This window comes from Nicotiana sylvestris, chromosome 6 (assembly GCF_000393655.2).
Source record: "Nicotiana sylvestris chromosome 6, ASM39365v2, whole genome shotgun sequence".
NCBI lineage: Eukaryota > Viridiplantae > Streptophyta > Magnoliopsida > Solanales > Solanaceae > Nicotiana > Nicotiana sylvestris.
Window position 1 is genome coordinate 65,608,064 of NC_091062.1, and position 67,190 is coordinate 65,675,253.

At 39.5% G+C, this 67,190-nt stretch overlaps 1 protein-coding gene across 1 annotated transcript; it reads left to right on the forward strand.

The window, feature by feature from the left end:
• The first annotated feature begins 44,079 nt into the window (after nucleotides 1-44,079).
• Nucleotides 44,080-44,667, forward strand: LOC138870718 (uncharacterized). The gene has a single exon (XM_070148550.1). It carries the CDS (start codon nucleotides 44,080-44,082, stop codon nucleotides 44,665-44,667), a length of 588 nt encoding a protein of 195 aa, XP_070004651.1.
• Nucleotides 44,668-67,190: the final 22,523 nt, after the last annotated feature.

A 67,190-nucleotide genomic window follows, 5' to 3' on the forward strand; every position in this document is an offset into this window, starting at 1 on the left:
TATACCCCAAACCGTTGTGTTACATCTCCGACCAATCTGTTTGAACCTCTGCATTTCCCACGAAATTACTAAATCATTTCACCGATGGAACTTCCACTGACCTTTTATAACCCATTTCACACCATACTATTTCTGGCAATGCCTTGACCACCCTGTGCCTTGTGCAACTTTGGAAGTTGGAAGTAAGCTTTGAAATCCCTTCTTATTTGCTTAAACAAAACTGACATTAGAATATCTTAGATAAATAAACCCAAAGGGAATGAAATGCAATGACTTTGAGAGTGAAGGGTAAGAAAAATCCAGAACTGGAAGACTATTTGAAGGGGAAAAAGAAAAGAGACTTATCTGAGTGGAGCAGCTGGCACCAATGATCATGACATGCATTTCGGAATAGTTGGCCCAGTCTGTCCAACCAACCAACTTTCAGTTGTCGTACTTTGTGCCCCGAGACCTTCAAAACCTAATTTCTTTGCCAAAACCTTGACCTTGTTCGACCTGCGATGCCCTGAAGGGTTTTCACCAATAGACCTCTCCCATTTGTTCATCTCTCAAATCACTTTCGCCTCAAGGTGCCCGTGAAGGTTTTCACCAACAAGTCTCTCATTTTGATTTCTCTCAGCTCCCGTCGCCTTACGGTGCCCGTGAGGGTTTGCACCAATAAGACTCTCTTATTTTTCATTTCTCTTAGCTCCTGTTGCCTTACGGTGCACGTGAGGGTTTTTACCAATAAGACTCTCTTATTTTTTATTTTCCTGCTTGGACCAGAGTGTTGCCCCAGATATGAATCACTTCTACTTGCTCGACTTGGCATCTCTCGAAGACTGATCAGAAGGTCTTTTTTCGGACCGTAACGTGGGTTTTTGGATAGGGTTAGAAAGAAAGGATGTCACAAGGCTCAAAATAATTCAAATGGGTTCAAAATTACAATTTTCGGAATCAAATTTCTTACAACAACCACAACTTCTGCCCCAGTTTCTTTGCTTGGGGACTTTTGGATTTTTGTTTTGATGGGACCGAACCCTGAGGCTGCCTACGTATCCTTAAAAGGAATCAGGTCGAACGTAGTTCATGTCATAAGAATTACTTTGTTTGTTGTGATTTTTCTTTTGTTTTTGTTTCTCTTCTTTTCTTTTGTTTTTCTTTTTGTTGTTGTTTTTTTTCTCTTTTTTCTTTTTTTTTCTCTTTTCCTTTTCATTCTTTTCTTTCTTTCTTCATTCTTTTCTTTCTCTTTTCATTCTTTTTTTTCTTTTTCTCTTTGTCCTTTACTTACATTTTTCACTTGCATTTCTGAACTTTACTACTGATTCCAAAGAGGGGTATGAAAAAGAAATAAATAAGGCTCAGAAAGAGTAACAAAGGATAAAGTGTTTAGATAGCAGAACAAAATGCCTTCGTCATTCCGATCTTCAAAACATGCCAAGTACAAACAAACACAACTTAACCAAAGAAATCATACATAATATCTTTTGACCGCATCGGAATTGATGGTCGTTTCTACACACTTGCCTTCTACGTCTGTTAAATACAAAGCACCATTGGACAACACTCTAGTTACGATAAACAGACCCTACCAATTTGGGGCGAACTTGCCTTTAGCCTCTACCTGATATGGAAGGATACGTCTCAACACTTGCTGACCCACTTCAAACTTCCGCGGACGCACCTTCTTATTATATGCTCTTTCCATTCTCTGTTGATACAACTGGCCATGCCACACTGCTGCCAACCTTTTCTCATAGATCAAACTCAATTGTTCCAAGCGGGTTTTAATCCATTCATCATCGTCAATTTCAGCTTCTGCGACAATCCGAAGGGATGGAATTTTGATTTCCGCGGGTATCACTGCTTTCGTGCCATTTACCAACAAATAAGGAGTTGTCACTACTGAAGTACGAACAGTAGTGTGATAACCCAACAATGCAAAAGGCAGCTTCTCATGCCATTTCCTGGACCCTTCCACCATTTTCCGAAGTATCTTCTTTATGTTCTTGTTGGCTGCCTCGACTGCTCCATTCGCCTTGGGACGATATGGGGTGGAATTGCGATGTGTAATCTTAAACTGTTGACACACCTCTTTCATCAAATGACTGTTGAAATTAGCACTGTTATCTGTGATGATCACCTTTGGGATCCCAAACTGACAAATGATATTTGAATGCACAAAATCGACCACTGCTTTCTTGGTCACAGACTTAAAAGTTTTAGCTTCAACCCACTTGGTGAAATAATCAATGGCCACCAGAATAAACCTGTGCCTATTGGACGCTGTTGGCTCGATTGGTCCAATGACATCCATGCCCCACACAACAAAAGGCCATGGTGCAGACATTGTGTGCAATTCAGATGGTGGAGAATGAATCAAATCTTCTTGTACTTGGCACTGATGACACTTGCGCACGAAACTGATACAATCTCGCTCCATAGTGAGCTAATAATAACCTGCTCGGAGAATCTTCTTTGCCAGCACATACCCACTCATATGCGGTTCACAGACTCCAGAATGTACTTCGGTCATGATAGGTGTGGCCTGTCTAGCATATATACATCTCAACAATCCAAGATCCGGAGTCCTTTTGTACAAAACCCCTCTACTAAAGAAAAATCTGCTTGCCAAATGCCGAATTGTTCTCTTTTGATCATATGTGGCTTGTACCGAATATACCCCCATCCTAATACATTCCTTGATATCATGAAACCAAGGCTCACCATCAAGTTCTTCTTCTACCACATTGCAGTAATCATGCTGATCGTGGACTTGAATATGCAACGGGTCAACATAGGCCTTATCTGGATGGTGTAACATTAACGCCAAGGTAGCTAAAGCATCAGCAACCTCATTATGGATCCTTGGAATATGCCTGAACTCTACTGCTCAAAACTGTTGACAAAGATTATGTAAACATTGCTGGTACAATATAAGTTTTAAATTCCGTGTTTCCCATTCTCTTTGAATCTGGTGTACTAGAAGGTCCGAGTCTCCCAAGACCAAGACTTCCTGGACACCCATGTCTGCAGCCAACCTCAAACCCAAAATGCACGCCTCGTACTCAGCCATGTTGTTAGTACAGTAGAAACGAAGTTGAGCCGTAACAGGGTAGTGATGCCCTGTTTTAGAAATAAGTACAACCCCTATCCCGACGCCTTTCATGTTAGCAGCTCCATCAAAGAAAAGTTTCCAACCTGGCTCTCCAACTGGTTCCAACTCATCAATATGCATTACCTCTTCATCAGGAAAGTAAGTCTTCAAAGGCTCATATTCTTTATCCACTGGGTTCTCAGCCAAATGATCGGCCAATGCCTGGGCTTTCATTACAGTCCTAGTCATATAGACGATATAAAATTCTGTGAGCAAGATCTGCCACTTTACAAGTCTCCCTGTAGGCATAAGCTTCTGAAAGATATACTTTAACGGATCCAAACGAGAGATGAGGTAAGTAGTGTAAGATGACAAATATTGCTTCAACTTCTGTGCTACCCAAGTTAGGGCGCAATATGTCCTCTCAAGGTGAGTGTACTTAACCTCATAAGATGTGAACTTCTTACTGAAATAATAGATGGCCTGCTCCTTCCTACCGGTGATGTCATGGTGACCCAACACACAACCAAATGAATTGTCCAGGACCGTCAAATACAGAATCAAAGGTCTCCCCGGTTCTGGTGGCACCAATATAGGTGGATTTGACAAATACCCCTTTATCTTATCAAATGCTTCTTGACACTCATCTGTCCATTTGACCGCAGCATCCTTCTTCAACAGTTTGAAGATAGGCTCACAAGTTGTCGTAAGCTGAGCAATAAACCTGCTGATATAATTCAACCTCTCTAATAAACTCATCACCTCAGTTTTGTTCTTTGGGGGTGGCAATTCTTGGATAGCTTTAATCTTTGAAGGGTCCAATTCAATACCTCAACGACTGACTATGAATCCCAACAATTTTCCAGATGGCACACCAAATATGCATTTTGCAGGATTGAGCTTAAGATTGTACCTACGAAGCCTTTGGAAGAATTTTCTCAAATCTCTGACATGATCAAACTGCTTTCTAGACTTTATGATTACATCATCCACGTAAACCTCGATCTCTTTGTGTATCATGTTGTGGAATATGGTTGTCATTGCCCCCATGTAAGTTGCCCCAACATTTTTCAAACTGAAAAGCATGACCCTGTAGCAGTATGTTCCCTATGGTGTGATGAATGCCGTCTTCTCCGCATCTTCCTCATCCATTAAGATCTTATGATATCCCACATAACAGTCCACAAAAGACCCAAGCTCATGTTTGGCGTAATTGTCAATCAGAATGTGGATATTTGGCAGTGGGAAGTTGTCCTTGGGACTCGCCTTGTTGAGATCACGATAATCAACACACACCCTGGTCTTGCCATCCTTCTTTGGCACAGGTACTACGTTGGCTAACCAAGTGGGATACCGAGTGATCCAAATGACCTTTGCCTCAAACTGCTTTATGACCTCTTCTTTAATTTTTACACTCATGTCTGTTTTAAACTTCCTCAACTTCTGCTTGACAGGAGGGAATGTTGGGTCAGTGGGCAATTTGTGAACCACCAAGTCAGTGTTTAAACCCGGCATGTCGTCATATGAACATGCAAAGACGTCTTTGTACTCAAGAAACACTTTAATTATCTCCTCCCTGAGTTGAGGTTCAAGATGGACACTTATCTTAGTTTCTCTGATATTATCTGGGTCCCCTAAATTGATTGCTTCTGTATCACTCAGGTTAGGCTTGGGTTTTTCTTCAAAATGGCTTAATTCTTTACTAATCTCTTCAAAGGCCTCATCCTCATCATATTCCGATTCATCATCACACTCTATTTCTTGAATTACTATTTCAGAATTAGATTGGCTTTTAAGACTGGGCCAGAGATTCCTCATGCATGTCATGCCATTGAAACTGGCATAAAAAGAACTGTACAAGGAAGAATAGAAAAACAAAAATAAAACTATCAGGAAGATGTGGTGCAGGATGTTTCTCCCTGCGCATTTGAGCAAGTTATTATCGTTTTCTTATAGAAGGATGTTCTGTCATTTCAGCTTAGTAGCTATATTTTTGATGATTTTGAGGCTACACATAGATTGCTATGATGTTCAAACATTGTTATCGCACAGTGTTGGTGTAATGGAAGGGTGCTTGCCTATGTGTCGCGGCAGTGAATGACTTGAAAAAAGGAATTCTCGGTGCATGATTTAGGGGTTCAACATTTAAATCCAGCGAAGGAAAGACAATTGGTCTATGAATGCTCAGGCTTTGGTTAATGGAGTAGCGAGACTTGATATTCTCAAGTGTGATGGAATTCTCATTTTTGATGTTGTGTCATCGTCCTTGTTGGAACGCATTAAGGTTCTTCGGTGTTATGGCCTTCCTTTACTTTTGGCCTTCGGGGCAGGGTGTTGTGAAATGGTGCTTGAGGAGCAGTTGCCATAGATAGCGGTGTGTGACAGTTTAGAATTGAATTGGTATTTCTAATGTTGATGGCTCGAGGAATATGATCTTCTAGAAGGTTTAGAGTTGGTAGCGACTCATTTGTTCAGGTTCTACAGGTATGGATTTGATTTAGGGCAATATTCGAACAGCGAAGTATGAGGAAGGGCATGGCGGGAGGTATCTCGCGGTGGTTGAATTACTAGAAGGTCAAGTATGAAAAGCAGAGGTCGAGAAGTTGCTTAAAGAAGACGATTTAACCGAAGTGGGGGTGGTAGAGTAGCATATAGATTTTGTGGTAGGATAGCCATATGCTGAGAGAAGTTTAGAGCGACTTGGGAATCATGGTGGATGGTGACCAAGTCCATAAATGCCATTTGGGATGGTGGCTACTGTACTGAGGAACATTGAATATAGCAGGAAGGAGTTTGCTTGAAGTGAATAGGGGTGTGGAAACTTGATTATCGATTGGATGCAATATGACTTCGAGTTCAGGATGTATTGTCGCACTTTTAGTTGATGTTAATGGTGAATGAACGGACTTGTACAGCTGGTGGATGAGCACGAGCTTAGGAGGGACTACTGATTTCGTAGCAGTTATACCAGCGCAACGCCGCTGGAAGATGTCGGCATGGAATTTTCGCAGGTGGGTTATCTCCTATGAGCAGGTTAGCGGTTGCATGATGTTGATGAAGTTTCTACGAAGAATACTACTTGCTACCCGGTAAGAGGTCGAATATGTGATTGTGAATAATGTGTCAGAATGTTCATGAAAAGCTTAACAAAAGACTTTGAGAAATTTGGCGTGTTGACAGAGCGAGATCATGGTGATTGAGAAGGAGGAATATTTGTCGGTTCTACATTATGTGATTGTAGCTTAAAGTTAAGTGGGGGGATCCCACTATCTACGATTTGATCGCATGGTTGTCTGCTTGTACGTTTTCTGATAATTAGTGCATTAGTGGATCAATTATGACTAAGGAAAGTACCGGTCATTTTGAGTCTACCACATCATTTTGCAGTTTGATACCTTGAGTAGCTTCACTTTAGGTATTATGACTTTTACGTGTGGTCGTAATTGAATTTCGGGAAGTTTAGAGTTTATTCGGATGGAAAATTCTAATTTCGGAAGCTTTAAGTTGGCAGAGTTAACTAAGGTTTGACTTTTTAGTAAATGACCTCAGAATCGAGATTTGAAGATTCCAATAGGTTCGTATGATGATTTGGCATTTGGTCATATATTCGGATTGAGTATCGAGTGGTCCGGGAGCATTTCGGCGCTTATTGTAGAAAGTTGGAACTTTGGAAGTTCTAGAATTTCATAAGTTTGGTTTGAAGTTGATCTTGATGTTATCCATTTGGAGTTCCGAGCCTTTGAATAGGTTCGTATCATGATTTGTGACTCGTGTGTAAAGTTTGTCGTCATTCCGGAATGTTTTGAAATGATTCGGACGCATTCGTCGAAGTTTGGAAGTTTGAAAGTTTAAAGAAAAAATTTGGTCGTCGATTTGTAATTTGGATATTGTTTGATGTGATTTGAGGCCTCGAGCAGGTCTGTGTTATGTTATGGAACTGGTTGGTGTGATTGAACGAGGTCACAAGGGCCTCGGGTGGATTCCGGATAGTTAACAAATCAATTTTTGGACTAAGGGAATGCTGGGATTTTTCTGGTAACTGGTGCAATTGCACCTGCGAAAAAAGGGCCGCAGGTGCGATGCCGCAAAAGCAGCTAGGCAATTGCAAGAGCGGGTTTTGTTGGGGAGTGTTAGGACCACAGATGTGGTGATCTCACCGCAGAAGTGGGACCGCACCTGCGGAGTGGGCAACGTAGAATCGGGGGTGCATCTGCGCATAAGGGCCGCAAAAGCGGCCGGTGACCTAGATTTGGGTTCTCGCAGGTGCGAGACTTGGAGCTGCAGAGGCAGTTGTCGCAGAAGCTACCTTCTAGACTACAAAAGCGAAATTTCTACTGGGCAGTGATGTTTTTATAAAAATGGGATTTGACCCATTTCTCTTTCCTTTTCACTTGGTTGGGGAGATTTTGGAGAGCATCAGGGGGAGATTTTCATCAATCAACACAAGTTAAGTGATTCCCACCTATTACAAGTTAAATATATGGTTTGAATATGGATTTAAACATGAAAAATTAGTAAAAATTTGGGATTTTGATAGAAAACCTAAAAATTTGGTATTTTTGATTTTGACCACGAAATTGGACATGGAATTGGGAATAAGTTATATATTTGAGTTCTTGGTGTTATGGGTAATGATTATCTTCGAAAATTTTCAGAATCCGGACACGTGGTCCCGAGGGTGACTTTATCGACTTTTCGAGTGGAGTTGGAAATTGTTATAAATTGATTTATTATGAGTATTAGAGTATATATTTATGGATTTGCACATTGATTAACTAGTTTTGGAGCGACGAGCATCGGTTTGGGGCGTTAGAATAGCGTTGGAGCCAGTTATGGAACTTCGAGGCGAGGTAAGTCTCATGTCTAACCTTGTGAGGGGGAAACTACCCCCTAGGTGGTATTTGTTGTTATGTGCAACTAGGTTTGGGTGCTACGTACGCACGAGGTAAACGAGAGGCTGTACATAGCATTAGCATGTTTATGTCCGAGTAGACTCAGGATCTTATCATGTAATATTTGAATTATTTGAACTCATTCTTCTAGCTTAATTAATTGAAGTTATAATTGAAATGGATTTAGAAATAAATATATGTACACTATACCAAGCCTTAACACTTTGAGTTATGGGCGAGTTATTTGCGAAATGGTAAAGATAATATTCATTTTATCCTCATATGTTGTATTGTAAACACGTGTTTCGTAATTCGGTAACATCATTCCTTTTCTTGTGGAGCAGGCTAAAATCCTCGGTAGTATATAGATGCATCTATAGTTCATGTCGCACGATCCTCGGCAGCGTACTTATTATTCTGGATCGGGCCGAACGACCTCGGCAATATCGTGCATATATCGTTTGTAGTCCAAATATCCACGAGCTAATCCTTCCACTGATGCCCGGAATTTTATATGGTATTTCTTATTTATTTAATATTGAAACTTGGGATTTTCTGAGCTATTAAGGTAAATACGAGATTGAGGAATTTATATTTTAAAGGAATATTTGGAAGATTATGAAATTTACAGATTTTCCCCACTATTGTTGTGCACTTCATATCTGTTATGAATTATTGTATTATTTTATTAGACCTCTAGTAAATGTCGATGTCGATCCCTCACTACTTCTCCAGGGTTAGTCTAGATACTTACTAGGTACGCTTTGATTTATGTACTCATGCTGCACTTCTGCACTAAATGTGCAGGATCTGACAGGTTCATTTGGTGATCACCTTGGCGCATAGGCGCATAGGAGACTTTATGTGAGCTGTAATTCAGGCTACGCATCGTAGTCCGCCGAGTCTCCATTGTACTATTTATTTTATCCAGTCTTATTTACATTTTTGATAGATGTTGTATTATTACTGTACTCTTTAGAAAATGCTCAAGCACTTGTGACACCGAGTTTTGAGGGTTCTACCAGTTATTCATTATTGTAATTGCGTATTTATTACTCTCTCCATTTCATATTAAATGAGGTAATTTCCTTTTTAGTCTATTCCAAAACAAATGCCATATTTATAAATTTGGAAATATTTCAACTTTAAATTCTTTCATTTTACCCATTTATCTTTAATGAAAAGCTTTTATAGCCACACAGATGTCATGGCCCCACAATCCTTTTACCCCTTAAGCTTTTAAAACCACAAGTTTCAAAAGTCTTCTTCTTTTTTCTTAAACTCCGTGTCGAGTCAAACTACCTCATCTAATATGAAACGGAGGGAGTATTATTTTACCCTGAAAATTCTATTTTATACCATTAAATTAATGGAGATTATGATTTCGTGAAATGAGTAAATAAGTTGATAAATCAACGTTGGCTTGTCTGATGATGGCATTAGGCGCCATCACGATATACAGTGGATTTTGGGTCGTGACACTTCCGCAGCGAGCTTTGACTTAGGATCATTGTATACCGATACAGGAAAGTGTTGACCTGAAGACAAGTTGAGGAGGATTAAAAGAAATGGTCCAGCTCGGTGGTTTTGGGTCAGCATAACAATAAAGGTAACTGGTCTTTTGGTGTGGTAATGTTTCACTAACATTCTGTGGCAATACTCTTGAGTTTGATGGCTTGTCTGGCTTGGTTGAGTTAGGGAAGTTTAGTTCTGATTGCTTGGTGATGTACGGACTGGCCTCGAAGAGTTCTTGATAGTGTCGACCAAAGCTTGAGCTAGATGGCTGCTACCAGCATAATGAACATGTTGCGTGTTATGATTTTTGCCTTAATGGGGTCACGAGGTCTAGACATCATGGACGATTTTAGATGTTTAGAAGAATGCTAACATTATTTGATACCACCTAAGAAGGAAGGTGCACTGTGTTTGGACTTGCGAATGTCTGACTGGTATTAAGGTAATCGCATGGTTGATCGACTGCTGATGTCCATATTTTGCTTTGTGGCACGAAATAATTATAGAAGTACTTTTCGTGGGCTGACTGTATGTGAGGAATATGTCAGTTATTTGAGTAGTGTAGTTGTGATCGGATATAGAGATTCTAGTATTCTAGGGATTTGAAGACTAAGAGGGTTCTCGAGGCAGATTGTTCCATGGTTGTGAATGGTGAAGGTATGTTAAGAGGTTGGAAACTGATGGTATGTACTATAGATATGTTATTGTGGAATTTTCGGAGGCTATCTACCTACTTTGGAGGCTACTAGTAGGTCTAATAAGGATGTGTGTTCTAAATCGGGTCAGATTTATCTACTCAGCACAATTATTGTGGAGGAATATATTATTGGCTAGGGTGGATCACATTTGTATTTTGATATGTCTCATGTGCTACTCTCCTATGTTGCAATGGGTTGTGATCTGTTGGTTATCTGCACACCAATGCGGTTATGTTTAGGCTTTGTAGCGAAATTCGAGCGAGATTGCTCTTGGGGTGTTGAATGGTTGATTGTGCCTTGGTTATGGTCTTCTTGTTTCTAGTTTATAGTGATACCCATATCTCCATAATTATGGTCACGCGTTTTGTCTGTTTAATGTTGATATGCTTATCGTTATTAATTGTGAGTATCATGGCTCGATGTATTCCAGGTGGACCGGTGTCAGATTAGGTCATGCATCGCAATGGCGTTATACTAGGATATGATCCCTTGTGCTTAATTCATGTGTTATGTTTCCCTTGTGTGGTAGATTGATAACATTTCCCTTCATGGTGGTAGGTGTTAAGTTGGCGGGATGGTTTCTTCATTTTCATTCTCTTTCCATCATGGGTATATTTGAGTTATTGCTCGTTGGTGCACAGATTACATGGTATGTGGCTTTAAGTAGGATTTGGGTGACAAGTCGGTCGAATAGCTTGTACTGGATGAGGTGAGGCTATTGGGCCTGAAATGAGTGTTGACGAATTTTATTAAGGTATGTTTGCAAGAATTGTGTCACTAGTCAGCTTAGATTTTCGCTACGGTTCTTATCGGGCAAGATAGCTCCATGACTTATTAATATGATGAGTGGTTATGAGTTTCTATATGTTTCTTTCATCATTTGCCGTGTACGAAGGTTCAGAACAAGATTTTAGTTGATATGAGATTTGTTATCGGTGTTGGGTTAGTTATCGAGCAGCTATTGCAGTCCAAAGTTATTGCTATGAGTATTTGAGTTATGTGGTATATCATGTGATTATGTCTTGAGATATGTTTATAGATTGATACAACTTGTTCAAAGTTTTACGGTGCATAGATGCAAGAATCATGTCATATAATAAGTTCTGGATGTTGGGGATTTGGATTTTAAGGTTTATGGACTAAGGTTGAAGTAAGGATCCTTTGTTAGGTGGTGTTGTTAGGATTATATGGATTGGGGTGACATGGAACACTCATGGTTATGTGTATGGCAAGGTATATGACAATCTGATGGCTTTGGAATGATTCTTGACACGTTCGAGGATGAATATATGTTTAAGTGGGGGAGAATGTAACAACCCGACCAGTCGTTTTGAGATTTAGCTTTTCATTCGGTGGTGTGAGACTTTGAGTACCTTCATATTATGTATTATGACTTGCGTGTATGGTTGATTTCAGTTTTCTAGCAGTTCGGGATTGATATTTGAAGAATGATTCTTGTTTTAGAAGCTTTAAATTGGAAGAATTGACCAAGGTTTGATTTTTGGGTAAATGGACTCGAAATCAGGTTTTAATTATTCCAATAAGTTTGTATGATAATTTTGGACATGTCCATAAAGTTTGGTTAAATTCCGATGAGTTTTGGATAAGTTTCGGTTGTATGGTGACTATTTTCTATTTCGACGTCGATTTGATCATAAAGGTTACCATACTGAACAAACAACCTTCGATTTGTGTTTTGACTAAACCAGTATATTTGTATCATAATTTTGGAACCATATCAACTGAAATCATCAAGTTTCGACATCGTATGAAGAATTTATGATCATTTTACTAAGAATTGGGTTGCCAATTTTTTTAGATTAATCATGAAATTGCCACTAAATTATTTAAAAATCTACACTATTTTTAAATATTGAAACTAACATATCACCTTTATTATAAGATCAAATGGAGTGATTCTAAAGTCTAACTTGACTGAAATTTCATAGGAAATCCATTGGAGGTATCAAAAGCGAGTTGCAGGATCATTTGACACAAGAAATGAGGCAAAATAGCTTGCATTTTTGGCTATTAGTATTGTTGGAGTTTTTCTCATCTTGAATGTTTGGGATTGGGAGAATTCAAGGATGTCCTTCAAGTTTCTTCCATGGAGTAAGGTCTAAACCATAACCTAAGTATTTCCCTTTGATTCATTCCCTTGGTTTAAGCTTTAATCCATGATTTTAATTAAAAAACCCCATCTTAAGAGGAGTGTCAATATACTTAGGGTTGAGAGCTCTGGCGACAGGCAAAAAGGAGACTACTGCACTGTTCCTCTCTTGAGAGCACTGCCATGGCCACTCCAGCCGGCGGCCAGCCTCCTCCAATGGTTGTTCTGCCTCCCAAACTTCCTCCCATCATTCCTAACCCTACTACCCAATCAAAAACACCCCTAGATTACTCCCAGATTCTGAAACCAGTCGCGATAAATGTTGTGAACCCTAGCTCTAGCGTGACTGTTGATCTAGTGCCACTTCGACGTGCTATTTTTGTCAATGGACAACCAATGGTAAAGTTTACTGAAGCTGAAGTTGATCGTATGAATGTCATTGAATGACTTCAGTATGTTGTTGTTTGTAAGTTCTCCTATGGCTGGCCTGAACTCTTAGAATTACGTAGGATTGTGCTTGCACAATATGGAATTAAGGGTGAGTGTGACATTGGCTATTTAAGATATTGGCATGTTCTAATTAGGTTGACGTTATGGGAATATTTCATAAATTTTATGTCAAAAAGAGTGTATTATGTGAAGGGCAAAGATGGATATGAATACCAACTTAGAACATTGATTTATGATGCTAAATTTAAAGCTGGGCAAGAAACACCCAAGGTTATGGCATGGATTTCGTTTCCAAACCTGTTGCCCACGCTCTTTGTTAAAGAATGTCTATTTTCTTTAGCTTCAGCTGTAGGGAAGCCTTTACACTTGGATATGGCTACTATAAATAAGACCCGACCAAGCTGTGCGAGGGTTAAAGTTCTTGTTGATCTTCTAGCTGACTTACCAAAGAAAGTACGCATGGACATCGAGAATGAAGCCACTGGTGAAATTCGTACTAAATGGGTGAATATTAAGTATAATTACCTTCCTAAATATTGCAAGACTTGCATCCTACAAGGGCATGATGAGTTTGAGTGTTGGCATATTCATCCAGAATTAATGGGAATCAAAGAAAGTGGTAAGCAAGTTTTGCAAAAGATTCAAGGTGGGGAAATTGCTGATCAGAATAGGCAGAAGAACAATACGGTTAATTAGCCAATTATGATTTGATCGAGTGGTAAAGTATTTGGTAACGTTAGGGAACAATGGAAGGATGTAAGGGACAATAGGGTGAAAAATGTTGTAAGACAAGGTGAAAATCAAGAAGCTACTGGAAAAGAGATTGTCCCAGTTAATCAAGGTGTAGTGCAACAGCTTCCAGTGGATAATGTGGTGTCTCAGCAGGTTCAAACAACCAACAAGTTTTCAATTTTAGAAGTTGATGATGGAGAGAAAGAGGATAACAATGAGTTAGTGTTGGTGTCCCAGAGTACTGCTCCTCAAAATCCTAATCCTAATGTTAATGGGAGAGGGACGCAAGGTCAGCTAATAAACATACTTCACCTAGGAAGGCATTGAATCCAGCTGCAGCAGTATTTAAGCCTACTTCTCTTGGGATTGGAACTACTAAGACAATTGATAAAGAAACCAATTTTCAGAAGGAGAAGGTGACAGAATCCACTGCACAATGGGTTAGTCGAGCTTTTGGAGTAAATAATGTCACTACTAATCAGTCGTGTCAGGAAGTGCCATCACAATCACTAGATACAACAGTTATTGAAGAGCATGAAAATTTCCAAGATCATGTTAAATTTACTCAAGGGAGATTATGGAGTGATCAAATAGAGGAGCATTCAGAGGAGAATAATGAGGATTTATTTGATAATAATGAAGAGAATGATCAAATTGAGGAAGATGATCAAGGAGAAAAAGAAAAAAGTGTAAATAGCAACAATGGACAGTTGATGATACAACAAGGAGATTGTAATTCAAAATTGATGGAGAAGCTGTCCAGGAATGAAGCCAATGTAGAAGGAGCCAAAGTTTCTAGCCCCAAATCAAAACCTAACTCTAACCCTAACCCTAACCCTAACCTTCCTGTTACTGTAGCGAAAACTATCAGTGGTGATCCTATTAATCCAGGTGATAAAGTTAAAGATATGCAGTCTCATGTGGATATTCAGAATGTCATGCAGCTAGCAATTGATAAGGGAGGGGATCCTAATCAAGATAAAGGACAATCAAACACAGTTTGTGCATTCAAACCAGCTGACCTAGCTAGACATGTTGGGAAAGAAAATGTGAGCAAGAATTTAATTCCAAATCAGTTGTCAACCAACGAGATGCACACAGAAGATGAAGATAATCAGCTGGGCAAAGGAAAGGATTTAGATGCTGAATCAACTGTTACAACCCATATCCACATGTGTTAGTTCATGCCATATATTAGTTAACATAAATCCAAGAAGGAATTATCTTTGAGATTATAAGAAGTCAATCCTATTGGTCTTAAGTGATACAAGAGTGTATAAGGGTGATTAACCAGTATTAGAAGTTAAACGAATCAAGGATGTTGTAACTCGTATTTTCAGGTAATCTAGCGGTGCTTAATACACTCAAGAGGTCATTTATTAAGGTATTTTAATCATATAATATCCGTATCATAAGTCTTGAAGTCAAACGAGTTATGAAACAAAAGTCGACAAAAGTTGTCGCAACTTAGGTTCATAATTTTACTTAAACATTAGGTCAAATGTTTCTAATCTTTTCTCATAATTTACAAGGAATTATGGGGTGATCTACCAACCAAATTAAATATCTATGAGTCTAGTTTCCAACGCATTAAACCGTTTATCGATACGATCTCGGAGTAGAGAGATATTCGCGTTTTCGCGAGACTGCGCCAAGCACCTCTCTATGGGGCCCACTAAGTCGGTTTAAGATATTTGGACCTATATAGGATGACTCCAACCCGTTTTAAGTCATTTATTTTCACTATTTTCAGACCTTAGAACCCTAGGAACATCCTCTCAAGGTTCTCTCAAGATTCAAGACCCAAAAAAAGGGCAAACAACACAAATCAAGTGTCGGGAATTCCGTGGCGCTAGTAAGTCTCTTGTTCTTCTTGTTGTTGCTCATTTTTGTGTCGTTCCAGCCCGTGTGGGAGGTTGTTTTAAAGGGTTTATGTTCTGTAAATACTCCCTCATGTTCTTAATATCAATCCTAGGTGATTTCAAGCCTTCTAAAGTGATTCTAGTGCCGAAAAACACTAATTGATCGCTAGTTTCGTTTTTTTGTTGTGTGGCAGCATTGGAGGGATATTTCATGGAAATTTAAGGTCAAATTGGAGTTGTTATTTCTGTATAAAGGTAAGGAACCTCTTACTCTATATGTATTTAAGATTATCCAAGTTGCGGCTAAGCCATTGAAGCTAGAACTTGTGAGATATATATCGAAAGGTTTGGTAGTAATGTTATTGTTTTGTGGACTGTTTTGCGTTGTTGTTGGGCTGCGTATTTTACTACTATCTTGTGGAGTTTTGGAGGAGGAAGGGTGTGGGGAAACACCATATATATGTAGGGTTATGGGCTGATAGTTATTCGTAACATTTCCAGGTTGTTTGACACGACTACGGTGGTCGTCGTATGTATGGAGTGATTAGGCTATGTGTGGACTATTTTGGGAGGCTCAATATGTTTATTATTGATGTTGTTTGGGCTGTTTGGTGACTGTTTTGAATGGTGTGAGGTCATATATATAGGGGAGGTGTTGTCCGTTTCATCGTAAAATAGGTTGTGGTCGATACATAATAGTTATGACGCTTAAATGATAACGATAGTATCGTTTCTCTTATTGTAGACTAAGGAGTTTTGACAATTGCATAGCTTGAGATTGGGGCAGTATATACAAGGTATGTGAGGCTATCCCTTTCCTTCTTTTGCACGACTCCGATTGTACATAATGTAATGAACGAGCTTCCAAGATACTCTACTCTTAGAAGCTAGCAGTACTTACATTGTTTTCCCTCTTATGGAACGATTAATGTTAATGTTACTTCTCTTATTCTTATGTTATCAATGTTGTTCGTACTTCCTAAATCTTATAAGGTTCATAGTGAAGAGTTAGTCCTAATAACGTGTATAGAGGATACCGACCTTACGTCACTCCGAAAGGTTTAGAATGTGATTCCATGAGTCGAGCATGCATTATATATATGTATCTATTTTACTCTACCGAGCCACGCTATAGTTGGCCGGGTACGGCACCTATTGTGCAACCACTGATCAGTTGGGTTTTACCGAGCTCCACGTGGCCGGGTACGATTCTACCGAGCCTATTATGGCCGGGTACGATATGATGATGATGATGCCCACAGAGGCGAATGCTTTAAAGGTTTATGTATTTATACATATGTATCATGCATTTCATGTAAGTAGCCCTCAGAGGTACTAAGATGTTACAGGTGGTATATTCTTTATCCTTGCTTACATTACTGATCGTATTTATGGTTCCTTGCCTTACATACTCAGTACTTTATTCGTACTGACGTCCTTTTATTTGTGGACGCTGCATGTCGTGCTGCAGGTCCTGATAGACAGGCAGGTGCAGCTCCCCCACCACAGTAGACTGTCCAGTTCAGCGGTGATTGGCGAGATCCCTTCTCCGGACTTGCCTTGGTCTTGGTATGCAATTTTTGTTATAGACATTATGGGTATGTCGGGGCCCTGTTCCGGCTATGTTGCAACACTTATGTTCTTTTAGAGGCTCATAGACAGGTGTCGTCTCATGTATAGTTTGGTATGCCTTGTCGGCTAGTTTTTGTTGTATAGTCTTTCATAGTAGCGAGGTAGCTCATACCTTATACGTAGTTTCTTGATTGTCTGGTCATCCCCTGCTATGTATGTTCATGCCGTCATATTTTATTGCTGGTTGTCCATGATCTAGGTCTACCATTTATATTGATCTCGTCAGCCTTAAAAGATAATAATGAAGGTTAGATGAAATGTACGTTGGTGCTCGACAAGTGTGGTCGGGTGCTAGTCATGGCCCTTCAGTTTGGGTCGTGACATCAACGACCAAGAATTTCATGCATGTTGCTAGGCAAGGTAATATATCTCCTACACAAATGGAGAAGGTAAGATCAGTAGGTAGAGGAAGAAGAAAGCAATCAAAGGAGATTCCTAGTGTGCAAGCACCTGGGGTTCAAACAAGGAGGACAATTTCCAAATCAATCAATTAGATATGAACGCTATGATTTGGAATATTCGTTCTGTTAAAACTAAAAGAGCTTTTGAAAGGCTCATTTCAATGCATAGTTCCAGTTCATAGGCTTAATGTAACCAATGCAACAAGTGTCACGACCCTAATCCCCGGTCGTGATGGCGCCCAACACGATGCTAGGCAAGCCCGACCAATTCGTCACTCACAATCCCTTATGTAGAATTCATTACCAATTAATAAGAGTTAATGCCAAATTAACATGATTATAACTCTGTAGTAATAGATAAACAGTACGGAAAATCCATAAAATATCAATATAAATTCCATCGATCTGGTGTCACGAGCCAAGAGCCTCTGATACACGTCTGTGTAGCAACCTATACATAGAGTTGTCTAGAATGCGGATAATAAAGGGGATAAGGGGAGAAATCGAGTCCTGCGGACGCCATGCAGCTACCTCGATGACTCCGGAATAAGCTGAACAGCAGCAGAAAGCTCAAACTATGCCTCTGGGATACCTATATCTGCACACATGGTGCAGGGAGTAAAGTGAGTACTCCAACTCAGTGAGTAATAGCAATAAATAACGACTGACGGAAAGAAAACTCGTAAAACACTATGCAGTTCTATATTAAAACAGTGAGCATATAAAAAACAGCAACTGAATGAAGAAGTCAATTAAAAGTCCTTTAAGCTAGTATTCATTTCATTTACTCCTCACTATAGCCGAATTCATATTTGTACTGCTGCGGCGTGAAACCCGATCCATATAATATACTACTGCGGTGCGCAGCCCGATCCATATATATATATATACTGCTGCGGCATGCAACCCGATCCAAGAATAGTCGACTGCGCTCACCGGGGTGTGCAGACTCCGGAGGGGCTCCTTCAGCCCAAGCGCTATACTACTGCGGCGTGCAGTCCGACCCATATAATATACTACTGCGGCGTGCAGTCCGATCCATATAATATACTACTGCGGCATGTAGTCCGATCCATATAATATACTACTGCGGCGTGCAGTCCGATCTGCATAAATATATATACTACTGCGGTGTGCAGCCCGATCCATAGCATATCAAATACCCTCACCATGGGGTTCTCGACCCCTCTCAGTCAATATAGACTTGGCCTCTCGGGCACACTAAGATAAGACGGGGTTCTCAACCCACACGTTACTCTCATTAGGATTTAACAATTTCTAAAGCTGGTTCATATTATGTTTATCAGTTAAGAACATGACTGAGGGTATGATTTCGACAAGAAAAGTGAGGTCAACCAATACGAATGCCCCCTAAGGGTTTTACAGATCGGCACAAGGCCCCAAACATGGCAACTAGCCCATAATATAATGATATTAATTAAGTCTCAGTCAAAAGTACAGTAGAGTCATCAATGGGAGGGACAGAGTCCAAATCCCCAGTAGTAACAGACCCCACACTCATCATACAGCGTGTGTCTCATCTCAACATAGCACCACGTTGTGCAAATCCGGGGTTTCAAACCTTCAGAACATCATTTATAACCATTACTTACCTCAAGCAGGCCAAAATCCTAGCTCGCTACTCCCTTGCCTTGCAAATCAATCTCCTCGAGCGTCAAATTTGATCAAAACCACAAGTAATACGTTACAATAGGCTAAGGGAATACAACCCAATTGAAAAAACTCGAAAAATATCGAAAATCACGAAGTTGGAAAAACCCGAGCCCCGGGCCCACTTCTTGAAAAATCAGAAAATTGACATCACCAAATTCCTTATCTCGCCACGAGTCTATACATATCAAATTTACCGAAATCCGAGCTCAAATTCTCCCTCAAATCTAAATTTGAAATATTAAAACTCAAGCCCTAGTTCTTCCTCTTTTGCTAAATTTCCATGGATTCCAAGATCAATTTCACAATAAAAACGTGTTTTTAGTTCATAGGACTTACCTCCAATCACTTCCCGTCGAACCCCCCTTCAATCCCCGTCCAAAAGCTCTCAAGGTTGCTAAAAAATAGAGGAAATGGGTTTGGGTTTGCGGATGAAATGTTTTTAACATTCTGCCTGGATCACTGTAGCTAACTCTATGTGATTGCATTCAAACCCCTGCGATCGCATAGACCAAAAATTCCATGGTCGCAAATTACCCTATGCGACCGCAACAGGCCCTATGCGATCGCAGTGCCTTACCAAACAACACTGTGCAATCACAACCCCTTCATGCGATCGCATTGAACAACCAAATAGCCCCTAAAATCCTTCTATGCGATTGCAGCCCTTTGTGCTATGCGATCGCATAGAGCAAAATTGCTCTGCACTGATTGCTGCATTTCTGCAGCATTTTCCAACTTCAAAAATTCCCGTTAGCCATCCAAAATCACCCCGAGGCCCTCGGGACCTCAAACAAAAGCACCAACACATCCTAAAACATCATCAAAACTTGCTCCAATCGTCGAAACACTTCAACTAACACTAAAACCATCGAATTACATCGAATTCAAGCCTAAGTTCTTTTAAAACTTCCAAAACATGCATTCGATCAAAAACCCAACCAAATCACGTCCAAATGACCTGAAATTTTGCACACATATCCTAAATCACTTAACGGAGCTACAACAACTCTCAAAATTCCATTCCGACTCTCGGACCAAAATCTTACTTATCAACCGGAAATCACCAAAATACTAACTTCGCCAATTCAAGCCTAATTCTACATCAGACCTCCAAAATTACTTCTGATCACACTCCTAAGTCACAAATCATCCCCCGAAGCTAACCGAATCACCGAAAATCATATCCGAGCCCTCTAACTCAATAGTCAACATTTGGTTGACTTTTCCCAAAACAAGCCTTCCTTAAAGAGACTAAGTGTCTCAGTTCCTATCAAAACCAATCCGATTTAACTCTAACACACCGAATACTGATAACGAAACATGAAGAAGCATAAAATGGGGAAAACGAGGCAGCAACTCACGTGACGACGGGCCGGGTCGTCACAACAAGGGAGGAAGCTGGATAAATATCGTAGGACAATTGATTTTTCTCAAGCCATCAAAAATATTTCTAACAAAATCTAGGCATTTTTTGATGAGATATTTGAGGTTACAGTAATGATGGACATGGTTCAGTAGCTAACTTTGAAGATTTTTTATACTGAAGATTAGCAGGAATTCATCCTAACTCTAGTGTATGCAAAATGTGATGCGATTGAAAGAATAGTGTTGCGGGATTCATTATATGCATTGGCCAATGATATGACTCTTCCATGTATTGTTGGTGGTGACTTTAATGTCATTTGGGATGAGGAAGAAAAATTTGGAGGTTACCAGTGCATACTAATGAAGTTGATGATTTTAGACATTGTGTCAACACTTGTAATTTGTTTGATCTTGTCTTCAAGGGGAGTATATATACATGGCGGAATGGAAGGGCAGAGGAAGATTGTATTTTTAAGAGGTTGGATAGATTCTTGGCAAATATATAATTTCAGTACTTATGGTCTGGGCTAGAGATTGAACATTTACCAAAAATTGGGTCTGATCATTGCCCATTGTTGATCACTCTAAATCCAGAAGTTGCTCCAATTAAGAAGTCATTTAGATTCTTAAACTTTTGGATCAAACATGATACATTTAAGGCAATAGTTTGAGAAAACTGGCAAGCTGATTTTCATGCTAATTCCTTCATCTTATTTAAGTATAAGTTGAAGAAATTGAAGAAGGCTCTATCTATATGGAGTAAGGCTACTTATGGTGACATATTTCAAAAGATATTTAGTCTAGAGGAGGTGGTGAAAGTTCATGAGACTCATTTTATATTGAGGCCTACTCTAGAGAATAGAGAAAGGCTACATCGAGTGCAAGCATATTTGTATAAATATATGGCATTGGAGGAGGAATTTTGGAAGCAAAAATCAGGTATGACATGGTTTCAAGAAGGAGATAAAAACATGAAGTTTTTTCATGCACAAGTTAGAGGAAGAAAAAAGCAATTGCAATTAAAGAGAATTCAATCCAGTGATGGTAATTGGCTCGAGGAGAATATGGAGATAGTAGATGAGGCAGTGAGGTTTTTTTTAGCTCAATTTCATGAGGATAATGTCCCTACTGCTTTTGGCATTTTAGATCATATTCCTCACATGCTAAATAGGGAGCAAAATCAAGAACTTCTAAAGCGGCCAACAAGTGAATAAGTTAAGCAAGCAGTGTATGGTTTGAATGGTGAAAGTGTTGGGGGTCCAGATGGATTTAATGGACGTTTCTTTCATGCTTGTTGGGATATCATAGGTGAATATGTGGTGTAAATGGTCAAGTCATTCTTCAATGGGCAGGAACTCCCTAAGTTTGTGACTCCTACAAACTTGGTCTTATTACCAAAAAAGAAGGAAGTTGCTACCTTTTCGGATATGAGGCCAATTAGCCTTAGTAATTTCATCAACAAAGTATTTTCTAGGGTCATCCATGAGAGTTTAGTTGGATTTCTTCCTAACCTCGTCTCTGATGAACAAACATGTTTTGTAAAAGGAAGGAGTACTATGGAAAATGTGTTGCTGACTCAAGAAATAATCACTGACTTGAGATTGAGAACTAAGGCAGGCCCTAATGTTGTGATCAAGCTAGACATGATGAAGGTATATGATAGACTATCTGGGTTGTTTTTAACCAAGGTACTAAGGAAGATGTGATTTGATGAGAGATTTATTAGTTTGGTGTTTGGAATCATCTCCAACAATTGGTATTCAGTTCTTATAAATGGGCAGCCTCATGGCTTCTTTAAATCCACGAGGGGGGTGAAACAAGGTGATCCATTATCACCTACTCAATTCATATTGGCAGCTAAGGCACTTTCAAGAGGTTTGAATTCACTTCATTGGAACCTATACTTCTGTGGCTTTGGACTTCCTAAATGGAGTCCCAAGATAAACCACTTAGCATATGCAGATGATACGATCATATTTTCCTCCTGAGATGCTACTTCACTTCAATTGATCATGGAAGTATTGTATGCATATGAAGTAGCCTCTAGACAGAAGATAAACAAGGCTAAATGTGTAGTCTATATGAATCACTCTACCAATGATGTTGTGGTTAGGAAAGTGGAAAGGATTATAGGGATTGGAAGGTAATATTTTCCTTTCATATATCTAGGATGACCAATCTTTTATACTAGAAGGAAGATGGAGTATTATGAAGGACTTATCAATAAAGTCCTAGACAAATTATAGTCATGGAAGGGAAAATTATTGTCTATCGGAGGAAGAGCGGTATTGATCACTCATGTATTGCAAAGCATGCCCATTCACTTGTTGTCAGCAGTGAATCCACCTACATTTGTGATTAAAAAACTTCACAAGCTTTTTGCAAGTTTTTTCTGGAGCAATCCAGTAGATGGGAGAGCTAGACATTGGGCTTCTTGGGATACTTTATGCTTGCCTTGTGATGAAGGAGGTGTAGGGTTTAGATCATTACATGATATGTCTAAGACATTGTTTTGTAAGCTATGGTTGAATTTTAGATCTAAACCATCACTGTGGAGTTCTTTCATGAGCCAAAAATACTGCAAGAAATTAAATGCATTGGTAGTTCCTTGGAAGAAGGGATCACATGTTTGGAGAAAAATGCTAGAGTGTAGGGATCTTGTGAAGCATCAGATTATATAGAAGCCAAAAATGGGATCATCCCTCTTTTGGTTTGATAACTCGACTAGTTTAGGATCCCTATACTTTGTTACACCACCTGACTTCTTTTGTGATGAAACAATTCACAATGTCTATGATGTTGTGAATGAAGGAGCTTGGGATGTAGAGAAACTATATGACATATAGCCTGATGATTTAGACACACACATTCTGGAAAATGTTGCTCCTCCAATTGAACATAATGTGTTGGATAAGACTATTTGGAACCTGGAAACAAAGGGGAACTTCTTTGTCAAAACTATTTGGGATTACCTTAGAAGAAGGAAAGATTCTGCTATAACATACAAGAATATGTGGGTGCAGGGATTTCCATTCAAAATTTCATTCTTTATGTGGAAGCTGTGGAAAGGCGAGCTACCTTTAGATGATGCAATATAGAGGATGGGGTATTTTATGCCCTCAAGGTGTTGATGTTGTGTGAATCCGGAGGAAGAATCTGCGGCTCATGTATTTTTCAGATCATATGCAGCCAAAGTATGGGGGTACTTTTTTTTCTCATGCAGGCTTATCAATAGAGGGTTTAAGCTTGCACCAGGTGATTGTTAAATGCTGGACAGTAGAGGTCATTCCAAGATTAAAACCTATGTTTCAAGAACTGTCTTGTATTATTGTTTGGGAGCTGTGGAAAAGGAGAAATAGCAATAAGCATGGTGATGATGTGTCGATTAATAGGGTAGTGTATCAAATTAATAGTATAATTCAGTCCCTAATCAAAGTGAGGAAACTAGGCTTGATTCATGTTCCACACAGGTGGTCAGATATACTACACATGATGGAAAGGTACATGTCTAAGTTGAAGGTTAATAAGGTAATCTGGGAGCTCCCTATGGATGGATGGATTAAAATCAACACGGATGGGGCATCAAGGGGTAACCCTGGAAGGAGTTCAATAGGTTTTTGTGTGAGGATGAGCTTGGTGATATTGTATATGCAGTAGGGAAGGAGATAGATGAGACTACAAATACACAGGCAGAGGCAATTGCGATTTTGGAGGCTTTGAAATACTGCTTGCACCAAGGTATGGTTCGAATTTGGTTAGAAATAGATTCAATGTTGCTGAAAAATGTTATCCATGGCATTTGGAAACCATCCCGGATCATTGAGGATGAGGTTGAGGAAATCAAGAAGATGATAGGGCTATGTAATGGAAGGGTCACACATATTTATAGGGAAGGAAACAAGCTTGCTGATCATTTGGCCAATTATGCACTTGATACTGGTAATATTGAATGCCATGGTTTTCATCATTTGGATACACAAGGGAGGAGGCTGGTGAATGTAGATAAACTTCAATGTCCAAACTTGAGAATCATGGTAGCAAGGAATTACAAAGGTAGGAGGAAAGAAGCATAAGGGAGATGGAGAAGAAGCGGGGCAACATCATGGATCATCAACCTCAAATCCTTATGGAGGAGAGGTTGGTGATTAGGTTATTTACTAATGTTGGGTTCTTTTTTGCAGGGAACGATACTGTTTTCATGCCTCACCATGTGGTTGAACTTTCACGGATGGTATTAGCACTATATGCTCATTCCTAGAAAGGAATACCACTTGTGGGCACAAGCATGGACAGTCTTTAGTGCTCTAGGGCGTGCACATTTTTGTAGTCATCGATGGACTGCTATCCATAAGTACTACCCTAGAGTTTCAGCCCCTAAGTTAATGAAGGTACACATAGGGAACAGTCAATACTGGAGATACAAGATGAGTGCCCAGTTTTTTGAGCTTGTCATTCATGAAGGGATCACTGTTTTGGCACCTAAAAACAGGAAGCATGAAGATACAAGGAAGTTATTGCCTAGTGTACTTCACTCATTCTATATCCCAACAATGGTGCTACACCAAGAATATATTAAATGGATGCTGGAGATCACAAGAATTTCACATCAAATATTGCAAGTATATGCACATTTGCAGAACTGTGGACAATTTGTACATAACATGATTGTGGAGTGCATTGTGGATCAAAAATCCACTGCAATTCACTACTTCAACATTGTATACAGGCAGCCAGGCAAAAATTCTTGCAGAACAAGAATGCAAATTTCATACTGCTCTCAGAACTTCAGAGGGGATATTGTTTCTACTGGAGATCACATAAGCAATTGTCATGCTCAAATCCTTATAGAGGAGGGCATGGTGTGTCACGCCCCAAACCTGGAGAGGCATGGCCGGCACCCGGTGCCACACTCAGCCCGAGCGTACCACTCTATAACTCTAAACTCTAGAGGGGTAACCCGCAACTTAGGCCAATAAGGCCATATTCTGAATCATCTGAAATAATGTCTAAAACTAACAATATCAAACTAAACATCTACATAGGGATGGAAAAGCCACAATACTGGTATAACAATGTACAGGACTCGTCTACAATCCTCTAGGGACAACTGAACTGTATCATGGTCGGGACAAGGCCTCGACCTACCCATCAAACCTATATATATATATATATATATATATATATATATATATATATATATATATATATATAATGGACTCCAAGGTCTAGACCTGGTAACTCCGGGGAAGTGGAGCTTACCAACAAGCTAATGTTTGGCTCCGTCTATTGGGAAGGTCTATCCAGCTGTCTATCAGGACCTGCAGGCATGAAATGCAGCGTCCCCAGCAAAAGGGATATCAATACAAAATAATGTACCGAGTATGTAAGGCAACAGAATAACGAAAAGCTAAAACTGAACTGATAATATAATAACTGAAAGTAACTGGGAGTCAAAGATAATCTGAAGATATGCTTAACTGCTAGTACTGACTCAAATCTCTCAATATAGTAAGTAAAATAGTTGCTCGGCCTTATAAGGCTTGGTATGTGTATCTGTTCTGCCGTAGTAGGCTCACTCATAGGCACTCGGCCATACTAGGCTCTGTATCTCGGCCATTCTGGGGTATCTCATAGGCGCTCGACCACAGTAGGCTTGATATATAACTCACCATCTTATCAGAAGTTGCCAATAGGGGCCTGCCCATCGATTATAGCTTGATGGTAGTGAAAATACTGTAATACTGTATATATATAGACTCTCTGCTCTCTGGGCTGACAATAGACAAAACTTAACTGAATATGAAGTCCTGATAAGGGAGAATATTGTAACTTATGAGACTAGAAAAATGTACATAAATTCAGGAATATGAACTTCTATTTATGTCTCGTTATCAAACACATGTAGTTACTGGATCAACAAAATGAAAGAAAGGTTTAGCCTTAACATACCTTAACTCTATTGAGTCCTTAATGCCTTCAAAGAAATTCTTCAAACAACTCAATTTAATCTAACACAGCATAAGGAGATTCAAAATCGGTGCTGACTAAAGGCTAAATCCGCAATTAAACTAGCTTGTTTACGTAAATTTTGACAGCATTTCCCCTATAACAAGGCCCTCCTCCAATACCATATACCAAAAACAGCAAGAACACAACAATAACAACTTGTATTCATCATGTTCCAACCTTATATCCATCACAATATAACACAAAACATCCCACACACCCTAATCTCTTCATACATAAAGCGACAACCAAAGTAGTGTCCAACAACCTAAAAACTGTAACGACGAACGACCAGCCAACCACCCTGCCATTGTGGTATTTCTCCACACTCTTTATCCTTCCAACTCCATAAAAATAGTAGAAAAATAGACAACCCAGCATCAACACAAAACAACCCACAAAACAGTCCCACAAGTTTAACAACTCAAAACTAATTTTTCGGTTTACTAAAACATGTTTCGACTTGTCTTTTCTTTCAAATTGAGCAACACAACCAACAATACATAATTAAGCCTCTTATACTATAAAACAGCCATTAATTCAACTTAAAAATAAGTTCATAACCAGCCAACAGTGATGCAACAACAAACAACATACCACTCATTTGAAACTCGCTAGGTCTAGTCTTTACGGTTGAGTTACAACTCCTACAAGCATATATAATGGAAGGAGAAGCATAAACTTACCTTGGATTGAGTAGAACCACGAAACTTAGTCCTTCTCCATCAAAATTCAGTTCCCCAATGCAGCTACATGAAGGATAAAGAGAAACTAGCAAGCTGTCCAGGGTTTTCGGCACTAGAATCACATCGTAACATCTGAAATAATCTAAGGTTTATATGGGATTTTTGGGGAGGAGTTGCAGGGGTTAACTCTGGTTTTAATGGTCTAAAATATGAGTGAAATAAATGAGTTAATTATCCCTTAAAAGTCCCCTCATGGACGACTTAATTGAAGCCTCTTCTTTTGGCAAGTAGGTGATGCACCTACTTGTCACCTACCAGCCTGCGCAGTCTCGCAAAAATATGAATATTTCTCTACTGTGACTTCGTATCGACAAACAGTTTAATGCGTTAGAAACTATACTCATAAATATTCAATTTTGTAGGTATATAATCCCCTAATTCCAAGAATATTGGGAGAAAAGCTCAGTTGAATTTGACTTAAGTTTCAACATATTTATGAATGTAACTTGTGATGACCTTTTCCAACTTTTGTTCCACAACTCGCTTGACTTCAAAATATTACACACAACTATCATAAGATTAAAGAACTCATAACATAATCTCTTTATAATGTTAATCACCCTAGTCGCACCCTAAAAGTACATGTTATAACATTCCAACTGGTCAACTTTCTACAAAACTTATTTTCTTCAATTCGTTTAGCTTCTAAGCCTTCAAGCCCTCTTGGTACTTGGTATTTATGATCTTAAATATTTGAAACCTCCAAGTTAACATGATTAACTAACTTTTGAAAACTTTTCAAAGATGATTTTATTTATGAGCTTACATCAATTAACTTACGACGTACTCTTACGTACGAAAACATGGGGTGTAACATCATTCCCCCCATTTGGAATATTCGTCCTCGAATGTTGACTGATGCGCTTATCAGTCTCATAACCTATAACTCTTACGAATAATTTAGTACTGTCCTTGACATCTAGGCAATTGATCTATGAATAAATCCAAAGGCCAGGGCATTCCCCCCCTTTAGACCTCTTTCTCACTCCACGACTTGTGGTTGGATTTTTTTTTCAATCTCATAATTGTTGCTACCTTATGTCCTGCAACTTGTACGACTTTGTCCTTATATATGCGCTTATGTGACTCTTCTCTTCTTTTTCCTTCAGCCTTTAGCCAATATCTAGGCCTCACTTTGGGAACATATACAGAAATATGGCAAGTTATCTCTATAGTCATCTATAAGTGTACTGAAGTCCTTCGCTTTGTACTTTGTCGAACTTACGACTATTGCTATATCTTATTTCATAGCCTCGTATATCTATCCTTATGGCCTTACTGCATCTAGGTAGGTCATACTATACCATAACACATGCTTTGATTTATTATTACCGAGGTCTGTTACAAAACTCCAAGTTACTCTCTTGCTGCTTATCCTATATGTATAAATCTAAGTCCGTTAATGCTTTCTCATTACTGTTCCGCTTAAGAGTGACAAACAAATATCATCTCGTACTTTGGAACTTTTATCAAACTATTGTTGATTTACCTTAATGTTAATCTATAATCTACCACTAATAACTTGAAACTCTTATGTAATATATTATCACTAGGGCTCAAGTCTCATCAGGGAACATCTCGATTTTTTGCATGATCCACTTAGGGTCAATACTATACTTCAATAACCATATTTCATAGCATCCTAATGTGATTCAACTTATGGGGGTATTCTAATCCCGTGCAGTTCATGAAATGCCTTTACACAAAATCATTATCCAATCAAAGGCCTAAACGTCATCCTCTTATCTATCACAATTACACCCTTATTCTACCACTAGGGAAACATTCCATCTCTTCTAAATTCTCCTAGTCTTAAACTCCTCTGAGTTCACTCAGGCTATACTGAGTTTTTTATAACTTATGGAAACCATCAGCTCTCTTGTTGTGATGGGTTTAATCCCGAGGACTTACCTATTCTCGTCACTTTCTCACTCACCTTTTCTTATCCTTACTTCCGTCTACATAAAACCTTGTTGCTTTACCATACTTTAGATTGTGACCTACATATATCTATTTATACTACTCGCAACCTTTCTTTAACTTGCTAGCACCATAGACTTCCTTATATTTTCTGGAAGCTCAAGCGAGACATCACGCCATCTCTAACTCTTCTTTACTCTCTTAACTAGATATCCCGATACCTGGATCCCATAGGGTGGAAGATTTGCTATTGACAACACTAGTGTACTTTTTGGATACTGGCGCTTCTAACCCTCTACCTGAAGTATGGAGTATTCAAAACCTTCTGCACTTGGGCATCTCGTACCTTCTTCACATGTACCTTACATTCCTTTAAATCTTGCATTGTATCTTCTATCTCTTTCATAACCTCCCTTCCACATAGGTGAAATTCACATCCACACCTTAAAGCTCTACTATAATACTTGCACATCATGTGCATACATAATCCAACGAAAGCTTCATACTGTCTTCTTATGAGGTTGGTACTGTTCTAACCAGATTTATCGTAGAGCCGTTATAGAATATGGCTTTTGTACTATCTCTTTTGTACCTCCGATATTTAGAGTGATTCTACAATATTCTAAATCACAATTTCTATACTCATCGTGGTCTAATAATCAAACTCCTAATTCACTTAGCTGATGTAACTCTTCAGTTTTCTCTTTTATCTTAGCCTTTAAGTAGGCTTACTTTATCTTCTGATCTGCAGCTTATGGTATTAGTTATTACTTTAGCCCCTCATAGATGCTATGGAACATCCATGATATAACCTTCTAGCAATTCAAGCTTTTGTCTGTGACGTGGACTCAATTTTTTCGTTTCACTTATGTTGGAGTCTCTTATAGCTATACCATTGTCAACATATATGCTGCAAGGATAATACTCCGAAATTGTATGTGTGTTCATAACGTAACTAACTCTGGGTCATAGATAGAATAATTCCTTTCGTGCCTTCTCAACTTTCATAAAAAGTAAGCAATTACTTTTCCTGGGCGTTCTGCCACTTATTGCATGAATACTTGACTTATCTTAGTTCCAACATATATTTTAATTTTGTGCAACTCATATGATCTCGAATATTACTTTGAATTTTACTTCTCGTTCCTTAGTTATGATAGGTGCCACTTTGTTATGGAGAGCATACAATGTCGTAGTGAACTGTTGTTAGAAGATAATTTCTTCTTTAGGTTACTATGCTTAGTTTGAAGCCTACTTCCTTATTTCCTCAGTTAGTCTTTCATTTTAGCACTTAGGGAAGACCCTCTGACTCTTGTAAAGCTACGAGCTTATTACACTGCATACCCCACGGAATTTATGATGTTCTTACTCGCCTATAAATATCCTTAGTTACATACTTCCGTGCCCTTGTTCTCGTAGGGTTACTCCTGTATTCAATTTGTTTTTGGTCTCCCTTGTGGCACTCTCTTTTATTTATGTAACTTTTATGGCAACTATAACTACCTTAACTCCTATCTGAATATTTCTCAAGGATTACGATGTCTTATATGCGAGATTGAATTCCCTATACTGGGTTTCACTAGGTTTATCTTGCATGATCTACTGAATTTATCTGTATCCTCTTGTCTAGACATAACTAGGCTCTTCCTGAATCAACTACTAGCTGCTCATTAGTCCATTCTCATATCTATATTCCGCGCAATCTCTCTTGGGTTGTTTTCTTTGTCTTAACTTGCCTCTCGCACTAGCTCCTTATGTATTGAGTGTTCATTCGCACTTATTTATAAATAACATCCTGGGAGGGAACCCTTACTGCATCTCCCCACCATCGTGCTTGTATAATATTTTGGAGTCATAACATATATGTAGGATCTGAATAAATGCAATCTCACCCCTTTTGTCATTTTACCGTATTCTCCCTTTACTAGTCCATAGTTACCTCTTCATCTCTGGTGTCTTTGTACATCTTCATTGACTCTTACTCGCCTTGCAATAACCCTTCTATATAAGGGATAACTGAATTTCTTATGCGCGAGGGTGAAACCTAGTGTAATTGGCACACTTAGTCCCTTAAGCATAACCCTGCTCACATTGCTTGCTTTAGGGAAGCGACTTCTTGAATGAACTTTAAAGGTTATACTTCCGTTGTCCATTCTATCATTTCCGAAACACAATTTCTAAAATTCTTACGATACCTACTATTATCGAATCCTTTGATCCCAAAATTAGGTTCAATTTTTTTTCTTGTTTACTAACTTATGTTGATATCTATTATGCTGGGGGATCTAACTTAGCCTTTTGGTAATTACGTTGGAGTCGCCAACTCATTTTCTAGAAATGAAGATATAACTTTATGGCTTATACTCTTTTATAGTCTCAAGGACTACCACCTCTTGTTTTTTCCTTTACTTGACTATAGACTATGTCATCCTGTCATATTATGATTTATCGTTACCACCCTTTTATCACATCTTAGTCGTAATGTTTCATTTACTCTCTTCTTATTCCCCTGCTAATATCTTTGTTTATTACCTTATTCTGAAAATCTCAGCAAAACATTATTTCACTTTTTTAGCTCCCTTGGATCAATCCACCATTCTGGGTTACTCTAACCCAAGCTGGATCCTGATATATGATAATTCTCTTAAACTATATCTGTTAGCTTCCATTAGGCATAACAGAGATGGGTGTGGCCAATTTTACATACCTCTATTACTGTTGAAAATAAACTTAGAGTACTTGTATTTCTTTGCCTGAATTGTAAATATTGATAATCTTTACTAACAGGGTACCTCGTACCCTCCTTCACATTGCTTTAATTACATGTTGAAACTTAAGCTTTTACCTTATGATACTCCCATGGCCTGCTATTCACGGGGTGTATTTGATATTCCCATATTAAGGTCTTAAGCTGGAAATTTGCACATCTGGTATGCACGATCTGATAGGGCCTCAAACAAGGCCATGTCGTGAAGAATTTTGTCTCTACTAATGCCCTTACCTTATGCTGTATTAGCCCTCTAGCTAGCTGGAACTTTTCAAATTGCAAGCATCTCTATAATTAGCAAACATAAGTCTTGGCATGAACTCTTATGACTCAGCTCTATAGTACGATGTGGATTTGAAAGAAGGGTAACATACTCCTAAATGCCTTGTAGCTTCCTGCTTATATAATGTGGTGCACAACACATCTATAAACAAGGCTCTACTAAACACGGCTTATAGACTCCCTAGGATAGAATTGCTCTAATACCAAGTTTGTCATGCCCCAAACTTGGAGAGGCATGGCCGGCACCCGGTGCTATACTCAGCCCGAGTATACCACTCTATAACTCTGAACTCTGGAGGGGTAACCCTCAACTTAGGCCGATGAGGCCATATCTTGAATCATCTGAAATAACGTCTAAAACTAACAATATCAAACTAAACATCTACATAGGGATAGTAAAGCCACAGTACTGGTATAAAAATATACAGGACTCGTCTACAAGCCTCTAGGGATAAATGAATTGTATCATGGTCGGGACAGGGGCTCGACCTACCCATCGAACCTATATATATATATATATATATATATATATATATATATAGGACTCCAAGGTCTAGACCTGGTAACTCCGGGGAAGTGGAGCTCACCAACCAAGCTGATGTTTGGCTCTGTCTACTGGGAAGGTCTATCCAGCTGTCTACCAGGACCTGCATGCATGAAATGCAACGTCCCCGACAAAAAGGACGTCAATACAAAATAATGTACTGAGTATGTAAGGCAACAGAATAACTAAAAGCTGAAACTGAACTGATAATATAATAACTGAAAGTAATTGGGAGTCAAAGATAATCCGAAGATATACTTAACTGCTGGTACTGACTCAAATCTCTCAATATAGTAAGTAAAATAGTTGTCCGGCCTTATAAGGCTCGGTATGTGTATCTGCTCTGCCGTAGTAGGCTTGATCGTAGGCGCTTGTCCATACTAGGCTCTGTATCTCGGCCATTCTGGGGTATCTCATAGGCGCTCGACCACAGTAGGCTTGATATATAACTCACCATCTTATCAGAAGTTGCCAATAGGGGCCTGCCCATCGATTATAGCTTGATGGTAGTGAAAATACTGTAATACTGTATATATATAGACTCTCTGCTCTCTGGGCTGACAATAGACAAAACTTAACTGAATATGAAGTCCCGATAAGGAAGAATGTTGTAACTTATGAGACTAGGAAAATGAACATAAATTCAGGAATATGAACTTCTCTTTATGTCTCGTTATCAAACACATTTAGTTACTGGATCATGCAAAAATGAAAGAAAGGTTTAGTCTTAGCATACCTTAATTCCGTTGAGTCCTTAATGCCATCCAAGAAATTCTTCAAACAACTCAATTTAATCTACCACAGCATAAGGAGATTCAAAATCAATGCTGAGTAAAGGCTAAATCCGCAATTAAACTAGTAGATTTTTTACGTAAATTTTGGCAGCATCTCCCCTATAACAAGGCCCTCCTCCAATACCATATACCAACAACAGCAAGAACACAAAAATAACAACATGTATGCATCATGTTCCAACCTTATCACCATCACAATATATCCCAAAACATCCCACACACCCTAATCACTTCATACATAAAACGACAACCAAAGTAGTGTCCAACAACCTAAAATATATGACGACGAATGACCAACCAACCACCCTGCCATTATGTGGTGTTTCTCCATACTCTTTCTCCTACCAAACTCCATAAAAACAATAGCAAAATAGACAACCCAACATCAACACAAAAGAGCCCACAAAACAGTCCCACAAGTTCAACAACTCAAAACTAATTTTTCGGTTTACTAAAACATGTTTCGACTTGTCTTTTCTTTCAAATTGAGAAACACAATCAACAGTACATAATTAAGCCTCTTATCCTATAAAACAGTCATCAATTTAACTTAAAAATAAGTTCTCAACCAGACAACAAGGATGCAACAACAAACAATATACCACTCATTCGAAACTCGCTAAGTCTAGTCTTTACGGTCGAGTTACAACTCGTACAAGCATAGATAATAGAAGGAGAAGCATAAACTTACCTTAGACTGAGTATAACCACGAAAACTAGTCCTTCTCCATCAAAAATCAGTCCCCCAACGTAGCTACATGAAGGAGAAAGAGAAACTAGCAAGTTGTCTAGGGGTTTTGGCACTAGAATCACATCGTAACATCTGAAATAACCTAGGGTTTGTATGGGATTTTTGGGGAGGAGTTGCAGGGGTTAACTCTGGTTTTAATGGTCTAAAATATGAGTGAAATAAATTAGTTAATTATCCCTTTAATTTCTCCTCATGGCCGACTTAATTGAGGCCTCTCCTTTTGGCAAGAAGGTGATGCACCTACTTGTCACCTACCAGCCTGTGCAGTCTCGCAAAAATACGAATATCTCTCTACTCCGACTTCATATCGATAAACGGTTTAATGCGTTAGAAACTAGACTCATAGATATTAAATTTTGTAGGTAGATAATCCCCTAATTCCAAGAATATTTGGAGAAAAGCTTAGTTGAATTTGACTTTAGTTTCAACATATTTATGAATGGAACTAGTGATGACCTTTTCCAACTTTTGTTTCACAACTAACTTGACTTCAAAAAATAACACACAACTATCATATGATTAAAATAACTCATAACATAATCTCCTTATAATGTTAATCACCCTAGTCGCACCCTAAAAGTACATGTTATAACATTCCAACTGGTCGACTTTCGACAAAACTTATTTTCTTCAATTCGTTTAGCTTCTAAGCCTTCAAGCCCTCTTGGTACATGGTATTCATGATCTTATATATTTTTAACCTCCATGTTAACATGATTAACTAACTTTGAAAACTTTTCAAAGATTATTTCATTATGAGCTTACATTAATTGACTTATGACGTACGAAAATGTGGGGTGTAACATGGTGATTCTATTTTCTACTAACATTGTTTATTTTTTTGCAGGACATGTTACTATACTCATGCCTTATCTACTAATAAACCTTAAATTGGTGGTATTAGTACTATGTACTCATTCCATTGGAGGGGAGTTATGGGTAAGCATAAGCATTAGAGTAAGGAGAAAAGAGAAACCCAGTCATCTCAAACCTATTCTACCTAATGAGTTTGGCAATATTAATGGTTCGGTATTTATATATTGCCCATGTAATTCTAACCTATTATGGGTGCTAAAGGATTGGTGAATTAATAGGATTCAATTCATATGGCACCTCTTTATCCGTATGATGCACAAGTCACCTAAGTGCAATGGCTCAAGACAATGCACTTTGGACAATTTTGCAGGAATAATGGAGCAAAGATGGAACAAGTATTGGGTACGTCTGGAAGTTAAGACAATTGAGGATGAAATCGGTGGCTAGAACATATGGAATCAAGCAACAACAAACCAAGAAAGTTTGAAGACAAAGCAGTTGGTCTTTGGTGGAGCAATTCACTGGGGCAGCTTTGATGGAACTGGAAGATACATAGGTAGCATTGCTTCTGGAACATCTCTATAATATACCACACTGGTACATTACTCCAAAAAGACTCACATGGCATGGAAAGTTTAACAAGGGCACAACCCACACAATGACACCACTGCCTATCATGGGCAGTATGGGATGACAACACGCAGCCCAGATCTTCAAAATTCTGGCCAGTTATGTTTGGATACATGACACAATGGTACCCTGGACAGTGTAGTTTATACATATGGATGATTCCAATTCAAAGACATGATTTGGTTACTGATTTTAGCAACTTGAAGATGGGCTATAATGGCAAGCTTGCAGAATTTGGCTACTACTGTAATAGGCTAGTTTGTATATGCTATGAGCGTGTTTATATATTTTCTAGATCAAATTGTAATACCAATTTTGGGCCCCACAAGCCCAAGATTGGTAGTAGGATCAATGTATTAGTCATCTCTTATGGTCTTACTCCTTGTAAGACAACATGCTACTTTGTAGTTTTATTATATATATATAAAAAAACTAGCCCTAGGCACATAGCCTAATGGATGATTAAAAAAAATTAAAAACCCATTTAATTCTTTAAATCAAGACCTAGAGTTATGTCCTAAATTTTAAAAATTAAAAATGAGTTAGAGGCGTTTATTTCCCGATTCCTTTTGGGGTTTTGTTCTACTATATTAGGAGAATAACATACTAGAATTGGTGAGTTTCGGAGGAGAATTTCGGGAGATATGGGACCCAACTAGTGTGGGTTGGACTTTTGGGTTATGAACACTCAAGAGCGATATTTTGACGAATTGTTTGAGCTATCGGACTCCGATTGAGTCGGTCTTTGTTCGTGTGAGCTGTATTGGTTCGGGCTTTGCTCGGGTAAGCCTGGATTCAGAATCCAAGGTAGGTCTGATGTTGACTTTTGCTGACTTTTTGGGGAAAATGTAAAGATCATAACTTTATTTATTGTAATTGATTTCTCTTGAATTGTTTGATGTTATTAAGACATTTTTGTTAGATTCGAGTCATGTGGAGGCGAATTTTAGGGGAAACGCTATTTTGGAGGGTTGAGTTGGCCTAGTTGAGGTAAGTATCTTACCTAACTTTGTATGGAAGAAACTACCCCTTAGGATTTGGGTTGATTGTGCTATTTGTGCTATGTGAAAGTCGTATACGCAAGGTGCCGAGTGGGTACACGGGCTATATATGGTATTTGACCGGTTTAGATTATCTAGACTCTTTCCATGCCTTTAATTGAAGTGTCATAACATGTTGTATCTCTCATTGTTAATCTACTCCTACATGCTCTATTTGATGTTGTTAACACTTGTTCTACCTCTTACTTGTTATTTTACTCTTATATGCTTTAGTTGAAGTTATTGCCTTCCTTAATGTCTTGTTACTTTTTAATTATTGAATCACTTTTAATTCAAGTTGTTATTTCGTGGAATATCATCTTGTTGAGTTATTGGTATTGAAGTTGTAATAGTCGTTATCACATTGAGGCGGAGTTGTTAATTATTGAGATACCTTTCCTTGTTGAGTATTCTTATTCATTTTGTTATTGATTCTTGTACGCATTATGGTTGAGCCATGAGCTATTAATTGCGAAAATATTGATGTTGTTGACTTTGTGGCAAGTAGTGGCATATGGGCACTTGTGATGCTAGTTGTAATTGTGTTGTGATATTGATTCGCATGCGGTGGTATAAGGCTAGGGGTTGATATGCATGAGGTGAGATAAGGTAGGCTTGATACGCGTGTTTCTAGTAGGGGAACTACTTGAATCCACGTGGTGAGATAAGATGGGATAAAATGTATGTAGCTATTTCAGAAAAAATGATTTTCAGAACTAAATGTAAGGCTCACACAATGATATAAGGAAAGATTATGATTGAAATTGTGAAATGTGAATACGCGGCGGTACGTTGGTTGTGATTTTCATTGTACATTCCATGTTGGAATAGCTTGTTGATTTGAACGGTCATTATTCTTCCTTCAATCATTCATCGGTATTTTGATTGTGTTTGCTTATTCGTTGTTATATTTGTGTTGGAACGATTGTGGTTTCTTGTGTGAGTAATGCATTCTTTGTGATTTGTTGTGTTGTTTTAACATGCCAATCTATGCCTTCATTATAACTTGGTCAATTGATTGTCAATATGAATTTAGTTGCGTGGAGTCACTATATCATATTCTGTTGAGTTGGTTGTAACATAATGGTTTAAACAAAAGAATTATTAATACGCTTTATTCTATGTGCCCTATTAATATAGAACTCGTTATCTCACTCGGTGCCTTATTATTCTAAATGATCATCACACTTTCACTATAATTGGGTTCTCAAATTATACTCATCACCTTGTTAGATGTTTACCTTACTTATAATTGTTATCATGTTTTTCTTTAACAAATTCTATATTTAATTCGTTAATTTAACTTATGTTTTGCTTTGTTTAAAACTGATACTTTTACTTAATTTTATTGATTTCTAAACTAAACTCATCTTATACTTTATTTTGTACAAATTGTATATTATTTTATTTTACTAGATTTCTAAAATAAACTTATTATTTCATTTGACACCTTACTTTATTCAAGATTGTCATAATATTTTATGGCGTTTAAATATATCTTCCGTTCACTAAATTAATATTTGTCATGGTTGCAAATTACATGGTAGCACGTGGGCTTGTCGTGTGAAGGTGATTGTTAATGTGGGCACGAGGTGCTATATGTGTAAGATTTAGAAATTGTGGTCCATGACTTGTGGTTTATGAGGTGTGGTGCCATAGAGTAATTCTTGTTGTAAGTTCATGCATTGGGAGCGATTTAATTATTTGAGTTGTCATCTTTTTTTTCTTATTTGAGTTCATTTACATCTCATCGGTATTCTGATTATGTTATTTCTTTATTACTCGTTTACTACTTGCGGTCATTCATGTTTCTATTGCTTCATTGTTGGTTGTAAATAAAAATATTTCCGTCGTTGGTCTTACATTGACGTTCTTTCCAATGTTAGCTTAAGTATATCTGGAACAAGTTTTTATGTCTAGTAGGTATCTTGACCTGGCCTGGTCACTACTCTACCAAGGTTAGGCTTGATACTTTTTGGGTACCATTATGGTGTACTCATGCTACACTTCTGCATATTTTTGTGCAGATCCAGGTATTCTGATTGTGTTGTTGAGTGTTGCGTCTGCGCGGTGGGAAACCTCAAGGTATACCTGCTTGACGTTCGCAGGCCTCAGAGTCACCGTCTTACTTCTTTATGCTACTGTTAAATTGTAATTCAAAACAATATTTTGTTTATAAATTTTAATGTGTTTTAGTAGTGCTTATGATTTCGTACTACCGGTTTTGGGAAATGTATAGCTATTAGCCGCTTGCGGCTATGTATGTCATTTAATGGTTTATGATAAATGATTAAATAGTTCAATTATGTTATTAAATCAACATGTGTTAGGCTTACCTAGTCTTAGAGACTAGGTGTCATCACGACATCCTAAGGTGGGAAATTGGGGTCATGACAAGTTGGTATTAGAGAGATCTAGGTTCATAGGTGCTACGAGTCATAAGCAAGTTTAGTAGAGTCTTGTGGATCGGTACAGAGATGTATGTACTTATCTTCAAAAGGCTACTTAACTATTAGGAACCACTGCTTTCATTCCTTATCGTGTGACATTCATTCAGCTTGAAGAATATATCTTATATGCCTTTACATCCATTCGTATATAATGTTGCATGCTCGGTATCAACTACGCTTCGACGGATTGTAATGTTGCAGATGGGCTATGAGGGGGCCATCGATGCTCGATCATTGTCTCGAGGTATTGTCCAGACTAAAGAAGCAGATGTGTTGGTATATCTTCAGTTGTTCAAGTGTGGTATTCAACTAGTTCGTGTATTTGATTGGTATTGTACGTGCTTATGTAGGTTGGTAATGTGGATCATCAGATGTTGTCCTATGACTCTGTGCCAAGTAGGGAAGTCTAGTATCGACGATAAGATTGCATGGGCAAGTGTCATATCAGTCTTGGGTCTGAGGTATATATGTAGTGTTGAGGGGTTCCCCGGAATTGTACATAACTAAGATTTGAGATTTTCATGGGATGGTGCTGGAACTTCCGGAATATCTGTATCATTGCTAAATCTACATTCCAGTATCAAACAGGTTAGAGAAACATCTTCAGATTCATAGAAGGTCTCTTTAGAGTAGGTATCTCGGTTGCATCATTGTTGGGTGCTCCAGAGGAAATATAACGGTTTATGGGTTTTTTGGCTACGTGATTCATGTTACGGTCTTCCGCAGCGAGCTTTAACTTAGAATCATTGTGTACTGATATGGGAAAATGTTGACCTGAAGACAAGTCGATGAGGATTAGAAGAAATGGGCTATGTTGGTGGTGTTGGGTCAGCATAACAATAAAGGTAACTAGTCTTTTGGTGTGGTAATGCTTCACCATCGTTCTGTGGTAATACTCTTGGGTTTGATGGCTTGTGTGACTTGGTTTATTTAGGGAAGTTCAGTTCTGATTACTTGGTGATGTGAGGACTGTCCTCGAAAAGTTCTTGATAGTATCGACCACAGCTTCAGCTAGTTGTCTACTACTAGCATAAGGAACATGTTGCGTGTTATGATTTTCATCGGGAGGGGGGGTCACGAGTTCTAGACAGCATGGACGATTTCAAATTTTTAGAAGAAAGAGAGCATTATTTGATACCACCTAAGAAGGGTGCGCACTCCAGAAGGCGCATTGTGTTTCGACTTGAAGTTGCCTGACTCGTATTATGGTAATCATCTGGTTGATCGACTGCTGGTGTCCAGATTTTGCTTTATGGCACAAAATAATTATAGAAGTACTTTTTGTGGGCTGACCGTATGTGAGAAATGTGTTAGTTATTTGAGTAGTGTAGTTGTGATCGGATATGGAGATTATAATATTCTAAGGATTTGAAAACTAAGAGGGTTCTCGAGGCAGATTGTTTCATGGTTGTGAATAGTGAACATATGTTAAGAGGTTGGAAACTGATGGTATGTACTATAGATATGTTATTGTGGACTTTTCGGAGGCTATATACCTACTTCGGAAGGATCATAATTGATTTTGAGGCTACTAGTAGGTCTAATCATGATGTGTGTTCTAAATCGGGTCAGATTTATCTACTCAACACAATTATTGTGGAGGGGTATGTTATCGATTAGGGTGGATCACATTCGTGTTCTGATATGTCTCATGTGTTACTTAAGTATGCCGCAATGGGTTGTGATCTGTTGGTTATCTGCATGCTGATGCAGTTATGTTTGGGCTTTATAGCGAAATTCGAGCGAGATTGCTCTTTGGGTGTTGAATGGTTAATTGTGCCTTGGTTATGGTCTTCCTGTTTCTGGTTTATTATGATATCCATATCTCTATTGTTACGGTCACGTGCTTCATGTGTTTGATGCTGATATGCTTATGGTTATTGATTGTGAGTATCATGGCTCAATGTATTCTAGGTGGAGCGGTATCGGATTGGTCATACATCATGGCAGCGTTATGCTAGAATATGATACTTTGTACTTATTTCGTGTGTTATGTTTCCCCTTGTTTGGTGGATTGATATGTAAGGCCCCGTGAAATTTCTACTCAAAAACCTGAAAGCTCATAGTGCCAAATTAGGAATATGTGTTAGAATTTTGTAAAATTCTTCACGGCGAGCTTGTAAGCTGCGGTTCAGACCCTTTGGATTGATCTGTGCATTAAAAAGTTAAGAAATAATGTTTTCCAGAAAAGTGTGTTTCTGCGGTCCATTATGCGATCGCATAATAGCTATGCGGATCGGATAGTCGCCGCAGAGTCAGACAGTTTGATGGTTAATTTGAGGTCAACTATGCGGCCAATTATGCGATCGCATAATCAATATGCGGGTTGCATAGTCATCGCATAATTTCCTTGGAATTTTTGCGAGGGGCAGTTCTGTGGTGCATTATGCGATCGCAGAACAGGTATGCAGACCCTGCTTTCTTGTCGTATCCCCGGGCAGTTTGATCAGGTTTTGGGGGCCATTTTTACGGTCCCTTTTGCGGGCCGTATGTTCATTATGCGATCGCATATGCAATCGCAGATCGTGTTGGGGCTCCTATTTTCTAACTTTTAAAACCCGACAACATCCCATTAAAAACACCCAATTAGACCCCTTTTAAGATATTCTACAGCAAAAAGAGTGAGAGAGGAAGTTCTAGAGAGAGAGGGTGATCTTCAACAATTCCCTACTCAATCCTTACCTAAGCCCTTGAAGATTATCAAGAAAAGCTGCTAGGCCTTCACCACAAGAGGTAAGAACTTGAGCCCTAAACTTTGGGTTCGAAATTCACACTAAAATGAGTAAATAGCAAGTGGGTTCATGGGTATAAAAATTAATTTTCTTGCATGCATGAGTGATAATGGGGTATGGGAAGATTGTGAGTTAAAAGGATAACAATTGGGGTGTAAGGTGATGAAAATCTCTCACGAAAGGGTCCTAGAATCTCAATGCACACTTAGTGCTTGATAATATACTTAAATGAGCTAGAATCTTAATCATGTCTCTAATTCTTGGTTCAATTCGTAATTTTCATAAAATAAATTGAAGTTGCTAAGAGTCCTGAAATTTTGTAAGAATTTAAGGAAAGCTCTATTGAGGTATGTATGGCTAAAAACCCCTCTTATTAGAAATTGAGCTCTGTTGGTATTTACGCAAATGTGGTAAGACTAGAATTGGTTGATGTATTGATTGTTATTTCACATGAATTAGTATATATATATATATATATATATATATATATATATATATATATATATATATATATATATATATATACATGAACAGTGTGCCTCAATGTGTGCAATGTACTATTATTGATATTTAGAGATGTGCGAAGAGTATGAACCATATGTTGAAATGCCTAGGCTACAAGCCAAGATTAAAACTGAGACTGTCATGCCAACTATGTGAAAGCTTACCTATGCTTACAACTTGAATTGCTTTTGTACGTGCTTATGATCTCAAATTGCAAGGTTATCATTGAAAATGGAAATGATGTGATAATTGTGGCCCTAAGTGCCTATGAATTGATATATGTAAAATAAATATTGAAACAAGATGATTAATTAAAAAGGAACAACGCCTCGGTAAGGCGTCCTAGTCGATTGGGCCATGATCAGATGCCATAAAGCACACATGGTGGTATTATGCTGATATTGAATTCCGGAAAAGGAGAATGAGATTGTGATTGAGGCACATGTCTCAATTTAGGCAACCTAGCCAATCGAGTAGTGCATTCTTTCAACTTTCAGTACATGGCACCAAAGAAGAAATCCAGAATTGGCCAAGAAACCAATGCCACCTCAGGAGTGGCTGATGATTCCCTACTTGATACTGCGGGTGAGGGTAGTCGCCCTACTATCACCCTGTCTGGTTCTTCTATTCCAGAGCAGACTACCCAAGTTCCTACACCACTATCCCTTCTATTGATACTCATGTTCCGCTTCCAGGCCCAGCTTCCGGTCCTGGTAATTATGATGGGGATCTTAGGGGAGCCATTCAAATGTTGACTCAGCTAGTGGCCTCTAAGGCCTAGAGGTAAAATGTTACACCCAGTTCGTCTGGCCAGCAAGGGGATTCCACCAGTTCCAGGGTGAACATATTTCTTCAGTTAGACCCTCTAGTGTTTACGGGTGCCAATCCAGAAGAAGACCCTTAGGATTTTATTGATTAGATGCACAAGATCCTCAGGGTTATGCGTGCAACTGAGACAGAGGGAGTAGAGTTGGCTGCCTACCGTCTGAAAGGGGTGGCCTATTCGTGGTTTGAGTTGTGGGAAGATTCCCGTGAGGAGGGGAGCCCTCAGGCGAAGTGGAGCAAGTTTGTTGATGCCTTTATAGATCATTTCCTGCCTGCTGAGACAAGGGCAACCCGTGCAGCAGAGTTTGAGAATCTGAAGCAAGGTAACAGAAGTGTGTGGGAGTACCATATGAAGTTTGCTCGCCTGTCTAAGTATGACATTCACATGTTGCCCACAATGGAGGCCAGGTTGCGCCGGTTTGTTTAGGGCCTTAATCCTTTGACTATTAATGAGGCTTCTACAGCTGCCTTGAATTCTGACATGAATTATAGGAAAATGGTAGCATTCGCTCAGGCCACAAAGAACCTAAAACTGAAGAACAGAATGGAGAGAGAGGGTAACAGCAAGGCCTGGTATATGGGAAACATAGGAGAGTCACTAAGTAGGGGAAGATTAGCTTTTAGGGGAGGGTCATCAGGGCCATCTCAATCTGTGGCATAGTTTTCAGCTAGTGCACCTCTATCAGGGCCCATCTAGCAGCAACAGTAGAGTCGTTCCAGGCCCGATCAGGGAAACAAATTATCCCACCAGCAGGGTCGATCAAGAGAGAGGTCCCAGTAGTAGTAGAGGTCCCCGTGCCCCAGGTGCAAGAAGATACACTCAGGGATTTGCTACTTGGAGTTACCCATATGCTATGGATGTGGGATGAGGGGTCATATTCAGAGGCATTGTTGTGTATCCTGCCAGGGAGCGGGTAGGGGTACAACCCAGCCAGCCAGCCCAGCAGCTGCTACATCTTCAGCCCCCTCACCAACTCAACGTACACCAGCACCCACAGGGCGTGGTGCAGCCAGGGGTGGTACGCAGAGTTTAGGAGGACCCAGTCAGTTCTATGCTATGAGTGGTCGCCAAACTGCAGAGGCTTCTCCAGATATTGTTACAGGTAGTCTAACTGTTCATTCTCATGATGTGTATGCACTTATTTACCCCAGTTCCACTTTGTCCTATGTTACCCCTTATGTTGCTATGAAATTTGGGATAGAACCGGATCAGCTTCATGAGCCATTCTCGACATCTACTTCAGTTGGTGAATCTATTACGGCTACTCGAGTTTATAGAGGTTGTGTTGTTATGGTGCGTGGTAGGGAAACCATGGTTGATCTTATTGAATTGGGGATGGTCAATTTTGATGTAATAAAGGGAATGGATTGGCTTTACTCCTGTTTTGCCATGCTTGATTGTCGGACTGGAACTATGAGGCTTGAATTTCCTAATAAGCCCGTTGTTGAATAGAAGGGAGATAATGTAGTGCCAAAAGGTTGGTTTATTTCTTACCTTAAGGCTACAAAGATGATCAAGAAGGGATGTATCTATCATTTAGTCCGTGTTACAGATACCGATGCCGAGGCACCTAGCCTTGAGTTTGTACCAGTTGTGAATGAACTTTCGGATGTCTTTCCAGATGAGCTCCCTAGGATTCCACCAGACAGGGAGATTGATTTTGGGATCGATGTGATGCCATGTATGCAGCCTATATCAATTCAACCTTACAGAATAGCACCGGCAGAATTGAAAGAGCTAAAGGAACAATTGAAGGATTTGCTAGAAAAGGGTTTCATCCGGCCGAGTGTGTCACCATGGGGCGCACTGGTCTTGTTTGTAAGGAAGAAAGATGGGTCGCTATGGATGTGTATTGACTATCGGCAACTCAACAAAGTCACAATCAAAAACAAATACCATCTACCAAGGATAGATGACTTGTTTGATCAATTGCAAGGTGCTATGTGTTTCTCAAAAATTGACTTGCGATCCGGATATCATCAATTGAAGATAAGGGAGCAGGATATTCTAAAAACAGCTTTCAGGACTCGGTATAGGCACTTTGAATTTCTAGTGATGTCTTTTGGGCTCACAAATGCCCCGGCAACTTTCATGGATCTTATGAATCGAGTATTCAAGCCTTTTCTAGACTCCTTTGTTATAGTGTTCATTGACGATATTCTTGTGTATTCCCGAAGTCGGGAGGACCATGTTGACCATCTCAGGGCAGTTTTGCAAACTCTTCAGCAACATCAACTGTATGCAAAATTCTCGAAATGTGAATTTTGGCTTGAATCTATCGCGTTCTTGGGTCATGTCGTCTCCAGGGAAGGAATTATGGTTGACCCTCAAAAGATTTCAGCGGTAAAGAATTGGACTAGACCTACCACTCCAACAGAGATTCGCAGTTTCTTGGGTTTGGCCGGGTACTACAGAAGATTTGTGTAGGAACTCTTGCCTCTCCATTGACTAAATTGACGCAGAAAGCAGTTAAGTTCCAGTGGTCTGATGCTTGTGAAAGGAGTTTCCAAGAATTGAAATCAAGATTGACTACAACACCAGTATTAACCCTGCCAGAGGGTACAGAGGGATTTGTGGTGTATCTCGATGCTTCGAGGATCGGGCTCGAGTGTGTGTTAATGCAGCACGGCAAGGTAATAGCCTACGCCTCTAGGCAACTCAAGAACCATGAAAAGAACTATCCAACCCATGACTTAGAGCTTGAGGCAGTGGTGTTTGCGCTAAAGATTTGGCGACACTATTTGTATGGAGTCCATGTGGATGTATTTATGGACCATAAGAGCCTTCAATATATTTTCAAGCAGAAGGAGTTGAATCTGAGACAGATAAGATGGCTAGAGTTACTCAAGGACTATGACATTGACATTCTCTATCATCTGGGAAAGGCTAATGTTGTGGCGGATGCTCTTAGTCAAAAATATATGGGAAGTTTGGCTCATTTGAAGGCGTATCAGAGGCCGTTGGCCAGGGAGGTTCACTAGTTGGCTAGTTTAGGATTTTGTCTTGCGGACTCTAGCGAATGGGGAGTGGTCGTGCAGAATAGGGTTGAATCATCGCTTGTGATAGAAGTGAAAGATAAGCAATTCAACGATCCATTGTTAGCAGAATTAAAAGAGGGGATTCATAAACATAAAACCACAGCTTTTTCCTTTGGTATGGATAATGGTACCCTACGGTACCAAGGCTACCTATGTGTTCCGGATATTGATAGTCTTCGGGAAAGGATCATGGCAAAAGCTCACACTTCCAGGTATTCCGTGCTCCCAGGTTCTACAAAAATGTATCATGATCTCATGGAAATGTTTTGGTGGAACAATATAAAAAAGGATGTGGCGGATTTTATGGCAAAATGTCCGAACTGTCAGCAAGTAAAGGCCGAACATCAAAGGCCGGTGGATTGGCTCAAAACATAGAAATTCCAATGTGGAAATGGGAGATGATCAACATGGATTTGGTGGTAGGGTTACCGCACACTCCGCACAAGTTCGACTCAATTTGGGTGATCGTGGATCGACTCATGAAATCAGCGCACTTCTTGCCAGTTAAATATACCGACACAGCAGAATAGTATGCTCAATTGTATATCAAAGAAATAGTCAGGTTGCATGACACTCCAGTCTCAATCATTTCAGATCGAGGGGCACAATTCACAGCCAATTTTTGGAAGAAATTTCAGCAGGGTTTGGGCATGCAGGTAAATCTTAGCACAGGTTTTCACCCTCAGACCAACGGGCAAACGGAGCAAACTATTCAGACGCTTGAGGACATATTGCGTGCTTGTGTTCTTGATTTCAAAGGTAGCTGGGATGATCATTTGACACTCATAGAGTTTGCTTACAACAACAACTTCCATGCTAGTATCCAGATGGCACCATTTGAGGCGTTGTATGGTAGGAGATGTAGGTCTCCCATTGGGTGGTTTGAGGCTGGAGAAGCAGAATTGATAAGACCGGACCTCGTGCATCAGGCCATGGAGAAAGTCAAGATTATTAAGGAGAGGTTGAAAACTGCTCAGAGTAACCAAAAGTCTTATTCAGACATTCGTCGTAGATATTTAGAGTTCAAAGAAGATGATTGGGTATTTTGAAGGTTTCCCCCATGAAGGGTATCATGCGGTTTGGAAAGAAAGGAAAATTGAGTCCGAGGTAGGTCGGACCGTACAGAATCATTCAGAGGATTGGTCAGGTGACATACAAGCTCGAGCTACCACCCGAGATATCATTGGTACACCCGGTATTCCATGTGTCTATGTTGAGGAAGGTAGTAGGAGATCCGTACATTATTGTGCCAGTTGAAACTATTGAGGTTAATGAGTAACTATTGTATGAAGAAGTTCCAGTTGCCATTCTTGACAGGCAAGTCCAAAAATTGCCTCCGTAAAAGTACTATGGCGGAACCAGCAGGTGGAGGAAGCCACTTGGGAAACCGAAGAAGAAATGAGAAAGAAGTACCCCACATTTGCTTGTATAGCCATGTAATAGCTTTTATGTATTTGGTTCCTATGAACTCTTATCTTTAGACTTGATCTATGTAAAACTGTTTTGTTTGGGTTATATATTACCTATGTGGCCATGGTTAGTGTTGTACACGTTATGTTATGTCTATAGAATGTGTATATGCTGTTAGAATATGTTTTTGGGGCTCTCTGACAGGTGGATAGGCCTAGATATAAAGGAAACTCTGCAAAAATTTTGGAATATAGGGAGTTAGCCAAATTTGGGGTTGTTGATATGTTTCATGTTGTGAAAAGCTGAGGTTGCATAAAGATTGCTAATGGGTGAACCTTGCTCCTCAATCGAGGACGAATGACCTTAAGTGGGGGGAGGCTGTAAGGCCCCATGAAATTTTTACTCAAAAACCCGAATGCACGTAGTGCCAGATTAGAAATATGTGTTAGAAATTTGTAAAATTCTTCACGGCGAGCTTGCAAGCCGTGGTTCGGACCCTTTGGATTGATCTGTACATGAAAAAGTTAAGGAATAATGTTTTCCAGAAAAGTGCATTTCGACGGTCCATTATGCGATCACATAATAGCTATGCGGACTGTATAGTCGCCATAGAGTCAGACAGTTTGATGGTTAATTTGAGGTCAACTATGCGGCCAATTATGCGATCGCATAATCAATATGCGGGCCGCATAATCATCGCATAATCTCCTTGGAATTTTTGCGAGGGACAGTTCTGCGGTGCAGTATGCGACCGCAGAACAGGAATGCGGACCGCATTCTTGTCGCATCCTCGGGCAGTTTGATTAGGTTTTTGGGGCCATTTTTCAGTCCCTTTTGCAGGCCGCATGTTCATTATGTGATCGCATATCGTGTCGGGGCTCCAATTTTCTAACTTTTAAAACCCAACCCCATCCCATTAAAAATACCCAATTAGACCCCTTTTAAGATATTCTACTACAAAAAGAGTGAGAGAGGAAGTTCTAGAGAGAGAGGGTGATCTTCAACAATTCCCCACTCAATCCTTACCTAAGCCCTTGAAGATTATCAAGAAAAGCTGCTAGGTCTTCACCACAAGAGGTAAGAACTTGAGCCCTAAACTTTGGGTTCGAAATTCACACTAAAATGAGTAAATAGCAAGTGGGTTCATGGGTATAAAAATGAATTTTCTTGCATGCATGAGTGATAATGGGGTATGGGAAGATTGTAAGTTAAAAGGATAACAATTGGGGTGTAAGGTGATGAAAATCTCTCACAAAAGGGTCCTAGAATCACAATACCCACTTAGTGCTTTATAATATACTTAAATGAGCTATAATCTTAATCATGTCTCTAATTCTTGGTTCAATTTGTAATTTTCATAAAATAAATTGAAGTTGCAAAGAGTTCCGAAATTTTGTAAGAATTTAAGGAAAGCTCTATTGAGGTATGTATGGCTAAAACCCCCTCTTATTAGAAATTGAGCTCTGTTGGTGTTTACGCAAATGTGGTAAGACTAGAGTTGGTTGATGTATTGATTGTTATTTCACATGAATTGGTTTGCAATTATATATATATATATACATGAAGGGTGTGCCTCAATATGTGTAATGTACTATTCTTGATATTTAGAGATGTGCCAAGAGTATGAACCTTATGTTGAAATGCCTAGGCTACAAGCCAAGATTAAAACTGAGACTGTTATGCCAACTATGTGAAATCTTACCTATGCTTACAACTTGAATTGCTTTGTACGTGCTTATGATCTCAAATTGCAAGGTTAGCATTGAAAATGGAAATGATGTGATAATTGTGGCCCTAAGTGCCTATGAATTGATATATGTAAAATAAAGATTGAAATGAGATGATTAATGAGAAAGGAACAATGCCTCGATAAGGCGGCCTAGCCGATCGGGCTGTGATCGGACGCCATGCAGCACACATGGTGGTATTGTGCTGATATTGAATTCCGGAAAAGGAGAATGAGATTGTGATTTGAGGTACATGTCTCAATTGAGGCAACCTAGCCGATCGGGTCGTGATTGGACTCTGCTCAAGAAAGCGGTGGTATTTTGATTGATGATAAACAATACGAAATGCCCTAAACTAAAGCTATAGAAATTATGTGAAAGTTATATGATTCTTTTATTCAATGATGTGGTGTTCGGTTTAAGCTTTCGATTGTCTCTTGTGATTTCTTGTTCTTGTATGATAGTTCTTTCTAATAAGATGGTATTTAGTTATATATACTAGTACTATTCCATGGTACTAACGTCTCTTTTACCGGGAGTGCTACATTTTTAAATGAATATAGGTGGCTCCATAGCGGACTGTGCTGATCGCGTGTAGCAGAGTATCCTCCTCTCAAAGTCTTGGTGAACCCCTTTTTTTCTTTCAAGGGGGGTATGTTGTACATCTTTTGTTGTAGACTTCCACTTTTGAGGTATAGTCGGGGCCTTATTGTCGGCATTGCCATCATTGTCTTTTGTATCCTTAGAGGCTCCGTAGACGTTTGTGTGGGTTATGTACGGTGTTGGATGGGTCTATGAACTATGTTATAATTCTAACTCTTGTTTCTCTAAATTGTAACTGTATGGAAATCGTAGAACTTAACTATGGTTTAAGGTTGTGATATAAAATGAACTAACAATGTTGAACGTGCAACCTTTCCTATTGACTAAATAAATGAAAGTATGGTTTCCTTAATCATATTGAGTTGGGTAGAAATTGTTTGATAAGGCTTGCTCAGTTGGGTTCACTCGATTGAGCACCTGTCACGCCTCCCGAGGTTGGGGCGTGATATGATAGCATTGTGCTTCGTGGTGGTATCTATTGAGCTGGCGGGTTAGTTTCTTCATTTCCATTTTTTCCATCATTGGATATATTTGAGTTATTGTTCGTTGGTGCACGGATTGCATGGTATATGGCTTTAAGTATGATTTGTGTGACAGGTCGGTCAAGTAGCTTGTACGGGATAAGATGAGGTTATTGGGCCTTAAATGAGTACCATCAGATTTGATTAAAGTATGTTTGCAAGAATTGTGTCAATAGTCGGCTTAGATTTTAGCTACGGTTCTTATCGGGCAAGCGAGCTCCATGACTTGTTAATATTATGGGTGGATATGAGTTTTTGTATATTTCTTTTATTATTGGCAGTGTACGAAGGTTCAGAACAAGATTTTAGTTGATATGAGGTTTGTTGTCGGTGTTGGGTTAGTTATCGAGCAGCTATTGCATTCGAAAGTTATCGTTATGAGTATTTGAGTTATGTGGTATATCATATGATTATTTATTGAGATATGGTTATGGATTGATATAGTTTGTTCAGAGTTATACGGTGCATAGATGCAAGAATCAATTCATATAATGAGTTTCGGATGTTAGGGATTTAGGTTTTGAGGTTTATAGACTAAGGTTGAAGTAAGAAACCTCTGTTAGGTGGTGTTGTCAGGCTTATATGGACTTGGGTGATGTGGTATCACCCATGGTTATGTGTATGGTGAGGGTATATGGCGATTTGATGGCTTTTGAATGACTCTTGACACGTTCGAGGATGAATGTATGTTTGAGTGGAAGAGAATGTAACGACCCGACTGGTCATTTTAAATTTTAGCATTCCATTCAGTGGTTTGAGACTTTGAGTACCTCCATGTTATGTATTATGACTTGCGTGTATGGTTGGTTTCAGTTTTTGAGCAGTTCGAGATTGATTTGGAAGAATAATTCTTGCTTTAGAAGCTTTAAGTTGATAAAGGTTTGACTGGTCCATCTATTCAATAGCTTCTCCGGCTCGTCGATCGCGGCTAGTCTGGGCTCTGGTATAGCCGATGCAACTTGCTAAGTCCCATCCGTAGGTAGTGCACCTAAGGTTTGATATACACCAACATTGTGCCCTGTAGCCTGAGCGGTAGGGAACTATGCTCCCTCTCCCGTTTGAGATATGGTTGGGTCTACTGGAAATAAACCAACCTGCGTCATAGAGTCCATGAACCACAGCATATGGCCCATGACCTCCTGAAATCCTAGTGTAGACATGAAATCTGTCGGGGTCGGCTCAGCTACAGGTACCTCATCCTGCTCCTCAATAACAGCATCCTCCACTAGATCCTCTGGTGCACAACAAGAGCAACTCTAGGACACCCTCTCCTCTAGCAGGAGCTGGAGCCCTTCCTAGGCCTCTACCTCGGCCTCTAGCAATAGAGGGATCAGCTCATCCACTGTAGGGTACATTTGTTGCGTGCGTTCTCACCAACTGTGAGAGAATAAGAGAAAGACACTTATCACAACATCAACTGCACGATAGAAAATGAAAAAAGAGAAGTTTCCTAACACCCTATAGCCTCTCGAAGATAAGTACAAATGTCTTTACACTGATCCATAAGACTCTATTAGGTCCGCTCATGACTTGTGAGACCTATGTGAACCTAGAGCTCTGATATCAAGCTGTCACGACCCAATGCCAACAATAGGCCATGATGGCACCTAACTTGGATTGGTTTAGGTTTGTTGTTCGTGACAGATGTAATGTACTAAGAAAAAAGAATTTGCTTGGTTGCTTAGAGGTGTGGATTACTTTTTTGGGTGTTGGTGTGCTAATGGAGCATAGATCGTTCGGCTCGTTGGGGCGGTTCATTTGAGATTTGAATATGGTGGATAACTCTCGAGGAGGTTCTAAAGAGTTTAAGATTCATATGCTCCATTTGAGGATTTTTCGGATTTGTATATGACTAGAATCTGATATTTGCATCGGATGGTGTCGGGACTTGCAGTATTTTTGTATCACTATGGATTCTATATTTTAGTATTATAAAGGTAAAAGGAAACACTTTAAATTGAGAAAAGTTTTCTTCATAGTGGGTGTCTCGGTTGTGGTACTTTTAGGGTGCTTAAGAGGGAATACAATGGCTTATGGGCTTTAGGGCGGTGTGGTTTTATGCTAAGATCTCTTATGGTAAGCTTTGGGTAGGGATCGTGGTGTTCTGGTACGGAGAAGTATCAATTTGAGGTTAATTAGGAAGGAATTCAGAGAAATAGGACAACTTGGTAGTAGGTTGGATCAACACGATAATGGATATGATCGGTTCCTTGGGTACTTATGATTTGGTGAGTCTCTACAGGTGTTTTGTGGCAATACCCTTGGGTTTGGTTAGAGGGATTCCGTTCTGATGGCTTGGTTATATACAGATGGCTTTCGAAGTGTTCTCGATGAATTCTACCACAACTTGTGATGGATATTTTCTACCGGCATGAGAAGTTTGTTGTGCGTTGTGAATTTCTCCTGAATAGGATCATGTGAAAGGTTTCTAGCTAATTGAGTATGTATTCTACTTGTGACTCGGAATTGATAATGAGATTCTCGTATTTTCATATGATGGCCTGATAGAGGCGGTGCGTGGTGCGTGATGTAAGTTTGGGATTTGCATGTGCAAGTATATAGTTCAGCTTCAAAAGGAAGGTCATGAGTTTATGCAGCACAAACGATTTCAGATGGTGAGAAAACTGCTGGCATTATTTGGTATTACCTGAGAAGAGTGTACATTAAGAAGGTGCACTAAGTTTTGACTTACGAATGCTTCATTTGTATTGTGGTACTAGCCTAGTTGATCAACTACTGATGTTCAGATTTTTCTATGTGGCATAGAAGAATTATGAAAATATTTCTCGTGGAAGGATTATGTATGAAGGATGTGTCAATTATTTGAATGGTAGATATGAGATCAGATATAGTGATTCTTTTATATTCTTAGGGTTTGGAGACAAAAGTCTCAGAGGCAGATGGTTTCTTGGTTGCGGACTACAAAGATATGGCCAATTAAGCATGTTGATGGTATGTGTTATGGTTAGGTTACAGTGGACTCTTGGAGGGCTATTTATCCATTTGGGGATGACTAGAGTTGATTTGCGGGCCCATTGGTAGGCCTAATAAGGATGTGTATTCGACACTAGGTCGGGTTTGTTGACTCATTACTGTTATTGTTGAGGGGTATGTCATTCGGTTAGATTTAATCTTGTTTGTGTTCCGATATGTTCTATGTGTTACTCTTCTATGTTACGATGGGTTATGATCTGTTGGTTATATGCACATATAATGCGGTTTTGTTTGGGCCTAGTAGTGAATTTCGAGCAAGATGGCTCTTAGGATGTTGAATGGTTGGTAGCACCTTGGTTACGGTCTTTTCGGGCTTTGGTATATTGTGTTATTCGCTTCTTCATGGTTATTGTCATGCACTTCGTATAATTGATGTCGAGTTGCGTGTGGTTGTTGATTTTGAGCATTGTGGCTTGAGGTATTTCATATGGACCAGTATTTGGATGGGTCATGCATTGTAGCGGGGTTATGTTGGGATATAATCCTTTGTGTTAAATCTGTGTGTCTTGGTTCTATTATGCGTAATGGGTTCTTAGCATTGCGTTTGTGGTGGTATTTGGTTGAGCTTGTGGGACGGTTCTCTCATTTGAGTCATTTTTCATGTTTGATTACAGTTGAATTGTTGCTTATTGGTGAAAAGATTGCACGGTTTATGGCTTTAGGTTGTATTGGTTTGGCATGTCAATTGAACAGTTGTGTTTGATGATATGAGGTCATTGGACCTAGAATGTGTACTATCGGGTGTGATTATGGTTTATTTGGAAGTAATATTAGAAGTCAGCTTAGAATTTGACTTTGGTTCTTGTCGGGCGAGAGAGAGCTCTATGACTTGCTGATCTGATTAGTAGTTATGAGTTTATGCATGTTTCTTTCATCATCGGCAATGTATGAAGGTTTTGAATGAAGTTTTATTTGATATGAGGTTAATTACTGATACCGGGTTTGTTTTTAAGCAGCTACGGTGATTGGAAATTATTGCTACGAGTATACGGGTTATGTGGTATATCATGTGATTTCATCTTGGGTTATGATTATGGCTTGATACATCTTGTTCAGACTTATACAGGGTGTAGACGCGAGATTCGGGTCTGGTAATGGATTCTCGATGTTAGAAATTGGGTTCTAAGGTTTGCGAACTAAGGTTAAAGCAGTGGTCTTCAATTATGTTGTGTTGTCAGTCTTATATGGATTGGGGTGATATGGTATCACCCTGGTGTATGTGCATGGTAAGGTTACATGGGGATTTGATGGCTTTGGAATGACTCTTGGCATGTTCGAGGACGAACGTATGTTTAAGTGGGGGGAGAATGTAATGATTCAATCGGTCGTTTTAAGCATTTGCACTTCTCTTGGTGGTTTGAGGGCATCAATAGCTCCGTATGATGTATTATGACTTGTGTGAATCGTCGATTTTTGGTTTTCAGTTGATTCGGGATTGATTTGGAATAATGATTCTCAACTAGGAAGCTTTAAGTTGGAAGAGTTGACAAAGTTTGACTTTTTGTGTATTTGACCCCAGATCGAAATTTTGATGGTTCCATTAGTTTCGGATGGTGATTTTGGACTTGGGCGTATACTAGATTTGCATTTGGAAGCGTCTAGAAGGTTTCACCACTATTTGGCGAAAGTTGGCAATTTGAAGGTTTGGAATGTTCATTAGTTTGATCGGATGACCTTGATGATATCGGGTTTGGATTGTGGTTCCGGGAATTTGTATAGCTTCGTTACATCAATTGGGACTTATGTGCAAAATTTGAGGTCATTCCGAGTTGGTTTGATATGGTTCGGCTCGAGTTTGGAAGTTGAAAGTTCAAAAGGTAATTATGTTCGATTTGATGTGCGATTCATGGTTTTGATGTTGTTATCTGTTATTTGAGGCCTCAAGTAAGTCTGTTTTGTATTATGGGACTTGTTGGTATGTTCGGACGGGGTACCGAGGGGCTCGGGTGAGTTTTCGATAGGCTTGGATTGTGTTGCGCTCGTATTTTATGTTTTGACGTCGTTTCTTCAAGAATAAATGGTACCATGTTAAGAAAATGAGCTTCAATTTATGATTTTATTGAAGCATTAGATCCGTATCTTAATTACGGAGCTATAGCAAAAAGAATCATTGAATTTGGATATTGTATGAGGAAGTTATGCTCATTCTCGTATCAGAGAAGATAGCTGGTGTTGTTGCTTCACAAATGTGAAGTTGGGTCTGCATCTGCAACCTTGCAAGTGCGAAAAATGGTACATAAAAGCGGAAATGACAATTGGAAATGCGCAGGTGCGGTTTTTTGGGTGCAAAAGCGGAAATGCATGTGTATAAAAAATCCGAGTGCGTTCTTTTGGTATTTTGAGCATATCTTTAGTTCTAGAGCTCCGATTAAGGTGATTTTTGCGGTGTTATACTCGCATTTTCATAGGGGTAAGTATCTAGTCTTAATTTTTATATTTTAACATGATTCCAGTAGTTCATTTGTGAATTAATCCATATTTTGATTGAAGAGTTGAGGATTTTTATCAAAAAAATTTCTAAAGAGAAAAATTGGATTTTGAACCTCAATTCGGAGTCGGAATTGGATAAAATTAGTGTGGTTGGACTCATAATTAAATGGGTTATCAGATTTTGTAGGTTTTGTCGGTTCTGAGGTGCGTGTCCGGATTTTACTTTTTGGTTGACTTTGAGTAAATGTGTAAATATTTGACCTTTATCAATTGGGATTATTTCCTTAGGCATTATTTGATGTATTTTAGTTGTTTTTAATTAGTTTCTAGTTGTTCGGAGGTTGTTATGCGCGGGATGGCGTTTCTAGAGTATTGTTTGGCTTGCTAGATATTAAATTCATCTTGTTCGAGGTAAGTAACATATCTAAACTTGGATTGAGGATTGTAACGATCCAGCCTGTCGCTTTGAGCATTAGCATTCCGTTCAGCTATTTGAAGTCTTGAGCAGCATCATCTAATGTATTACGACTAAATCCTCTTTTTATGGTTGATAATTTAATTATAACTAGACATAAGCTTCACAGAGTCAGCAGGATAACTTAATCTTAGCAGAATATATATAGTAGAACTATTGATGTTTATGAAAAGAAGACAACTTAACTCAAACAACATTGTTTCATGCAAATGCAGCCAACAGTTAGGTATAATCATGTGAATACCACAGTGATAGCCAAGAAGTTGTCTTAAGAGTTAGCGATTCATGCATAGAGAAGGAAAGCATTTAAATATTTAGATTTTCATGCTATGAACTTATGAACTTTCAAATTTATCTAAATTAGGATTATTAAATCATAAACTCGATCACAAGACAAATATAACACATGGAAAACAATAGGCAGAGATGAAAATCATAGTAGAATCATCAATGAAAGACTATGAAGTTCAGGTAAACATGAGTAGTCATTCAAGGCACATTACAACTTAAAGATACAGAGTGTTTGAACTCAGAAATGAAAGTTATCAGGAATCGCATAATAACTTGATCAATCATCAATTAAAGACTCAAGAGGTATGACAAGTGATCACAAGTAGATAATATACTATCATAAACAGAAAGTAACATTCTCATGCTAGTTACAAGCATCATAAGCAACTATAGTTCACAGAAGACAACTAGCATATTTATAATGTTCAGATAAGATGATTAAAGAGAGAAGTTGTGATGACCCGGCCAGTCATCTCATGAGTTACCACTCCGTTTTCCTCATTTATGCTTCTTTATGCTTTGTTTATCCGTGTTTTGTGGTATCGGGTTGGTCAGAGTGAATTCGGAATGATTTTGGTAAGGTTTGAGACACTTAGTCTCTTTGGAGTGAGTTTAGGTTGGAAAAGTCAACCAGATGTTGACTTGTGTGTTAGAGGGCTCGGATGTGAGTTCCGATGGTTCGGATAGCTTCGAGAGGTGATTTGGGAGTTAGGAGTGTGATCAGATTGAGTTTTGGATATTCGGAGTAGATTTAGGCTTGAATTGGCGAAGTTGATATTTTGGTGATTTTCGGTTGGTAGGATAGATTTTGATATAGGGGTCGGAATGGAATTCCGAGAGTTACAGTAGTTCTGTTGTGTCATTTGGTATATGTGTGCAAAATTTCAGGTCATTCGGATATGGTTTGGTTGGGTTTTTTATCAAAAGCGTAATTTAGAAGATTTTGGAATTCTTAGGCTTGAATCCAATGCGAATTTGGTGTGTCGATGTTGTTTTGAGCGTTCCGAAGGTTGGAACAAGTTTGAATGAGGTTATGGGATATGTTGGCATATTTGATTGGGGTCCCGGGGGCCTCGGGTGAGTTTCGGGTGGTCAATCGGACCATTTCATGAAGTTTGGATTTTGCAAAATCTGCTGCTCAGTGTTGCAGACAAATGACCTTCGCGTTCGCGAGATGGGAGCCGCAATCGCGAAGGGTTAGCTGGAAAAGGCTAAGATGTTGGCCTTCGCGTTCGCGAGGAAGGCTCCGCGTTCGCGAAGGGCTGGGAAGTGATTCATCGCGTTCGCCAGGTAAGCTCCACGTTCGCATAGAGGAAATTGGCCAGCTGGGTTTGAGGTGTTTTGTTCACCGCATTCGCGGGTGAGGGAGCGTGTTCGCAAAGAGTCAGGTTGTGGAACCATCGCGTTCGCGAGTGGCATGATGCGATCGCAAAAGATGAATTTTGGTCAAAGGTGATTTGTGCTTCGCGAACGCGAGGCTTTGACCGCGTTCGTGAAGAAAGATGTTAGGCCTGGGCAGAATGTTTAAATACTCGTCTTGTCCGTGATTTTGGGGTTTATTCTTCCATTGTTGATCGTTTTTGGAGTTTTTTGAAGAGGATTGAAGAGGGATTCAAGGGGAGTCACTTGGAGGTAAGATTCTTGGACTTAAATCTCGATTCTAATGTGAATTTCACCTAAATAATCATGAAAATTAAGCCAAAAATTTAAGAACTAGGGCTTGGAAACTTAGACCTTTGATTGAGGATTTGAAGAACCATTTAAGGTCGGATTTCAGAACTTTTGATGTGTATGGACTCGTGGGGAGATAAGGAATCTATTGATGTAAAATCTATCGAATTCTGAGACGTGGGCTCGGGGGTTGGGTTTTGGTAGTTTCGGGATTTGTGTTGTATATTGATTAATTTCACTTGGGCTTCGTTCCCTTAGCATATTTTGACGTCATGATTCTGATTTTGGATAGATTCGACATGAGTGGAGGCCGATTTGAGGGACAAAGGCATCGCGAGCTAGAGATTTGACCGGTTTGAGGTGAGTAATGATTGTAATGATGTTCTGAGGGTATGAAACCTCGGATTGTACATCGTTGTGCTATATTGAAGTGACACACACGCCAGATGATGAGCGTGGAGTTGTACACTGTTGGGGATTGTGACTTACTCCGTCCTGAATGACTATTTTACCGCGTATTTGTCTGAAATCTATTTGCTATCATCATTATTTGGGCTGAATGCCATATTTGGACCGAATGCCAACTATTTCAATCCTTAGGGGACTTTTATTAATATTTCCTCACTGTTTTGACTTTATACTTGAACTCAATCATGTTATATTTTACTGTTTTCGTACTTAGCCATGTTTACTTTGTTTTAACACTTAATGATCTTTTAAATGATATTTTGGGCTGAGAATCATGTTTTACTATTGCCTGAGTGGCTTGTAAGGATTTTGACTGAGTAGGCCGAGGGCCTATGTTGTGAGGAAACATTTGATATTGATTATGAGGCCGAGGGCCTGAGGTATGTACGGTAGGAGGTGGCTTGATTGATATGAGGCCGAAAGCCTAGTGATGATGCCATGGGATGGTTTGATATTGCGCTTGGGTCGTAAAGGGCCCCTCTAGGAGTCTGCACACCCCTAGTGAGTGCGGGTACCTATGTGATGTGAGATGTAGCCCGAAGGGCTGGTATTGTTCTGAGATATTACCCGATGGGCGGATTTGTTGATACTGTGCCCGAGGGGCAAACCTTTATGTGTTTATCTTTCTTAATTGCCTGTCCTTTACCTATTTAAATGTTCAAAAAGGTTTTTCATGAAGTTTAATTACCCTAAATGACTTTCACATATCTTTTACTGATTTTACTGCTTCATTATAGTCTGCAAATGTGTTTTAGATGATTTCCTGCTTTCAGTCTTTATTTATGGTTATTACTCACCGAGTTGGAGTACTCACTTTACTCCCTGCACCCCGTATGCAGATTCAGGCACATCTGGTCCCGCTCCTGAGTGTTGATCTTCCCAGCTCATGCGGATCCGAGGAGTCTCTAGGTAGCTGTCGGCGTTCACAGCCCGGAGCTTCTCCATATCTTACTTCTCCATGTTTTTAGTTATTGTATTAAACTCTGTAGTTTTCTCTGAGTATCTCGGATTGTTTAGATGCTCATGACTAGTGACACTCCGATATCGGGTAGTGTTGGTTGTATTCCGCATATTATACTATCATCTTCTTAAACCTTGGTTTATTTTATCATGCTTTAGACTGTTTCTTACTGTTTAACTGTTAAATACTAAAATGGGAAGTGTCGGTTGGCCTTGTCTTCACAAGAGGCGCCATCACGACCGGGTCCGGTTTTAGGGTCGTGACAGAAGTTAGGAATGTACTGACCTTTTTGAGGGGTAGAAGACCAAACGAGGATCTCTCTTAGTTGCTTAAGACCCCAAAAGCTTCAAGCTCTAAGTAACGATTGTACTCAGAAACGAAAAAGGAAAAACAATAAGGAACCCTAGGTTTTTTCTCAGAATTTCTCTTAGATGATTGCATAGATGTTTTTCAGTGTTAGTTCGTATGTTAGTGAGAACATTAAAGGCTCTTTTTATAGTGCCATTAAGGCTCTAGGGTTTCATAGATTCAAAACAATAGTGGAATGCGATGAAAAATCGATAAAGATAGAAAATCGAGTGAAAAAGCTCAAAGACATAGGGGAATTAGTGATAGTTTTTACCTGAGTGGAGAGCAATTGACCGTTGAAAGAAAACCCATCGGACAAAGCCCAAAAACCCATAGGTCACTACGTTGGACCTCTAGGTACAGAATATCCATGATGAAGCTCTGAAACGTGCACATGCATGCTCTGATTTGGAATAACGAGTGGAGAAACTAGATAAAGTGAAGTTTCATCATTTAGGTCTAAGGTTTCAAATTGGGGTTTTTGAATTCAATCGACGAGAATGGAAACTGGACTTACTGTCTTCATCTCCTAGGGACAAAGGAGGCGAATCTATAAGTTTGAATTGAAAAAATGAATAATAGGGTTTCAACCTTACTAGCCGCATCTAGTCTCTCATATTTGAAGAGCAAAGAGGGAAAATTAGCAGGATTAGGGGATGAAGAAGCATGGAATGACGATTTGCTGAAAGTCTTGTGACCTTGCACTAATTCGTGCAAGGTTTCCATAACTGATGGGTTGGAAGGGATGGGAAAAAAGAGAGAGGAAAAGGAAATGAGGGCGGCCATGTCAAAGAGAAATTATTAGGGTTTTGGGGTAATGGGGATCCGTCTTTAAGATTAAAGACGAGAGATGGAACGGGAGACGTTGGATCTGTTGATCGACGGCTCCGATTATTTTGGTAATTGGAAATTTAGAAATAATTTAAGTGAGAAAATTCGGTGGCCGCTGGATTGCTTTGATCGGATGGTTGAGATTGGATCTCTGGGTTTTTTAAATTAAAGAGAAACGGAGATCAATTGTGAGTCGTTGATCTGAGAAACAGATGACTTAGATTCGTTATGTTTCTTGTGTGAATGGTGAGGGAGGGTGATGTGGCGTGTCGTGATTGGTGCAAAGAGAGTGGCTTGGATCGCCAACAGGGAAGAGATGGGGATGTTTGGACTGAATATATTTCGTTTGGGCCTTAGTAATTAGGCAGAAAATCATTTGAAGAATAGCCATTTTACACTTGATTGAGAGTTGCAATTGTAGCCCTTTTGTCTTTTAATCCCTTTTTGAATTTAATTTAAATAAACTTAACAATTTTCAATAAATGTGGTAAAAAATTATAATTACTATATATACTACTGATTGTTTTAATTCATTATTTATAAAAATACTTTATTTTCTAAATCGCAACACTAATTTCGGATTTCACATAATAGCCTAATTAACTAGACATTAAAGAGTAATTTATCAAATTAATTATAGAACCTATGTAATGTATATATAAAAATTATTTTGATAATCTTAAAAATAGTTAGTATATTTGTAATGCATAGTGATAATACTACGCAATTAATTTTAAAAACGAATACTTAATTAATTTGTAAAAAATAGTATTTATTACTAGAAATACTTTAAAAATATTTATTATAAATTATTAAATATAAATAAATTAAAAAGGTAGGGTCAAAATTGGCCGTCAATAATCGTTATTGATTTATATTGCTCAGTACCATTGCACTATCATTTGATTTTTTTATTAGTTTGCATTTCAATTTAATGTTCTTTCTCATTACCTCCTTTAATATAACATAAATGTCACGACCCTGATTCGCCCTCCGTGAACCATCATGATGGTACCTAGTCTCTACGACTAGGTAAGCCTAACAATGCGGAAAAATAAACTAATTTGCGGAAGAAATAATTAAAGAAACGAAATAGTGAAATAAAACAGTGTTTAAAAGTGTCGCTTGGCATACACAATGATGACTCTCGAAAATTAACTACATTTTCCCAAAATCTGGAATCTCATGATCACAAGCCTTTGAATGTCTACAAGTATCTAACTCCAGAATATCTAGCAAAGGAAAGAAAATACAGAAGGGCTAATACTTAAAAGGGAGAGTAAAAAGGGACTCTTCGGTTTGCGGACGCGGCAATTATACCTCGGAGTCTCTACGAATGCCTCGTCTCAAGCGTGATAAGTCTAAGTGGACGTACCTAGATCTGCACATGAAAAACATGCACAGAAAGGGCATGAGTTCACCACATCGGTACTCAGTAAGTGTCAAGCCTAACCTCGGTCGGGTAATGACGAGGAAGGTCAGGGCCCTACTGAGGTTAAATGAAATATAAGATGCGTCAGTATAAGGTAAAACAGTACAGTTAAAAGATAACAATAAGAATCAATACATGATAATAACGATAACTACAACTGAAACAGAAGTAGAAACAATCACCAGGAATACCACTCTTCACCAAGATAATAACCGGGGATCTCTCAGTATCCCAAGGATCTCTTAGTACCCTCAATATATGCCAGGGATCTCTTGGTATCCCGAGGATCTTTTGGTATCCTCAATATATGCTAGGGATCTCTTGGTATCCCGAGGATCTCTTGGTATCCTCAATATACATACTGGGGATCTCTCGGTATCCCGCACCTCAGCTCAAATCATAAAATACATACAGGGGATCTCTCGGGATGCCGTCCCGTAGTCCCAAAGTAAAACACATAGCAATAACACAAGGAGTACTCAATTAAATGCAACTTCGTACCAAGTAAAACAGATAATTCTAACCTTCACATAATACAATTAAGGCAGTTCAAGCAATAAGGCAATTAAGTCAATTAAACATGCTTCTCTAAGCTAATAGTAGGCTTAAATTTCAAGTAGAATAAGCAGGAAAGGAAAATACAATTAAAGCTACTTTAGTGAAAATAGGATTGTTCAACAATTAGCACAAGTACGTACTCGTCACCTAACGTACAAGACATTCAATTACCACAATACCAAATCCTAAGGGGAATGTCCCCCACACATGGTTAGACAAGCTACTTACCTCGAACCAGCTCAAAATCAACTCGAAACCACGCTCTTGCCACGAGTAATCGACTCCAAATGGCCGAAATCTATTCAATTCAATTTCATAATGTAAATAACACTTCAAGTAACTGATTCCACAAAATATTTCTAAGCTAATACGCGAAATTAGGTAAAATAAACAAAAAGCCCCTCGGGACCACGTCTCGGAATCGAGTGAAATTTACATTTTTAGAATCCTCATACTCTCATGAGTCTTTACATATCAAGAACACTGAAATCGGAGTTCACTTGACCCCTCAAATACCCATTTTAAGGTCTCTTAATCTCAAGCCCTAATTACCCATTTTGCACTGATTTTTCCCTAATTTTTCACCACTAATTAGACCTTTAATCACATATAAACGAGTTATGAAGTCAAAAATGTTACCTCCAAGCGATCCCCCTTTGTTTTCCTCAAAAATCTCCCTCAAAAGCTTCAATCTCGTTCAAAAATAGTGAGAAAATGAAGAAGGGTCGCGGATGGGCTATTTAAATACTGCCGAGATATTGCTTCTTCGCGAACGCGGAAGGACACTTGCGTTCGCGAAGTACAACTTTGATTGGGTCCTGCTTCCTTCATCGCAAACACGATTCCCAGGCCGCGAACGCGATGCAACATCTCATCTAGCTTCGCGAACGCGAAGCACTAAAACTCCCCCAGCCCCAGCTCCTCTTCGCGAACGCGAGACTCTACTCGCGAACGCGAAGAACTAAGACTCCCCCAGACCCATATCCTTTTCACAAATGCGAGACCCTACTCGCGAACGCGAAGAAGGAAACCAGAACTGGGTTGCTGCAATTTTTCTGAAATTCCAACAAGTTCCAAAATGACCCGTTGAGCATCCGAAACACACCCGAGGCCCCCTGGACCTCAACCAAACATGCCAACCAATCATAAAACATTATTCAAACTTGTTCCAATCTTTGTAACGCTAAAAACAACATCAAAACACCAATCTAGCATCGGATTGAAGCCTAAGAACTAAAAAACTCTCAAAATACGCTTTCGATCAAAAAGTCTATCAAACCTCGTCCGAATGACCTAAAATTTTGCACACACATCACATTAAACACTACGAAGCTACTCCAACTTCCGGAGTTCTATTCCGATCCTCGGATCAGAATCTCACTATCGAACCGAAAACTTCAAAAATTCAACTTCCGACATTTCAAGCCTAAATTAGCTACGGAACTCCAAAACACGCTCCTAAACCCTAAATCACCCAACGGAGCTAACGGAACCATCGAAATTCCATTCCGAGGCCGTCTTCACACTGTTCCGACTACGGTCAAATTTCTAGAACTTAAGTTCTTATTTAGGGACTAAGTGTCCTAATACTCTCCGAAACTCCAAATAATTCCTCTCGGCAACTCACAATAGCAGCAACAAACACGGGGAAAGTAGTTAATAGGGGATCGGGGCGTAAATTCTTAAAACGACCGGCCGAGTCATTACATCCTCCCACACTTAAACATTCGTTCATCCTCGAACGAGCATAGAGATATACCTGAAGTAGTGAAAAGATGAGGGTAACAACTGGGCATATCTTTCTCGGTCTCCCAGGTCGCCTCCTCGACCGGCTGACCCCGCCACTGAACCTTCACTGATGCAATGTTCTTTGACCTCAACTTTCTAACATGCCTGTCCAATATTGCCACTGGCTCCTTAACATAAGATAGATCCTTGTCCAACTGGACTGAACTGAAATCCAACATGTGCGATGGATCACCGTGATACCTCCGGAGCATCGAAACATGAAATATCGGATGAACTCCTGTCAAGCTCGGAGGTAAGGCAAGCTCATAAGCAACCTCCCCAACACGCCTCAATATCTCAAAAAGGCCAATAAACCTCGGACTCAACTTTCCCTTCTTCCCAAATCTCATAATGCCCTTCATAGGCGAAACCCGAAGCAGAACCCGCTCCCCAACCATATAGGAAACATCACGAACCTTCCATTCCGCGTAACTCTTCTGTATGGACTGGGCTGTACGAAGTCTATCCTGAATCACCTTAACCTTCTCCAAAGCGTCCTGAACCAAGTCTGTGCCCAATAATCTGGCCTCACCCGGCTCAAACCAACCCACCAGTGATCTACACCGCCTACCATATAAAGCCACATACGGTGCCATATGAATACTGGACTGATAGTTGTTGTTGTAGGCAAACTCCGCCAATAGCAAAAACTGATACCAAGACCTCCAAACTCAATAACACATGCACGGAGCATATCCTCAAGAATCTGAATAGTGCGGTTGGACTATCCGTCCGTCTGAGGGTAAGATGTTGTAACAACTCCACCCGAGTACCCAACTCATGTTGAACTGAGTACCCTCTAGAATCGTGAAGTGAACTAAGTACCTCTATCTGAAATGATGGAAACTGGAATACCATGCAGACGAACAATCTTCCGGATATAAATCTCCACCAACCGCTCTAAAGAATAGGTAGTACATACAGGAATGAAGTGTGCGGACTTGGTCAACCGATCCACAATCACCCAAATGGCATTGAACTTCCTCAAAGTCCATGGGATCCCAACTACAAAGTGCATGGTGATCCGCTTCCACTTCCACTTCGGAATCTCTATCTGCTGAAGCAACCCTCCCAGTCTCTGGTGCCCATACTTCACTTGCTGACAATTGAGGCACTGAGCTACAAATCCAACTATATATTTCTTCATCCGCCTCCATCAATAGTGCTGCCTTAAATCTTGATACATCTTCGTGGCACATGGATGAATGGAATACCGCAAACTATGGGCCTCCTCTAGAATCAACTCCCGAAGCCCATCAACATTGGGTACACAAACGCGACCCTGCATCTTTAAAACCTCGTTATCACCAATAGTTACATCTCTGGCATCACCATGCTGAACCTTGTCCTTGAGGATAAGAAAATGAGGGTCATCATACTGATGCTCCCTGATACGATCAAATAAGGAAGACCGAGAAACCACGCAGGCTAGAACCCGACTGGGCTCTAAAAGATCTAATCTCACAAACTAGCTGGCTAAGGCCTGAACATCCATCGCCATAGGCCTCTCCGATGCTGGTAAATAAGCCAAACTCCCCAAACTCTCTGCCCGGCGACTCAAGGCATCAACCACCACATTGGCCTTGCCCGGGTGATACAAAATGGTGATATCATAGTCCTTCAGCAACTCTAACCACCTCCTCTGGCGCAAATTTAGATCCTTTTGCTTGAATAGGTGCTGCAAGCTCCGATGATTAGTATAAATCTCACAAGGGACACCGTATAAATAATGACGCCATATCTTCAAGGCGTGAACAATGGCAGCTAGCTCGAGATCATGAACATGGTAATTCTTCTCATTCACCTTCAACTGTCTGGACGCGTAGGCAATCACCCTACCGTCCTGCATCAAAACTGCTCCAAGGCCAATCTTCGAGGCATTACAAAAGACAGTGTAAGACCCCGAATCTGTAGGCAGTATCAAAATTTGGGTTGTAGTCAAAGCTGTCTTGAGCTTCTGAAAGCTCGCCTCACACTCTTCCATCCACTGGAACGGAGCACCATTCTGGGTCAATCTGTTCATAGGGGATGCAATCGACGAAAACCCCTCCACAAAATGACGGTAGTAACCCGCCAAGCCAAGAAAACTGCGGATTTCTGTAGCTAAGGATGGTTTGGGCCAACTCTACACTACCTCTACTTTCTTCGGATCTACCTAAATACCCTCACTCGATACCACGTGGCCAAAGAATGCCACGGAATTCAACCAAAACTCACATTTTGAGAACTTTGCATATAACTTCTTTTCCCTCAAAGTCTGGAGCACTATCCTCAGGTGTTGCTCATGATCTTCCCGACTCCGGGAATACACCAGAATATCATCAATAAAGACAATAATGAATGAGTCAAGATATGGCCGGAACACACTATGCATTAAATGCATAAAGGCTGCTGGGGCATTGGTCAGCCCAAATGACATAACAAGAAAC

Coding starts and splice junctions, on each gene's coding strand:
- LOC138870718 (XM_070148550.1), top strand. CDS start 44,080: ATGAGGGGTCATATTCAGAGGCATTGTTGTGTATCCTGCCAGGGAGCG.